Source organism: Rattus norvegicus, chromosome 1 (assembly GCF_021556685.1).
Source record: "Rattus norvegicus strain SHRSP/BbbUtx chromosome 1, alternate assembly SHRSP_T2T, whole genome shotgun sequence".
NCBI classification, from domain to species: Eukaryota; Metazoa; Chordata; class Mammalia; order Rodentia; family Muridae; genus Rattus; species Rattus norvegicus.
The window spans coordinates 265025689-265097777 of record NC_141534.1 but is presented as its reverse complement, the minus strand read 5'-3'; the positions used below and the strand labels follow the sequence as shown (position 1 = coordinate 265097777).

Sequence of the window (72089 nt, the reverse complement as noted above, 5' to 3'; positions counted from 1 at the left end):
AAAGAATGAAATGAGGTGGGCCATCAATTGGAATCCCTTGTTTTAGGAAGCAAATCGATTATTTCAACCATCTCCATTACCCCTGTAAGGTCTCTAGGGCACCTTTAGAACCCCCTTTTCTATACCCCTCTAGGTGAATGCTAATTTCTTTTTTTAATACTGTAGCCTTTGAATTTCTAGATGTCTCATAAACAGAACCTTGTGGTATGGTTTATGATATGTCTGGCATTTGCACTGAGCATGGTGTTTGGGGTTCATTCATGTCAGAACACACATTTGTCATCCATTCTTCCTACTGCTGAATAGTACTCCCTTGTGTAAGTACAATATTCTGTGACCGTGAGATGTCTCTGTGGGAAAGGTACTTGCTGCCTATGCCTGGAAACCTGAGCTCATACATAAGCAAAACCAGATAGACCTGTAAGAAAAATTGCACAAACATATAGTGATATTTAGAGATTTAGATGCTTTCCTCTTAACCACTCTTAAATTAATAGAAGGACATTAGGAAGGTATGGAGACTCAAATGCTATCGATCTACTCCATGAAATAGATAATTGGAGGATAATTCATTCATTAATATAGGATTGTGAAGATAGCTTGGTCAGTGAAATGCTTTTCGCAGAATCATGAGTTCAATCCCAGAGCCAATGTAAAGAAACTGAATGTGGTCGCATGTGCTTCAAATCCCAGTGTGGAAGAGACAGAGATAGGCAGGGTCCCATGGCTAACCGTTCAGCCAGTATAAGATGCTCTGTATCAAGAATAAAACAAAATGGATAATTCCTCCTGAGCTCAAGATCGACTTCTGGTTTCCACAAGGATGCTCAGACGTGCGAACCCTTCTACCCAGGAGCATACACACACATACATTCACATCCCCCGTACTAATAGCTCTAATATTTAGCAGAATGCACATTCTCCTCAGTTTTATGTAGAACACTTGCCAAGATGGATTTTACTCTATAAAAGCATTATCAATAAATTTCAATGTACTGGAGTTATGCACAGAATGTTTTTCCTTACACTTCAGCACTGTGCCCTGCTTGCCTCAAAGTTGTCTTCTGAACATGTGATATGTACATGTGATACGTTGCTCAAAGGAAAGTTACAGGCATGTAGCCATTCTCAGGGCATCCAGATCACAGCCAGCCTAAGGCAATCTTAGCAGCGCATCACACTCAGAAAACTAGGGTAGCCCTGAGAAAAGAGAGCCAGGGCCTCTGTTGATACAACCAGGACTTTCAGAAATATAGAAAAACCTGGCATTTCTTCTCTTCCTCTCTCTCTCTCTCTCTCTCTCTCTCTCTCTCTCTCTCTCTCTCTCTCTCTCTCTCTCTCTCTCCCCAAATCCAATATGTCAAAAGAAAGTACAGAGTGGAGTTATAAAGTCATTACATCTTTTAGATATTTATATTTTGAATGGCAGTGCATTTAACATATATGACTAATGAAAGTAATATTTAAAAGTGTGGTTCACAAGTGTACAAGTTACTTACTAAACATTTTCATCCATTTCAAGACATCTGAAAGACCAAATGTCTTTCTCTCATGCCTTTGCATCAGAAATTAATGTAAGCCCTTGAGAAGTATTTTCTCTTTCAGGATTGGTCTTAGATCGTGCTTTCTGATTTCTTAAAGACATATCTGCTGTTACGAGGAGTAGCTACTGTCTTAACTTAATTTCTGAGCCCCCTCTAATTTTGTCTTAAATCTTGATTTATCTCAATATATGAGTGACAACTTCTCTTGTCTTAGTACTGAGCTGATATGCTCATGACAAATCATCAAAATTGCTTTTAAGACATTAGAAGAATAGTGGGGCTGGAGAGATGGCTCAGCGGTTAAGAGCACTGACTGCTCTTCCAGAGGACCTGGGTTCCCAGCAACCACATGGTGGCTCACAACCATCTGTAATGGAATCCCATGCCCTCCTCTGGTGTGTCTGAAGACAGCGACGGTGTACTCACATATATTAATAAATAAATAAATAAATAAATAAATAGATAAACAAATAAATCTTAAAAAAAGAATAATGTGAAAAATCATAGTATGAACTTTACATGAAACATTATATTACTTTACCATTCTCAAAGTGAAATGGAGGTTCATGGGTTAAGAACATGGTCAACAGAATAACCCACAGTGAGCAATGCCTGGGGAACTGTGAGGGAGGCTCCAGGAAGAAGGCAGAGGGCCTTACGCCTCAGGTGCACTTTGTTCCCTGGATCGTTCTTGGACATAATTTCATGCCTTCTGTGACAAACTTAATTTATAAGACGTGTTCATTCTTGTTGGATGTCAGAGCGAAGTTATAGAAACCACTCTGTCCAGCGTACACGGAATCTGGACATGGCTTCGGTTTTGCCTTTGTGCTTTCCCAGATATAATCTATAAAATGTGTCAGACATTGTGTTTAAATTTGTGTATTAATATTTAGTACGTGTTTACTAATGTTTATTTACATGTTTTTCTGATCACTCTTTTCGGAACTCAGACAACACTGCCTTCTTTGTTACATTTGTGTATAAGAGCGCACTGACACTGAGTAGAATCATTCATAGGGTTACACTGTAGTCGGCCCCATTGTTTGAGGTCCTTAGATCTCCAGTCCAGCAGACAGGTTACGAGTGGGTGGGGTCAAAACAGCTCATTTCCATTTTGACCATGCAGGGTCATGGAGTGTGATCTTCTGGGGGGGAGGGGCTGATCATAAGCTATAAATGGAGGAAGCATGATGTGGGTAAAGATCGTGAGCCTTAAAGTTCTGTCAACCTGAATTAAGTAAACCTCTCTGTAGCTTCGCATCTCATTGTTAAGCAGAAATTAACACCCTCTGCATAATGTTTTATATGTAAATAAAGCACCACCACCAGCCAAAACCATAGCTGAATTATTGCCATATAATTATTGCCATTGAGTCCGACTCCTTACGTTTTGGAGTTTATTTCAGCAGGTGGCCTGCACCTGCTCCCATAGCCCCTCGGTCTGCCTAATACATTATGGAAAAAAAAAGATAAGTGGTGAGCTCTAACCACTGAGCCCTTCTGCAAGGCCCAGTGCAGAGGATAAGGAGAAAGGTGGTGTGCACAGGGCTCAGCGTGATAAACTGTGGATCCCATTGAGTAGATGGAGTTACAGGGACCCGAGGAGAGTCAGCTGAGAATGGCAGGGCCCTCAAGGTGGAAGAAGAGGTTGGAGGCACTGTTAAAGGTCTTGGTCTCACTGTCAGGCCTAGGATTTAAACTCTGAGGCAGTAAGGGACATTGCAATAGTCCACCAAGGTATCGTGTTTGTAGTGTGTAAATATTCTTGTTGTTTGCCCTGTGCTGGAGACCCTGCCCCCTTTTATGATATAGGAAATGTCTCTGTTTGGTAGATTTCTGGAATGTAAGAATAAAATCATGGTCATATTTAGGATGCTAATTTGTAGTAGGATAAAAAACAACGAGGGGCTGAAGGATGATCCTGGGGATGATAGAAGATGGCTCTCAAGGATAGGCGTGGATTGCCAAATGGCTGTGTCCATCTGTCTGGTACAAAACAATAACTGACCATGTGGCTTCCACCTCTGTCCCACTGAGACTGCTCTCTCTCTCAATCTCTCTCTCTCTCTCTCTCTCTCTCTCTCTCTCTCTCCCTCTCTCTCTCTGTCACTGTCTCTCTGTCGTCTGTCTCTGTCTCTGTCTGTGTCTCTCTGTCACTGTCTCTCTCTGTCACTGTCTCTCTGTTTCTGTCTGTCTGTCTCTGTCTCTGTCTCCCTCTCTCTCCCTCTCTCTCTCTCTCTTTCTCTCTCTCCCTCCCTCCCTCCTTCCTTCCCTCTCATTGCTTTGAGGAGCAGAGCTGACAAAATGGGACACTTAGACATGGCTCTAAACATGGCTTGTAGCTCAAGTAAATAGAATGTATTCCCCCTTCCCTGAACAGATCTCAGAACCTCTATCTTCTTAACAACAGTCCTGGTAATGTGTTATAGAGATGTGTATGCTCTTCTCTGTCGTCATTCTCGAGAGAAAATGCCTGGCCTTTCTTCAGGCCTCAGTGGAAAATGACTCCTTACTTTGGACAATTTTCTGGTCGTCTGTAGTGAGTTTCAATTACTGTTTCGTGCCTCTGAACACCAGAGCCTGGCCTTGGGATGCCTCAGCCATCTGGAGAGGCCTCTTGTACCACACAGCTGCACAGGCATGACTTTACGTGCGGTTAAATTCTAACTGTAATACAACTTTACCTATATTCTCAATAGAATGCATAAATACCAATTTGCAGGGTGCCAGGGAGCCGTCTTTGGCATCTAAGCCTGGTGTAGTCGAAAGCTGCATTCGTGATTCAGTCGCCAATTTAGCCTTTTCCCTCTCTGCTGATTTGAGATAACTAAGCCTCGTGCGCTTCTCAGCACATTTCTCTACAGCAGCTCTGCGTCTAGTGCCGCCCACTCTACGCAAGGCTGCTTTCCTGGAGGTTTTTACAGAGACCAGGAGGGATGGCTTTCTATGACGAACACCTCAGGATATTTTCAGCAGTGACCAATGCCAGGAAAAAGGCAGTATCTGGGAAGCAATGGATGCAAAGTGTATGTCAGGGCTTATGCCTCGGACTCAACATTCCTGCAAATGAGCACACATTTCTGTGAAGGGCTCTTAACATGGGGGTGACATTCAGCCCTGTTCCTAAGCTTCAGGTCTAGTCCTCAAAACTACGGTGAGACCATGTTAGGCCCAAACAAAAGTCTTATTGTGCAAACAGGCAGTACCTACGTCTGTGCCTGGTAGGTATGTGACTCCACTTCTCAGTTCAGCTGTGAATTTGTTAAAATTCAATGATGGCATCTTTGATGACAAATTGATTAAATATATTTAAAAAAATGGAATGGAAATAAAGTTGTAGGCATCTTGACAGGGCCTGAGTTACATAGATTTATGCATTTGTCAAGCTCATTGAATCTGAGGCCCACTCCAGAAGAGGAACTACATGCTTAGTCCTGGAAATCTTCTGCAAAATTTAGGACTGGAGAGGTCTTAGGGCATAGGGGGACTTAAAACTGCTGCTTAGCCAAACTGATAGAGCGTCAAACTGCGCCCTAAATATCTGTGTTTATACTCTCAGAAAAAAAGTTTCTCACAGCCTCCAAAGGAGAAAGCTCTCCTTTGAGTTAGCAGAAGTGAACGCTGGCTCATATTTGCACAAAATGACGAGAATAACAGAAAATTGAGGGCTTGGCCCTAAACGAGGTGTTTGAGTCACTCTCCCTTAGGGATCGGAGAGCATCACAGGAGAGGAAGATCGGGCAAAAGGACTGTACGAGCGAGAAGATTGACAGTGGCTGTGACGTGACACGATAGTCATGGAGACTAGGATTCTCAGTGGCTCTGCCCACAGCCCTGGGCTCACAGAGTCCACCCCTCCTGACAGATAGCTGTGGATTGGGGAAGAGGCTCAGGGAGCCCTTCCATTTGCTGCTGAACTATGAGAGCAATGCATCATGGGAAATGGGAAGAAGGCACAGTACCTGGTTGTGTACTGCGGGTGAGGCTCTAATGGATAGCGCTAAACCCATGGTCACACAGACGGCTTTGGTAAAACTCTGTAGGACAGAGGACAAAATTAAAAGTGAATATACGGAAAAGAGACTTCTACTGAAGAAATGGTGGCGGTAGGGGTGGGAGAGAAAGAAGGACTTGGTGAGAATGCATTATATACATGAATGAAATGGTCAAAGGACAGTTTATTTAAAAAACTATATAGGTTGGAAAATTTAAAAAAGCGGACAAAACTTATTGAGAATCCCTTGCAAAGTTTGTGTAAACTTTGTCTGCTTAGGGTAAACTGCAGTTAAAATCTATTTCAGGCTATGTGTGCCGATCTGGGTTGGGAGACCCCATGTCAATTTATGCAAATTAAGTCAAAATGCATAAAAAAGGATGATGAAGTAAAACAGGATGATGAGGTATTGGGAATCGACGGACAAACTGGTGTGAGATATACCAGACACAGCCAAATGTTAACTGTAGGTCCTACATTGTACAGTTGTTTCACTATTTGACATATTTGAGTATTTTCATAAGAAAAAGTTGGACCAAGAGCTCGAGGACAAGGCAATACATGGATTTTCATAACGGGAGCAGCGAGAGGTCAGCAGGATGTCCCTCCTTCTCGTTTATTTCTGTGTCTCGCCAGCAGTATTTCTTCTACTCATTCATCCCTATGGCCCAAAGCTTGCCTGCCAAGATCATAACTGGCTTATATTTTATGGCTTTGGATCAAGAGACTGACATAACATTCTTCCTGTTTCCTATTTCAAAGATTCAAAGTTGACCAGTGAACAATGTCCAGCTTGGGTCTGGCACCCATCTCTGGGCCAATGGAATGTGGCTCTGAGAACACTGCACCCCAGGCAGATGGTATCTGTAAGAAAACATAAGTAACCAAATGGAGAAGGGTGGAGAGTCAAAGGTTCACAAAGATTAGGAATATTTTTCCTGGGTAAAATGATGGGCTGGAATCAAATGGAATGATAAATACCGATTATATGAAGAATATAAGGTCCTATATCTTTCATATAATCTAGTGGCGGCATCTAAGATAATACAGAAGGCAATCCTTTGGTTAAGTCTTTGGTTAAGAGATTTTTCTAGGTTTGGTTCATTAAGGTAGGAAGATGCACCCTTAAGGTGAGGGACATCTTTCCAGGGGCTGAATTCCACAGAATTCGTGAAATTCTGTGGGCTGCATCAGAAAGGGGAAGGCAAGCTGATGCTGGCACTGACCACTGAGCTTCCTGACCGCAGATGTGGCACAACCAGTTTCTCATTCCTGCTGCCATGGCTTCCCTGCTGTGACAGACTGTCCCACAAGCTGTGAGCCAAGGTGAACCCTCTGTCCCTGAAGCTGCATTCTCCAGGTGTTTTGTCATAGCAACGAGTCAATCATACAACCAGTAAACAGAAAAATGATAAAGGGGACCGATATTCAAGATCATTCACAAAACCTGCCCGGACAGTTACTCCTCTGCCCCCAGACTAACAGCATCCCATTTTATTTAAATCTTCCTTATTTTGTTCACGCAGTAACTTAAAATGCCTCGCTCTCTGCCAACACATTTCATTGTTTCATTGTATCTGTGATCATAGGTTGACTTTCATTCATTTATAGTTTTATGTGTGGTGCTCATCTCCCATGGCAGACTGTGAGCTCTCCAAATGTCTAGTAATCAGTATTTCTAGCATTAACAATTGCCATCTCCCGTTCTTTGAGTCCTTGCCGTGTTCTAGTCCGGTCCTCTCACTCCGAATAGTTACGCGCGTTTGGAACTCTTGAGAGATGATGCTTGATGCTGGGTAAGCCACGCGCTTCGGTCACTATGCAAGAAACAAAGCAAGTGACTAATGGCGTGGCTGATACTGCTCTGATGCGGAAATGGAGTTTTAGGCTTCCGGTGATGGAAGCTCAAACGTAAAATGTTGGCAAAATGCGTGACGATGCTATTTTGCTGCACAAAACACTGGGGTGGGAACGGGCATAATTATCCTGTTTTGGAAAGTCTCGAAGGAGAAAGGAAGAGAGCATTTCCCGAGGGTGATGGAGGTCTCTGCTTAACAGATTTCCAAGTCTGAAGCTGCTAAGCAAGGCTCATTAATTTACACTCACCAAAAGACGATCAGTTAAAATTTGTGAAAAAATAAGACAGCCCGGGTGTGAATGAAGTGACTCATGTGTTATAATTAGAGGGTGAGATGCTGGTGAACAAGGTGTTATCACCAAGAGAACCTCTTAAAAGTGACTAGAGCATGTGTAGTTTTAAAATTCACTTTACATCCAGCTCACTGCCCCGTTCCTGGTCACCTCCTCCCACAATCCCCCTTCCCTGCTGCTCTGAGTGGGTGGGGAACCCCTAGTTATTGCCCCTAACTGATACATCAAGTCTCTGTAGGGCTAGGTACACTCTCTTCCACTGAGGCCCGACAACGCCATCCAGCGAGAAGAACATATCCCATGTACAGGCAACAGCTTTCGGGATAGACCCTGCTCCAGTCGTTTGGAACCCACATAGAGACCAAGCTGCACATCTGCTACATATGAGCAGGGAGGCCTAGGTCCAGCTGGAGTATGCTCTTAGGTTGGTGGTTCAGCCTCTGAGGTCTCCAAGGGTCCAGGTTAGTTGAGTCTGTTGGTCTTCCTGTAGAGTTCCTCTCCCCTCTGGGGCCTGCAATCCTTCCTCCTCTTCTTCCACCAAAACCCCCAAACTCCATGCACTGTTTGTGGGTCTGTGCATCTGTCTGAGTGAGCAGCTGGGTGGAACCTCTCAGAGGACAGCCACGCTAGCTAGACTCCTGTCTGCAAGCATAACAGAGCATCATTGATAGTGTCAGGGATTGGGGCCTGCTTGTGGGATGGGTCTCAAGTTGGGCTGGTTATGGGTTGGCCATTCCCTCAGCCTTTGTTGCATTCCCTTCCTTGCATTTCTTGTAGACAGTATAAATTTTGGGTCAAGGGTTTTGTGAATGGGTTGGTGTCCCTACAGGTCCCCTGGGGTTCCAGTCTGGCTACAGGAGGAAGCCTTTCAGGCCCCATATCCTCAGTTCTGTAAGTCCCAGTTAAGGACATCCTCATTGATTCTTGGGCACCTCCTGGAAGCAAAACTTAAACAGTGACTGCACCAGTTCGTTTTCTGACAGGAGAAATGGCCTCCTTTTGTGTGGCTTTTAGCGTTTGTGTTGCTGTGGAATTAAAACACTGCACAAGCTTAGGATGCTGTCAGTCCTTTGTAGGTCGGACTTCCATCCTCACGGAACCTTATGAGAAGGCCAGCTTTCAATTCTGGACTCAACTGGGAGCCTACTTAGGGCTTGGAGGGACCGGAAATCAGTATTGTTGGTTTCATTTGTGCCAAGCAACTCCTTCCCATTGATCTGCGTTGGACAAGTCCTAACTCACTGTTAAGCCTTTTACAAAGGATATACATGTCACCACAGGGCAAAAAGTTCAAGAGAGAACACCCCATTCCCACGGAGTGCTTAGGCTCCTCAGCATAATGTCTAAGAAGGATTGTTGGCAGGGAAACCAGGGCATGTGTGCTGACACGATTGCCTGGCAACACCAAAAACCCGATGACTTCTTTACTTGTTTACTATTTCAAAGGAAAGATGTATGCTCCCAGAGAAATTTAAATCAGTTACTTTGTTTATCTGAAGACAGTGGACAATTTGAAACAAACTAATTGACCCTTCACCTTGGGTCTTCCCTGTTTCTTCTCCTTGTGCACTACTCCATTGAAAAGAAATGTTTGGTGGGGGGGGGGGAGTGGCAAATTAGAGTCACTATGTGATTTGTTTTCTTTCTTATTTTATTATTTTTTAACAAGATAAAATACAATATGATAAAACGGAAACAATCATTTTGAGGTTGGATAAGGCAAGCCAACTGAAGGAATAGAGCCCCTAGAGAAGGCTCAAGAATCAGAGATTTACTGGTTCACACATTCAGGAGTCATAAGGAAGTACTAAGCTAACACCTACACACACAGAGGAGTTCAGTGTGCGTTCAAACCAGTGTGTTCAGTTTGTGACCAGGCAGTGTGTTTAGTCAGTGAACTCTTTTACCAGTGTGACTCAAAAGAGGCTCTTCTTTTCATGTTTCCAGCCTATTAGGATTACTTTTGGTTGAATAATTCCTCTTATAAGCCAAATGAGCAAAATATGACACTAAAATATGTTTCACAGAGGCTGAAGTCTGCAGCGGGTGGGAAGGCAATAAGAAAGGTCAGCATTACAAAGGCTCATCTTGACTGTCAGTTTGATATTCTTCAGAAGAAGGAAACTCCATCGGGGAATCACTGCCATCAGAATGGCGAGTGGGCATGACTGAGGGGCACTTTTTTTGGGTGGATGATTGATGTAGGAGGCCCAGCCTATTACGTATATTAACATCCCCAGGCAGGTGGGCCTGTGCTAAGAAAAATAGCTAAGAAAGTCAGTAAGCAGCATTCCTCCTTGGTCTCAGTCAGGTCCTGCCTCCGGGTTTCTGCTTTGACTTCCCTCAGTGATGGACTTATAACCCAGAAGCTGAAATAAACCATTTCCTCCCCTAGTTGCTTCAGGTCCTGGTATTTATCAAACTAGGAAAGGCACCACATATTTTGAAGGTGCCTTATTAAAAATAAGCCGATGTCATTATTGCTACATATGGGGCAGAGCATCACCAAGGAGTCACAGTAGTATGATGGCAAAAAACAAACAAACAAACAAACAAACAAACAAAAAACAGCATTTAGCAGCCCCATGGTGGGATAACATTCCTACAACAGATCAGTCTCAACTCTTCTAAACTTACATTTCCTAATCTGTAAGGTTGAAATAACCCTGGTGTCCTGAGATCCAATGATACACCAAGCACAATGTGCTCTACAAAGCTTGAATCATTATCAAGAAGCGTAAAATAGACTTAGAGATGGTCCTTATGAAACTGTACACAGGCAGATGAGGCAACTCATTCTTTCTTTTTAGGATTTGTTTACAAGATACTGTTTTATTTAATTTTTTCCTTTTTTTAATTGGATTTTTTAAATTTACATTTCAGATGTTATCCTCTTTCCTGGTTCCCCATCCATAATCCCCCTATCCCATTCTTCCTCCCCATTCTTCTATGAAGGTGTTCCCCTACCCACCCACCCACCCCTTCCCGCCTCCCCACCCTGACATTCCCCTACACTGGAGGGTCCAGCCTTGGCAGGACCAAGGGCTTCTCCTCCCATTGGTGCCCAACAATGCCATCCTCTGCTACATATGCAGCTAGAGCCATGGGTCTGTCCATGTGTACTCTTTGGATGGTGGTTTAGTCCCTGGGAGCTCTGGTTGGTTGGCATTGTTGTTCTTATGGGGTTGCAAACCCCTTCAGCTCCTTTAGTCCTTTCTCTAACCCCTCCAATGGGGATCCTATTCTCAGTTCAATGGTTGGCTGCGAGCATCCACCTCTGTATTTGTCAGGCTCTGGCAGAGCCTTTCAGAAGATAGCTATATCAGGATTCTGTCAGCATGCACTTCTTGGCATCAGTAATATTGTCTGGGTTTGGTGACTGTTTATGGGCTGGATCCCCAGGTTGGGGAGTCTCTGGATGGCCTTTCCTTCAGTCTCTGCTCCACACCACTTTGTCTCCATGTTTCTTCCTCTGAATATTTTTGTTCCCCCTTCTAAGAAGGACTGAAGTATCCACACTTTGGTTGTCCCTTTTCTTGAGTTTCATGTAGTCTGTGGATTGTATCTTGGGTACTCTGATGTTTTGGGCTAAAATCCACTTATGAGTGAGTGCATACCTTGTGTGTGTGTGTGTGTGTGTGTGTGTGTGTGTGTGTGTGTGTGTATGTGTGTGTGTGTGAGATTGGGTTACCTCACTCAGGATGATATTCTCTAGTTCCATCCATTTGCCTATGAATTTCATGAAGTAATTGTTTTAATAGCTGAGTAGTACTCCATTGTGTACACGTACCACATTTTCTGTATTCATTCCTCTGTTGAGGGACATCTGGGTTCTTTCCAGCTTCTGGCTATTATAAATAAGGCTGCTATGAACATAGTGGAGCATGTGCCCTTGTTATATGTTGGAGCATCTTTTGGGTATATGTCCAGGAGTGGTATATCTGGGTCCTCAGGTAGTACTATGTCCAATTTTCTCAGGAACCTCCAGGCTGATTTGCAGAAAGGCTGTACCAGCTTGCAATCCCACCAACAATGGAGGAGTGTTTCTCTTTCTACACATCCTCACCAGCATCTGTTGTCACCTGAGTTTTCGATCTTAGCCATTCTGACTGGTGTGAGGTGGAATCTCAGGGTTGTTTTGATTTGCATTTCCTTGATGACTAAAGATGTTGAAAATTTCTTTAGGTGCTTCTCAGCCATTCGATATTCCTCGGTTAAGAATTCTTTGCTTAGCTCAGTATCCCATTTTTAATAGGGTTATTTGTTTCTCTGGAGTCTAACTTCTTGAATTCTTTGTATATATTGACTATTAGCCCTCTATTGTATGTAGGATTGGTAAAGATCTTTTCCCAATCTGTTGGTTAGAGGCAAATCATTCTTAATAGAAATGTTAGCATGGTAATATTTCTAAGCAGAAAATTTGTAAGCAAAAGTTGTACTTTAATTGAGCTAGATATGCAATATTTTACAAAATCTGTAGTTTTGCTGTCTATGCTCAATTCATTTCCAGAAATATTAAATGAGAAATGTCAGAAATCAATAACCCACATTTTAAATAACTTTAAAAACAATAATTTATTGTTATAATAGTTCTGCTTCATTATTCTTGTTAAAGTTTGACTGTGTCTAATTTGTAAATTAAATTTTATCATGGATGTATATGTATAGAACAAAAGGAGCTTAAATATAGAGCTCAGGAATCCTTCAGTTTCAACATCTGTGGAATATTTTATAACAGTCTGATGAATACCAGCCACTATGTGACCAGTTTTCTTCCTCATGTGGACTAATTAATATAAGTAAAATAAGTAATGTAAATAATATAAAAAAGTCTATGCATGAAATGAAATAAATTGTTTCTGAAAAAACAAATTGATTCTCATGGTGGTTGGGGCTGGATCAACAGAGCAAGGAGAATTTTTTAAAAACCACAGCCTTGCGAATCCATGGGTATAAAGATTTGCTCATAAAAGTGTTTAGAAGGCAATCTGATACTCTGTCCGAGGTGCCCATAGGAGCAGCTCTCACCTCTCATTTGAGATATTTTCCTCCAGTAGATGGGAGTTAATACAGAAACTTACTGTTGGTCAAAGTACAGAGAGTAATAACTTCGCAGTAATCCGCACTCAGTAAGACTTGCACATCACATGCAGTCTCATTAAACCCCGGGGAGTATCACAGAGAGGGCAGAGAGATAGAAGAGCCGGAAGGTTGGGAAGAAAACAGTGTCCTTTGCATTCACGCTCTCTTAGCAGTGGTGTTTGCCTGCAAATCAAGCCATCCCAATTCCTTCATGGATTGGGGAGGGAGGATCAGCCAGATCCACGAAGCTGTGGTTGCGCTTGGCAGGACCCTACACCTACACACATGGGCTGTGCTAACTGGACTCAGCGGGCTTTGAAAAAGGGGGCATGAAGTTGAGAGAGGGAAGTGGTGGTGGGGTTCTGGGAGGATTTGGAGGGGGAGGATGGGGTGTGGATATGATCAAAATCATGGTGCACACATATGAAATTCCCAAAGAACTGTTGGTCGCCAAATGAGAAGATTTGCTTTGAGTTTAAAAACGTCCAGATAAACTAATAATTCAGATGACCCAGGGTCAGGCAAAAAGTCTCAGATAATAATGGTCACAATGGGTTAGACAATCCTTGATGTAAAAGTTCAAAGAATATTCTATGTCTATAAATCATAGATAAGGTAGTGGAGGCCCAAGGAGACATTGATGTACTCTAAAAGGACACACTGCTGACTGCTGAGGGATTGGAGTTTGAGCTAAGTTCTATTTGAGGCAGCTTATCTTCTGTTGGTCCTTTGGCCTCTCTCCAAATTTCCCTAGGGAACAGTTAGAACAGTTAGCTGCACTTGAATCTCACTTCTTCTTCTCCTGCCCTTGTGCTTAACCCAAGGTCTCCTTCTCGTTTGCCTTCCTGTCTTTGAAAAGCATCCACACATTTTAATCACATGCCACGTGGAAGCCTTAAAAGGACCTAATAAAAATGGAAGCCACTATGTAAAACATATAACTATTATTTGACAAATGATAATTTCATTTCCCAAAGTAAGTACATGTTTATGAAAAATTCTCATGACATAATTTGATTCATATTTGTCTTACTTTTATTAAGCACTCTAACAGGTGCTGCATGAGTCCTCAAACACTATAAAGAATTTTACTTCTTGCAATCATCTTTCAGGTTACAGTTTTCAAGACAGTGTGCAAGACCCACACCCACCACGTTCTCTTCCCTTAGCGTTAAGGCCATACAACTCTCATGGGCTTGTAAGACCTCAGGCTTTTTAAAATTAGCTATCCTGCAACAGAAGGAATATGGTTTCCTTTCCAAACTTAGTTATTCTTAGTCATACTCAGTCTGGAGGAGGATGTGGGTCTTCATCAAAGAATCACAAAGAGATGATTATTCTTTACTTTGTAGAAAATTTCTCTGAAAACTTTTCTTTTCCTCTGTGGACTTATGATGTCATTCTGCAGTGGCCTCTTGCTTTGACTGAACCAGGTACGAGAGAAATTTGACATATTTATGCCAGTGTATTCCCCACCAAACAGATTAAATCAGACCCCCCACAATGAAAGGCTTTCAAAAATTCTTTGACATGTTTCTTAAAGTTCAAGCAGTGCATGATAGAGGCACTATTCGCGATTATAATATAAATGAAATATTTCTTTCTTGGCTAAGCCTAGCCAGGCAGTGTCTTTGCAGGGACAGGTTTTCTAAGCTATTCTGTGATTAGGTTTAATCTTTTTCATTCAGACCTCAAGCTCTATGGAAGTAGGCTTTCTGAGTTATTCCATGCTCAGTCCTGCTAATTAAAGAGGACAGCTCTCTACAGGCACAACTGGACCCCGTGAAGGCCCTGGAGATATCTTGGCTGGATTTTGGTAGCTCTAATTAAATTAAATTCCGTATCCTGGGAGAGAATAAGAAGATCAAGTATCGGCTTAAAGATCAGGTCTATTCAGGTGGCCCAGACAAAGATTTTTAACCACCGTAGGTCAATATGTAATGGCAATGTTCTATTGGCTGTAGTTTGGGCAAGGCTGTGATGAATGTGCTGTGTCTCAGTTGAGCTTCACAACAGCCTTTCGATGTAGATGCCATTAGCACTCCCACTTTCTCTTTCCTCCACTTACCCCCACCCCTCCTACTCCTCTGTTTGTCTAGGATGACGAAACGGAGGATCAAAATTGCTAATAGATAATCTGACTAAAGTAATGTAGACATAGCGATAACTTGAGTCCAAGTTTGTCTTATTACAAGCACACCCCCATATGCACACATGCAAGCATCCTCTATACATTTATTTATCTCTGTATTTGTCTCATATATAAAGTTTATCCCAATACAATCGATTCTAGTGCCACAATAAAGGGAGAATCCTTGTTCTATTTCCTTTTACATTCAAAACTCTGACTTGAAAACTATGAAAACAGAATGGTATGTATTACCCTCCTGGCCCACATGTTGACCATAGTAGCAGACCTACCACATGGGGCCTCATGTATATGAGAAAACTGTGCCCCACCTTCCAGGTAGATAGGGGACTGTGGCTGTGCTCCAGCTCTACTCACCCACTGGCTGGGCTGCCTTGTTGCACTGCCAGAATAGAGCATGTCGAGGCACACAAGACTCAGTACTCAATAAGTGGGAAATTGTTAATGCCCAAGGTTAGGTATTGCAGGAAAATGACTAAAAAATGTACAAAAAATACCAACCAAACAACCAACCAACCAAACAAACAAATTATACCCGTGACTGGTATAATTTTTCTTGAGAGACCGTTTCATAGCTAATAGGGCAGTTTAATAAAAAGTGTCACCAAGGTTTTCAGCTTGGATGGGAAAATCAATGCAATCCAAAGAGTTTCCACTAACAACAATTATTTCTCATTGGACATAATTGAAAGTGGTTTGAGTGGCCTATTATGATTATTTCTTTTAACCCAATGCCTGACTATGTTATCCTAAGCTCTGAGTTAGAAGCAGGATGAAATACAAGTACAAACCCTTGTTACTTTTACAGAAGCTTGGCTGCCAACCAGGGAGAAATGGATCTATTTATCACACAGAGAACACAATTCAAGAGGACATTGGAGATAAGGTGGGTTTGCCCACTTTCATGTTCTTGGACAGTAAAGGATGTTGACAGGTTTAGGAGAATTATCTTGCTAAACACCACTCTGCTGAATTTCTTCACACTTTTTTTCTTTTGGACAAAGGTAGATGAGTTCATTTCCAGGCCTGGCAGATGATCTTTTGCCAGTATTTGATGGACTTCAAATCTGTCAGAGAGCTACTACCTGGGTTTTACTTGATACTATAAATGGTAGCAGTGTAAATAAAGCTCTGGAAAACACCGTTGGCCTTCCCGACTAGTGTTTGCATGGGGCACAGCAAGGTAATGCTGAGGAGAACATATTCTGTAGAGTTGGGTGCAAATCTTGTAGACAGTCATTTTGCAGAGGGGCATGCCAGCACTCTGGTGGTATGATGCAGGCCGCTGTGACAACTGCTTACACACACAGTGCTCTTTCTTTAAATCTTTCAATGGGGATAGACATCCAAGAACCCAGATCTATTGATGCAGGTTATGACAGTAACATCTAAAGGGTGCCTCAGGGAGACATTGGGAATTGGATTCTTAGCTAGAGCAAGGTAGAAGCAACGTGTTTTACCCTAAGCTGTGCTTCCAAGATTATAAAAATGTTAACATTAAACACATGAAATATCACAGATTTAGTGGCAGATGCAGATATAGTAAAATTATGTAAGTAAATATCTCTGCCATGTGGCCTGGTAGGTCTGAAACTTACAAGTCAATAGCTTAGTCCTGAGTCGATATTACAACCATGGGAAACCTCGGTGATTTAAGGTCTACTGTAGATTTGACAAGGTACATTTTATTGAGAAAATACTCTCAGAGCAGTGTCTACTAGTGTTTGGTTTCATAGCTGGGCACTTAGAATAGCCAAAATGCTGACCCCCACATGTGCTTTGTTCTCATCCTCTATCGGGGCCAAAGCCAAGACGAATGTTTATCTGTGACTTATTTTCCAGTCATTGAGGGGTGTTTATGCCTCAGATTCCCTGTCAAGGAAATGAACTCTCTGGGAGAGAAGCATAAAAGCCCCTAGCACTGAGTGTGCATCAGGTAGGTGGCCAGGACGTGGGTCTCCCTGCTTCATTATGTAAGATAGCTGTTCATTTCCAACATGGAGAAAAAAGGAGGTTACTTCTGTCTAAAGAGGAGCTGGGTCTCAAGTTTATGTGGGTCAATTCCACAGCCATAGCCGGGCTCAGCAATTACCAGTACCATTACTCTTGCCCACAAGGGAAATTTCCACTATAGGAATTCATTCTGGCACTGAGGGGTGGTTCCTGGCAGGCCTTCGCTGGAATCCATCTGTGTAGGCACAGCGAGTGGTCCTCTGGGAAGGCATTCCCACCTCAGAGAATTTCAGAACGAAATGGAGCAGATTTGGAACCTACTTCCCTCATTTCCCAACGATGCGTTATGAATAACCCATTTATCACATGTCTGCTGTGAAACCGACCCATGTTCTTGTGTAAGCTCGAGGCGACCTTTCAGTCGGCTAATAAGAGAAGAACTTGGTGTGTGGGCCTGCAGCTTAGAACATGATACCCACAAACCATCATTGCTTATTTAAAATCCTACCGTTTGACAAACAGCCCTCCATTTTGAATCTTTCATTCATAATCATCTACCACAGCCACCTGGCAGAGAGATCACACTACAGTTACCACTCATCCTGAATCGGTGCTCATCCAGGCCATTCCCTGCACATGCAGAGCAAATCTGAGATATGGGGGTGGGGGGGGGCACAGAACAGAGGAAGTGAAAATGGCTTCAGTACACTTTGTAGAACCAGGTTTCAAATGGGTTTGCATTTCTCGAGAATAATTGGGAGTGCCTTGCTAAATGCTGTCTTGTCATCTTTCTGTGGTCTCATATGAATCCCCAAGGCCCACTGCTTTGCTGTTAATATATCCTACAAAAATAACTAGACTATAAAATGAATAAAACTTAAGTTTAATTCTAAAAAAGATAACTGTCTTAGGGTTTTAATGCTGTGAGCAGACACCATGACCAAGGGAAATCTTATAAAACAACATTGAATTGGAGCTGGTTTACAGGTTCAGAGGTTCAGTCCAGGAACATGGCAGCGTCCAGGCAGGCATGGTACAGGAGGAGCTGAGAGTTCTACATCTTCATCTGAAGGCTGCTAGCAGGATACTGGCTTCCAGGCAGCTAGGATGAGGGTCTTAAAGTCCACACCCACAGTGACACACCTACTCCAATAAGGCCACACCTCCTAACAGTGCCACTCCTTGGGCTGAGCATATAAAAACCATCACAATAACTAAAAGAGGAGGTGGTGGTGGGGGGAGAGTGAATAACATAAAGAAGAAGGAAAAGCAGAGAAGCACTCAGGTGATTTATCTGATTTTTTTAAACTTTGTATGAAGGTAATTTGTGGTCCCTACGTTTTTCTAAACTGAGCATTCTATACTCCAAACCAAGCTGCGTGAGGCCATTTTCAAAAGACAATACAAAATTCTCTCAGGCAGCAAGACCCAGGCATCTAAAGAGGATGAAGGATGTACACTGGTCACAAAGAAGTGGCATAACCAGATGGCCTGGATGTGACTATCAGTTGGAAACCTGGATATCTGGGTTAGCAAGACTCTCATAAGAAGAGAATAGTATCTGTCTTATGGGGAATTGTAAGGAATAATGTTACCAATGCAGCTGAAGTACTTAGCTATGTGCTTCACACTTATGGGCTCATTAAATTACTTTTTCATTATCATAATCATTATCATCGTCATCAACACTATCATCATCATCACCACTGCCATCATCATTGTCATCGTCATCACCATAATCATCTCCATCCACATCTAAAACCCAGAAAATAGCAGCGTCCCAAATGGAATTACAGTCAGGGGTGGTGAAAAAGTACAGCAAACTGGAGTTCATGTCGCAGTATTCTAGATAAACCTGCAGCTGGGTTGAGGAACTGAAGACCCATCAGGCACCTGGAGACTAAGCCTCTGTTAAGGTCATGTGACTGATTACAGGAGCAAAAGAAAACAGTCTGCAGATAGAAACCAAGGCACTTCCCCAGAGCAATGTGCTCCAGTCCAGGGTTCTTGGCAGGGGAGGCAAGTGTGCTGTGGATGAATGCAGCAGCAGGCCACACAAGGCGGAAGCTGCAGGCCTTCGGCAGCTCTTATTTTTCCTTAGTATCACAAATGTCTGGACGATGCAAATCCACACAAACATAACAAATGGGAGAGCACAAAATGACCATTAGGATTTTAATATGTGTGTAGGAAAGCCATCAAATACTCCCGGAAAATAAAAGACCATCTGAATACTAAATAATTTCACCCCCTTATTGCTAATAATAATGTGTCATCTGGATGAAACAGTCCCTTAAGTATATTACATTCCATGCTGGAATTAGGCCATTAGTCCCATTGACACAGCTAATGGTGAAGCCCAAATTATGTTCCCCGAGAAGATGTATTAGAATGTGGTTCAGAAGAGATCCGTTATCCCCCTTCTGCCGATTTTCTATCTAACACACTCTGCCCTGATTTCTTCCTTGAATTCTGAGTAACGCTTTGGAAGGAATTGGTCACTATAGGTCATGATGGGTTTGTGTTGGATAACTCACGGCGTTACTGGAACCTCAAATTAACCCCAGTCTTTGCATGGCTAGTCTAGGTGTTCAGATTCCACTGTGCCGATGGACGGGGAAAGAGGTGGGGAATGTCTGACGCGAGTCCCTCTATACTCTGTGAGGCAAGTCCCTCGTGACTACCTTTAAGAATGTGAGGAAATAGAGCAAGGTGGCTTAATGGCTGCAGTGCACATCAGCTTATACCAGGATGGGAACTGTCATCGTTTGAGCTACAGACCAAATTTGCCTTCTCTCTAAAAGAAAAGCAAATGCGTGACAATGGATATGTCAATAGTAACCACGGTGGATGGGTTCTACTAGAAAACTTCTGTGTTGTTCTTAGAAAAGAAAGGACGGTGGGAAGATGAGAAAAGAGAGAGGAAGATGTCCTGAAGAATTGGCTGCCTCATTACCAGAATTTGTCCTTCTCATGAGCCTGATTGGACAGTGCCCTCTTCCTTAGAGTCAGACTCAGTCCCTCTTGAACAGTCATCTGCCCTTCTGTTTTGGTGGGAGTAGAAGGATATTTGCTGTAAGAGTGTTTAAGGCCCTCAAAGAGTGGGAGCTGGGGAGCTTGTTGTGTGGCCATATTCCCAGCTGAAGACAACTTGGCTGAACCAATTTGTCCTCGCTCTGCAATTACAGGCCTAATTAGATGTAGTCTAATTACAGCAGAGGAGTCTAATGGATCTTAAATAACTGGAAGGCGCCCTGGCTACACACATAGTTCAAATAGAGAACGCGTTTCTAAATATGTGGAGGAGCTGAATCACCCCTTTGCTTATTTTAAGGAAATGAAAGAAGTTCCCACAGAACTGAGGGTAAAGATCACACTTGTTATTACGACTGATATAGAGATGCTTATAAAGCCGTCTGATATGCATTCTCTCTGACACAGATCTTTCTATTTAGGGGACTTCACAGATGGGACTGATTGTCAACTGCTACACACTTTATTGAATTCTTCCCACGTCTTAAGTGTAGAGATGATGCCCTAAAATATTTTCTCTTTTATTTTACCAAACAAATTTATTTTAGCGGGGAGATTGATCTAGATGCGTCAACTAAAGCTTTTCAAAGCCACGCTGTGGGTAAGTGCCAAAATAGGATTTCAATTTATATTTATCCCCCGTGGAATCTTACACTCTGATGCCATCATGCTCTATTTCCTTTGGCAAGTAAGTGCGCACGCACTCCCTGTGACAGGGAAGAGGATAGAGGCATGTTCGTCTACAAAGCCAAATAACCCAGCAACCTGTAAACTTAATCATGATGCTAATAATAGTGACCACTACTGTGCTGGCTGGTTTTGGGTGTCAACTGACACAAGCTGGAGTTATCACAGAGAACGGAGCCTCCCTTGAGGAAACCATGAGATCCAGCTGTAAGGCATTTTCTTAACTAGTGATCAAGAGTGGGAGGGCCCAGCCCATTGTGGGTGGTGCTGTCCCTGGGCTGGTAGTCACAGGTACTGTAAGAAAGCAAGCTGAGCAAACCAGGGGAAGCAAGCCAGTGAGTAACATCCCTCCATGGCCTCTGCATCAGCTCCTGCTTCCTGACCTGCTTGAGTTCCAGTCCTGACTTCCTTTGGCGATGAGCAGCAATGTGGAAGTGTAAGTTGAGTAAGTCCAACTTCTTTCTTTGGTTATGTTTATGCAGGAATAGAAACCCTAACTAAGACAGCTACCTAATAGGATAAGATGTGATCTAAGAACAGAGGTAGGATGGAAATAGAAGTCCTCTACTCTGCTGGAAGGGTTTCAGGGATCCTGGGGACTGGCCAATACTCAGCTGTCTGCACTCTTTCCCTAGAGATACTTGGCACAGGGAACAGACAGACAGACCACCATGGTGATGATTGTGTGGGATAGCTGTTGAGAGTTTTCTCACCAGTAAAACATCCCCTAGAGACGAAGCTCACACGAAATCTACAAACTCATGCTGCTTGCCTCTGGGGTTAAGTAAACAGTGCAATGCTGGAGGAGAGGAGACTGGAGGAGGAGAAGCCTGTGTGGTATATAGGGAGAGCCAATGATGGCACTTCCAACTGCTGGAGTGGGACTTGCAGTGTCGCAGCTCCTGCTCGGCTAACCATGAGTAACCTGGTTTTAAGAGACTGGCCAATTAGTTTGGGTTGACTCATTTTTTTAGAATGTCATTGACCTCTCTGTCTGGGACAAGGGTGGGTAATAAAAATAGTCTTCCCAGGTCAAGGCATGCAATGTGGTGCTCTGTTACTAAGTACCTCCCAGAGTGTCCTCCCGAAACTTCCTTTGAGCATGAGTACTATGAGTTCTGCTTCAGCAGAGCCACGGCTTTACCTGTTGGCAAAGAGGAGGGATTACTGTCTCCCACAGGGACTCAAGTGCACAGGTGCCCTTAAGCTACATGGGCTGTGCAGAACTCATCCTTTGCTTCTTTCCTCAAGTCTTTGTTGTTGTTCTCAGAATCAGAGTTCACCCTTGTGAACAACAGAAGACCCTGCTTAATATGCATTCTACAAAATACTGGATATATTTTTGATACTTACAAGTTTAAAATATGATTAATGATTAAAATGGATGTTCATGCTCACATTCACCTCTTTTCTCTCATGTTTACTTTCTTCTTTAGATAACTGTGTGTGTGTGTGTGTGTGTGTGTGTGTGTGTGTGTGTAGGGACATGTACAGAGTCCAGAGTAGGACATCACTGTCCTGTTGTATCAGTCTCCCTGTTATTTCTTTGGCATAGGATATCTCACCAAGCTTGGAGCTAGCCTAGCACTCAGTAAGACCCACTGAGCCTTCTATCTCTAATCTCAATGGCATTGGAGTTATTCGTGCACAGGTCAACAGTCAGCTCTTTACATGGATGCTGAGGATTTATTAAGGCTCTTTTGCTTATGCAGAAAGCATTCCCACTCACTGAACCATCTCCCCTAGGTAGTTAGTGATTGGTATTTTCATGCTTCTCCCATGCTTTAAACATCGAAGATAAGCATGCACATATAACACAACACATTGACTCCATTTTTCTTTCCAGTTAGAACCAAGTATTTTTTAAAGCACACAGAAAGACTTTATAAGTGCGTAATATTTGAATTCATGGACACACAACAGTAGATTTCATTAATATCATACCAAAACTGTTTTATTTTCATCCTTTTATGTCAAAGGATTTAGATATAAAGCCACTGAGGATAACTGAAGTTGTATCTCAGTAGCCGTGCCTTCTGATAGTCAGGATGCCTCTTGGTGGATAAACATACTCAAGCTGATGTTTTAAGTTCTTCCTATTATAATAGAAATCAAGGCACCATGGAATTTCCCCAAACACACACACTAATAAGGGGCATGCACTATAAGAAGCCTGATCTTATTACAATAATTAAAATACCACTTATATTATGGCAGAGGCAACCACTCTTCCTGTGGACTTTTCATGGGAAGAAGTACCCTAACGGGGAGGTCATCATGATTTGAGAGGTGCATTCATGAATATATCTTCTACCTCATAAATACTCATAAACATTCCTTTAAAATCCACAATTCAGAAGCCACTTTGGGACAGCTTACGCTAATTTATCTTTTGAAATTCTTGTTTTTCTTAGTTTTGATGAACACATTTCTATTTAAATGATATGCATCATTTTGTCTGATTTCTTTCCCCCTAGAACACGACAACTGAGAGACCACCCTTAACACCTGCTTGTGCACATTTTAGAAGGAACTTCCATAGGTAAAATATTTGAAGACTTGTTTTGAGTCTAGCATGTGAATTTTTTATTTAGAAAAGTATTAGCACTGAAAAATCAAACTTAGACATCTCCTTGAGAGGTGGTCTGGAGTAATCTTAACCTTTAGGGGAGGGTTAACTATCTCATGATCCTTTCCAAGCCTTCTGTATAAAGTCATGAGATTTCTTAATAAACCTTATGAGAAAGATTAACCCTACTAGAACTTGGCTCTACCTATCACAACGCTCCCCCTCCCCAGAGTTCCCCAAGAGTTCCAAGGTGCCATGGTGTAAAAAATCAAAGACATTCAAGATCAGATTCCTGTGGATTTTTTGGTTTTCTCTGTATGGCCTACCTGCCATAGAGAGGCCCAGGCTCTTCAAGCTAGAAGATTCTCATTCTCAGTCTTCATTCCAGTTTATCTATTCTCCCATTCTGGTGCCCACTCTTTGTTGCTTAGGCTTTGGGTAAGCATATGAAATGGGTTTCATTATGCTGCTTTGCTACATGAGGATGCCTGCACTTTGCTCTGTCTCATCTCCCTGTGCTTTTGCAACATTCTAACACGGGCATCCACTTTCTCAGTAACTAGACCACAAGATATTCTTGTATAGAAGTTTGTCTTTTTCAGGAAACTACGACCACTCTTAACAACTAGTGCCAAAAGTCAATGCTCAAAGGATGTAGTAGTATTCATCAGAATGCCAACTTCTGACTACTCGGAAGGCTTGAGTCAAGATGGTCTCATGTCCAAATTCAACTCAACATGGCTACATGATAAGATCTTATCTGAAAAAATTAGAAAGAGAGTAAAGAAAATGAAAACTATATGGTGGACCTCAGCCTCTAGCTGTGTATTCCCTTAACTCCCCTTTCTTTAGACTCACAGAGAACAGAAGACCTCTGTACAGTGTGAGACCATGCCAACCTCAAGGCAGTATAGAACTCCTTAGATGTTTCCAGTTTCCAAACCCACACTGAGAGATTTAACAACAGCTTTAACTTCCTAAGTCTTTATCTGCACAGAGAAACCTAGAGATCAAGTATTACAACCTAGACTTTTGAGCCTGAAGCTTACTTTGTATGGTGTACACTGAACTCTACTAGTGGATCCTTAGTCATGCAGGGAAGAGGCCAACAAATATCTTTGTTACCACATCAGTATTCTCAGAGTGTGATCTGATAATTAGGGTCACTTCAGAGGTTTTGATGCGGATCAAATCTGTCAAATCTTCATCAGATTATTACAGGTGATTGATGGGAACACCAGTAAAAGATTAAAGACAGCATTTGTGCCCAAATTCCTAGGTAGTTATATTGGATTTTTCTTATAGGAGTGATATTAGTTATTTGTGCTTATAAAACCAAGTCCTGCAGATCTTCACATGTTTACTCTTGAGATTGCAGGCTTTCTGTATTCCAGTTGAACTCTAGGCTATTTTGCATAGTTGGGATATCAGTCAAACTTCTTTTTGTTGAAAGTGTCAGAAAATGTAATTCCATATGAATGAAAAATTTTTAAAAATATATTTACTTCCATGAAGGGACATTTTAAGATGTAGGCACCACTAAAACTAGAGGCTCCACTGGATTCATTTTCTTGAATGCTGGTTCAGGCTCAGACAGATTCCCTCCACCATCAGTCCCATTGCAACAGTGTTTGAGCCTCTATACTTCAAACCCAGCAGATGAGAGATTTGGCTTCCTCTTGTGTAGCAGCCGTAACTGAGTTAACTGGGGTTAGATGCTCAGTGTTGACAAATGGAGTGCATACTCTCACCGAACACATACAAACACATGCATTGACACATACCTGTGAGGCCACAGGCACACATGAGTACACATATTCATACACATGCATCTGTATACTCTCATACTTACCCAGATACATGTGTATGTGAATAACTAACATACTTATTTTCAGAGAAGAAATTTATTGGAAAATGAAGTACTTATGAATATTGCCAGAAAAAAAGTTATTATACAGGCAGAACAACATATTATACCATGATGTGTACATTACAAAAAACACAACAGTCCATCAATGTAAGGCTGTGGGTAGAGGCAATTGTGTATGACATGAGTTGTGAATTTGGACTCAAGTTCAGATTTTTGCTTTTCATATCTATATAAAGATTTTGAGGGTTCGGAGCTGTGCACTACTATGCGTTTGCCATTTCCAAGGTTTCCCGCTTAAAGGGCTTTCCTGATGGGTTGAGGGTACAAGGAAACGGGGAAGGTAAAAGATTCCCTTGGTTGGGGGATCCAGGAGCTGTGGTCTCAGGTCTGACTTAAGAGGCTTTAGAGTGTCTGTAAAATTCTGATCCAGTCCAATGAAATGGCGTTGCATTTGGAACAGTGCGACTGTCTCCCTGGGGCCCATAGTCACTGAATTAAGCCAAAGGAAAGGCGCAACAGATTTCTTGAAAGAATAAACTATCAAGTAAGGTCCAGTGGAAAATTTCCAAATGCCTCTGAAACCCGATAACGCAGTTGCAGCCCCTTGAAGGCGAGATTCGCCAGTGTTCCTGAGGTGTCCTGTTCGTGAGACTCTCCTTGAGTTGTAGCCTTAATCTTGCACCCCAGCCAAGTGGCCGCCACCCACAGAGGCCTCAACCTGAACATGGCCGAGAAACGGCAAGGAGCCTGGTTCGGCTTTGGTTTCTGTGGCTTTGGGCAAGCGCTGGGCTCTGGGAACGGCCAACATGCAGTGCACAGTCCTGAACCACTGCATGCTGCTGACGATGTTTGCCAAGTGAGCGCAAGCTGGAGCTACACTGCCCTGGTGACTCACATGGACAGCTGGGTCCCTGGAGGCAGAACTAGAGCCAAGGCTGTTGGAGGCACTGTGAGGCCTACGGATGGCTGAGGTGGCCGCAGGTGGCTGGCACTCTGTGTGTGTGAGTGAAACTGGGGATATTTATATCTGGGGTTGGAATGAGTCAGGGCAGCTGGCCTTGCCCACAAGGAGCGGGACATAGAAGAAAACAGTGAGAGAGGAAGGTGAGGTCACCCTCCAGGATGTCCTTCCTGGCTTGTTACTGTGTGCTGGACACTGAGAATCATCCTCACTAACCATTGGACACTCTTTGCTGTGGGGAGGCTGATGTCCAACCTCTAGGACTGAGTAAGGGTTGGGCACCAGCTCTGGAGCTAGCTCTAAAACAGTCTTTTATAGAGCCACTGCCGGAAGAGTGTGTGGACATTCCCAGGCTCCTGAATGTTAAACACACCATAGCCTTCTGAAGCCACAGAATTGAATGACGATGGTCTCAGAGGAGAGGAAGCAGCTCTGGCTGATGTTGGAGCTCCTGCCCACTTCATAGCCATCCAGCCCTTCCCAGCTCTTCTGGATCTTCCCCTGGGCTCAGATGCAGTCAAGGCCAGCTGTGGATCCCGACACACAGCTGTGGTGACACGAACAGGAGAACTCTATACCTGGGGCTGGGGTAAATATGGACAGCTTGGCCACAGGGACAGCACCAGCTCGGACCAGCCCTGCCGTGTGGAATACTTTGTAGAAAGACTACTTGAAGTAAGGGCTGTTACATGTGGACCCTGGAATACCTATGTCTATGCAGTGGAGAGAGAGAACATCTGAACTATATCTCAGGTGGATCCCCAGGCTGCTTATGTACCTGGGTGAGAATGAACTCTTGCTTCAACATGCTGTCCTGGGTGCATGGAAACAAGGCCACAGCGATCTCCCCGCCTCCTCAGTGCTGGGATTAAAGGTACATGCAGACTTAAGAATGTGTGTCTAGGGGTTGGGGATTTAGCTCAGTGGTAGAGCGCTTGCCTAGCAAGAGCAAGGCCCTGGGTTCGGTCCCCAGCTTCGAAAAAAAGAATAGAAAAAAAAAAGAAAAAAAAGATTTTGAGGCATTTATTGTTTGTTTTTTAAACTAGAAAGCAGTAATGAACTTCTCTTCAAGAAGTTCCCTTTAAAGGGGAAGCCCTTGGTCCTGCCAAGACTGAACCCCCAGTGAATGTGATTGTTGGGGGGAGGGCGGTAATGGAGGGAGGATGGGGAGGGGAACACCCATAGAAAAGGGGAGGGGGAGGGGTTGGGGGATGTTGGCCTGGAAACCGGGAAAGGGAATAACAATGAAATGTAAATAAGAAATACCCAAGTTAATAAAGACAAAAAACAAACAAACAGAGAACAACAACAACAACAACAAAAACAGAAAACTGACCTTGCCAGTAAGTTTGGCCTTTTACATATCTCAAAAAAAAAAAAAAAGAAGTTCCCTTTAGAGCAAATGTTTCACTTGTAATTACCTTTCGTAGATTATAAGACATATGAAGAGAGGGCCAATGGTTGTCTTTTTCAGTGCCAAACATTCAATAATTTACACAGAACCTGCTATATCTATATCTATTTATCTGTGTCTACATCTTTATCTGTCTTTCATCCATCTAATTTGAATAACAAATGAGAGACTTGTTTAATATTCAGTGTTGAAATCTCTTACAATGCCATCTCGAGCATTTTTCCTTTTTTTTTTTTTTTCATAATTTCTTTCTCCGGGACAGTTTTAAACAAGGAACTACTTGGATAGTAAAACTTATTATGCTCTATATTTAAACTTTGCTTTTATATACTGTGTGCCTGGGTACTGCCCGAGTTAGGGTTTCTATTGCTGTGAAAAGACACCATGACCGCAGCAACTCTTACAAGGAAAATATTTCGTTGGGGGTAGCTGGCTTACAGTTTTGGAGGTTTAGTCCATTGCTATTATGGTAGGAAATTATGGTGTACAAGAAGACATGGTGCAATTGAAGGTTCTAGATTTTGACCCACAGATGGCAGAAGGAGACTGTGCTACACTGGGAGTGGCTTGAGCATATGAGACTTCAAAGCCCATCCCTGCACTGACAATACCTTCTCCAACAAGGCTATACCGATTCTTTTTCCCCTCTCCAACACCTATTCTAAAAAGGACACATCTCGGGGTTGGGGATTTAGCTCAGTGGTAGAGCACTTGCCTAGGAAGTGCAAGGCCCTGGGTTCGGTCCCCAGCTCCGAAAAAAAGGAACCAAAAAAAAAAAAGGACACATCTCTTGATAGTGGCAATCCCTGTGGGCCATGCACTTAAAGACATGAGTCTATGGGGGCGATGCCTAATTAAACCATCCCAGATACAAATATCATTTCCCATAAATGTATATATTTAATTGTCAATTAAATACTTTTAAGCAGTTGAAAGATACCACAATCAACTAGAATGCTGTTTGCTGAGCCTTATCAATGGTTTTGTAGTAACAGAAAATCAGATTGTGCATTGAAAATGGTATTAGGAAGCCGGGATTCTTGCCCCAGATCTGTTGTTGATTGGTATTTTGACATTAGATAATCATCCAAGTCCCTGAGCTTCTATCTTTTTCCTATTGTGAAATATGGACGCTAAAGTAAATGATCCCTTAAATTCCCTGAGAATAATTACATTCATCAGTTCACATGTGATAAAGAGGTTGGATTTCTAGCATAAAATTAGTTCATTTGAAGTATAAATTTTATTGCAGATGGAATAATTAACTGTAGATCAGAACACTAGGCCACAAGCATAGACTTTGACAATAGAGAAATACAAATTTCACACCATTTTTACATTTTAAAAATGATTATTAAAAACTTGCTCAGTGTGTTCTGACTTCCTGATGACTGAAAATCAGTCTTACTAATCTGCATCCCTCTCTTGATTAGGGACCCCCCACTTAAGCCCTGTAGGTTCTACCTTTGATCATAATCAAAGTCCAGCCTTCAAAGATTTGCCATATGCATTCTGTAAAAGACTAACAGACGTTCATTTCTGACTTTAATGTATTATGAAAATGACAGTAGCTATGCTTCTCTGAAGTGTAATCTCCTGAGAATAGAACGTTGTTATGAAAAAGATAAGCGGGTGCCTTCTGGAGAAAGACTTCTCCATGCTACTCTTCCCTCCTCCGTGACTTACTTTCTCTAAAGTAGATTGACTGGGTTGCATTTAGGTTTTCAACAGATTTCCTTGTGTTTAACGGTAAAGATGTGTTAACCTTGCTGAATACGTTTCCTTATGATGTTTGTTTCTTTCGTCTTTCAACCTATTAAGAGAACAATGACAAATTCTAATTACCCCATGCAGAAAAGATAAATAAAACCTGACTTTTGTCTTCACCACTTGCATTTATTAAATAAGAAATAGTATCCAGGATTGTGGGAGTTTAAATGAGGACTGTGCCCTTGTGTTTGAACCTTGGTCCCAAGTTGGTGTGACGGTTTGGGTAAGGGTAGGAGCTGTGTCATTGTTGGAGGAGGTGTATGACTGGGAACAAGTTTTGAAATTTTAAAAGATTTGCACTATTCTCAGTTGCCCTCTCTCTGCCTCCTACTTTCAGGTCAAGATTTGAATCATCAAATGTCCCTACAGCCATGCCTTTGTGCCTCCATGATGGACTCTAATCATCTGAAGTTGTAAGCTCAATTAATTAAATGCCTTCTTTTATAAGTTTCCTTGGTCATGGTATTCTGTCACAGCAGTAGAAAGAAAACTAAGACTAGGATACTAAGGTTTTTTGTTTGTTTTGTTTTGTGGGTGTTTTTTTTTCTTTTTCTATCTGAAGCAAGGAAAAGTTGATTTTGAGTTCTAGACTTGCCTTTTCCTTGCTGCTTCAAAACTCTTGGATTTTTAAAGATCATTTCTTACTTCGCCAAAATTCATTTACAACATATATCCTTTCATTTCAAGGCCTGGGTCCCCACGGACGATACTTTCATGGTATAAATACACACAACTGGCAGCAAGCAGTTTTATTTTTAAGAAATGGACAAAGAATAGCATTGGAATTCCTTTCCTGTTCTCTATAAAAAGCCTCCACTCCAGATATGCAAAGGATATTTCCTTTGCTTTAACTCTATCAACTGAGTAATCAACCTCATACACAAACATGAAGAAATTTCTAACTCCAGTACAAACATTCCATAGACATGAAATTTAAGGCACTTCAAGTTTTAGTTTCAACATCTGAAATGTACCATGTACCAGTACCCATATAATAGAGAAGTATCAAGGATAAAATAACATAAGGGTTACATGGTGGTCCTGGCACACAATACATGCTCTGTAAATGGTGGACTCCATTGTGTGGATTCCATGTTTCTGTTATACTTGTTTCCACCTCCGGCCATTGTGCAAGCAAAGCAAGAGCTTCCGGTTCTGCAGATACACCAGACTGAAGGTGGGGGAAGGACCCTTCTTGCTTAATAAATGTTAGCATCAGAATACGTAGAATATATAGACCGAGAAGTCAGAAAGATAGGCACAGACCTCTCCAGGCCTCTCTCTTACATCTATTGAGTACTGCCCCACGCACAGAGTCAAAGCCAGCCGTTTAGTCACCTACGTTACCCTCAGGAGCTTCTCTTTCTCTCAGTCACAGGCTTCACTTCTTTTTTCCATGCCTTCATTTGTGTACCATCATTTGCCTACTATCTCTAGGCTTATGGGCTGTAGGCCACATGACAAAAAGCACGCGGTTTTCCTCTGTACTGCTTAGGTCACGTGTTGCGGATCTTGCTGTAAGAGCATCTTGGACGCACTTTGTATTGAGAAAGATCCACGTCGTGACCCTGTGTGATAAAGGAAGGCCATTTCAGCTACAGTGGAAAACAAACGGTTGCGAGAATGTCTGTGGCCAAGTCAAATGCTGTATTTGGTCTTTGAAAGTCAGAGCACCTGAAGCACTATGCATCTCTGTTCTCAGCAGCTATAGCTGTGTACAGAGTCACCTTCATACATCAGAGTTTGCAGGAGGCAGGGACAGAAGACTTGCGGGCACCGAGTAGTGTGCTAATGTCTTATAGCTCAGCCTTCCACTCTAAAATACAGAAAGTGATCTTTAAGACGCATCAGTAACCAAATAAAGCAGGAATAAGGCAGTCTTACGTGTCTGAAGTAGGCTCAGGAAAATATGAATATTCAATTTTGCCTGATTTACATAAAGTATTTTTGTTAAAAAAAAAGAGAAAATGTCAGAACTGTTTGTCTTTGAGAAAAGAGCAGGTGACTCGGGTTCTGAGATTAACTATATCAGGCTTTATGTATGCAGTACCTTTAAAATCTTTGAATATAAAATTAAAATATCTTTTTAAGGGTTATCCTTATGACTAAAAAATTACTGTCTCTACTGTTTTGAAACAATGCTCCTTGAAGTGTCCTTGAACAAGCATACTTTGGATGTCAGAGTAAAAGGATGCCACTGATATTCCCAGCCAGTTGAGGAGGGAAAAAGTAGGGCTTTCTTTGAGGAATCTGTAGCATTCATTTCAAGAGAAGTTTGAGCTGTAGTTTGAATTTTGGAAGTCATCAGGAGGAGGAGCCTTAGGGAACCTTACATTAAATTGCTGTCCTGGAGTCTCTACACTCTTGAAATGGTGCTTTTGCTTGACTAGACGTAGTTGGCATTTGACATACTTCTCAGGGGAGGTGTTTGCTGTTGGATCATGAGTCAAGAAAGAAATTCCTAAGACTGAGGCTTTAGTGGTTTGAATTAGACACATGCCCACGGGCTCACGTCTTGGAACGCTCATTCTCTAGTTGGTTGCGTTACTTTTGGAAGCCGTGGAACCTTTAGGAGAAGCGGTGTAGTTGGAGGAAAGAAATCATTACAGCTCAGCCTTTGAGAACCACACCCAGTTCCCTGGTTCCTGTTCTCTGGTTTCTGATGCACTTTGGTATGGACAACCACATGTTCCCACCACCATGACCCAAGCTACTCTGCTATGCCTTCCTTGCTGTGATGGATTAGAGTCTTGTGAAACCCTGAGCCAAATGAACCTTCCTGCCCTCACATTGTTCCTATTGGGTATTTTGTTACAGAGACACAAAAAATAACCAGCACAGTGGAGTTATGGAGCCTTACATGAACATACATGTACACGTTATCAGGTCTCAGAAGATTTGTAGAAGTTTGATAAAAAAATAGGAAAAAAACTGTTGCATCAGCCTCCTGACCTTCCATTTTGAAAACCCTCAAACACCTTTCTAAGAAGGATATCTACATTGAAGACATTTACCATGCACTTTTAAAGATGTCCTTTAAAAAAGAAAGAAAATCCTTCCTTGGGATTTTCCTGAATCAGTTTAATTACACATTGGAAGCCGTAGAGGCTTCTAATCAGGAAGTGTCTCAGTGTTTGCCAGGTCCCCATGGACAAGTTGTCACGAGTTGTTTTGATTTTAAAAGGAGATTGCTTTTTTTAGTAGAATTAGAGCCTTGACCTTTGTTAATATCAAGTAAACAGAAACAGAGAACTGTGGAAACAAAACCGATGAACATCTCATAGCAAGGTCTGAAAACTATGAAAAAAAAGTGTCGTCAGTCTTAATTGTGTTAGCAAATTAACAGTCTGCAGAGCTACCTAAAAGGTGTCAGGGAATCGTCCCTGTATGCTCTCTTCGAGGGATATGTGTTCACACTCATTAACTACTATTTACCGAGAGGACACAATATCTCACTAAATCGAAGCCTTGAGTTATGAAGCAATTAGTATGGAGATGACATCATGTGAATGGGCGATGAAGTATGGCTTCAGAATCTCCCTCTTCTTCCTCTTCCTCTTCCTCTTCCTCTTCCTCTTCCTCCTCCTCCTCCTCCTCTTCCTCCTCCTCCTCCTCCTCCTCCTCCTCCTCCTCCTCCTCCTCCTCCTCCTCCTCCTCCTCTTCTTCTTCTTCTTCTTCTTCTTCTTCTTCTTCTTCTTCTTCTTCTTCTTCTTCTTCTTCTTCTCCCCTCCTCCTCCTCCTCCTCCTCTTCCTATTTGCCCTCCTTCTTCTTGGTGTCTGTGTGGAGTGTGCACAGTGTACATGGCTGTGTGTGTACACTTTAAGCATGTAGGGTTGTGTGCACATGTGTGAAGTGCATGTGCAGCCTGAGTTCAAAGTTTCCTAAGTTCTATCATTCTCTGCTTAAATAGAATAGAACGCCTTTATCTGATTATTTATTTATTTAGTGTGTGCATGAATATGTGTGTGCATACATGTGTGCATTTACATGGAAGCTACAGCTTCTTTATGGAGGTCAAGGAACAATTTTGGGGAGCTAGTTCCCTCTTTGCACTATGTAGGTTCCTGGGATCAACTTAGTTCATCACACGTGATGACAAATGCCCTATTTGCTGTGCCATTTAACCAACTCTCTACCTCATATTTGAGACCAGGCCCTTTACTAGAGGTCACTGATTAGCTAGGGTAGGTGGCCAGGGGGCCTTGGACCTGCCTCTTTCTTCCTGGAATCCAGTGCTAAGTTTCAGACATTTGAGAGGTGAAATTTTATTAGCATAAATATTTTAGAGTAGATGTAGCCATTTTGTCCCACATCGTCATTGTCATTGCACAGAAAACTCCTGAGAGACTACAGTGTAGTAACAGTGTGTGTTTCTACATACAATTCCATGTACAGGTACGATAGGGATATATCAAAGTTCAAAAAAAATAGCAAAGTACATAAAACAGAAATAATTACAGCTAACATTTATTAAACAGTCAGTCAATATATTCCAAGCATTGGACTCTGGGACAGACTTTAGAATATTTTGTTAAATTATTGCTAGTGCACTTAAGCAATAAATTCATCACTTAATAAATAGTCTTTATGTTCAGTGCAACTGAAACTCTCAAATCTCCAGTCCTTCTCCTCAAAAACATCTTCATCAAGAAACACAGGCAAATCCTTCCATGAGGCTACCCTGAGGCAGTTACCAGAAATAACTGATCTAAAGCTTTCATCTTAAGCTTGAAAAAAAAACTAAAAAAAGGACCAGTTTGCCCCAGAGGGCCCCAGTCTCCATATGGCTGCCTGCCTACCCTCTAGGGGGGATTCTGCCTGACATAGTAATAGGAAGAAGACCTGATTAGAAAGTTTCCAGGAGGTGGGAGGGCAGCGGTGGGAAACAGGAATGGTTTCCTGACATCTTAAAGGACTGATAGTAAGGCCCGGTGGCTATTGTTTGTATATTCTCAGACCTTTGCCAATGGTGGACCTTCCTATAATCCACATTATGGTGACAAAAAGGGACAGAGTCTCTGTAGGATAGCTAGCATCAAGAAGACAGGTAATAATAAGAATTAGTAAGTTTATAGAGAACTTAGAACCTTCACCCATTAATGGAAGGTGGGTGATAAAATGAAATTCAACCACCATAAAAAATGACCAAACATTGAGGTGCCATGGTGTGGATTGGGTGTTCCATTTTGTGTATTTTTCTGATTATCAGTTATGTTACACATCTTTTCTTGTTCTTATTGGCCAGTGTAAAAATGGTTATTTTTGCCCAATTATTGAGTTTCTATCTTTTATGTGGAGTTATTTATTTTGTCAGATACAGACCCCGCCACATGTGCTGTTTGCAAATGTTTTTTCTACCCTTTTGTGGGTTGCTTTTGGTTAACTTGCCGTTTTCTTTTGTAACACAAAGCTTTGATCATGTCTCATTTGTCTATTTTGCTTTTATTGCTTAATATTTTTTAGTCATACTTAAGATTTTTTTCCTTACCAAGTCCAAGATCATGAAGATTTAGCCATGTCTGTTCTTTCCAGGTTTTATACTGTAAGCTCCTACATGTGGCTAACTGATTCACTCGGAAAACTTCTCAGTAACGAGGCATGGTGCTGTTCTTGAGTTCTCCAGATCGTCCTGGAGCAGTGGGCCAGATGGTGATCCCGTAGGTATTAGAGCTCTGTTAGGACCGTAAGAGAATTAAATCGCATTACACGGGAGTATTCCATCCCACTGTTTGATTTTCATCCAATAGCGGCATTAGGGTGGCAGGGGAGAGGATACCAACGAGGCTGAAATCAGGACACGTGGTCCTAGGGATCCACCACACTATTATTTGCATTTACTTTAAAATATGCTTACAACAACTTGACTTTCAAATTTAGCCTAATAATAGTAGGTAATAGAATGGAGGTCTTAATTCTCCAGTGAAAAAACTAATACTTAATAAATTATTTAGTAAGAACCGGTTAGCTAACCCAGCACATGTATGGCTAATTCGAATCTATTTCGAGCAAACACATTTGATTGGCAGATGACTTCTGCCCACAAGACCTACCATTTCAGTATAGAATGTCTCCTCAGCAGTGTGGTTCTAATGCTGGCTCACTGTTTTTAAACTTCCACTGTGGCTGAAGGATCACGGAAAAAAAGTGTATTTTACTTTCAAGAAGGTTAACAAAAGGGGAGCGGCTTTGACAGTGTAAGGTTTAAAAAAAAACTGTGTTAGGAAACACAACAGTTTATACTTGAACCTACAATTGAGGAAATCATCTCTGGTCAGTGAAAACCTAAAAAGAATTAGAACTGACTGGATGTATTAAGCTACAAATAACAAAATGACTTATTATACCATAGTCCCATTCCTAAGGGATGAGGAAGCTAAGAGTTTAAGATCATTTCTGCGCCTGTCTAATTTAGACGGGGCTTGCAAAGTAGGAAATGTTATGTGGGAGAACCACATTTTGTATGGTTATGTTTAGGTAGTCAGGGTAAGCCCAGTGGACTAGATACATGCAATAACGGTGGTATAGGAGTCAGCGGCGACCACTGTGTTTCCAAATTCTGGCACAACTCAAGACGTGGAAGAGGTCTGCCCTGTCCCCTCTGTACTTCAATCCCTGGGCCACAGCTGTGCTTGCATTCCTGGAAGACCACTGCTACCCAGGACAACCAGGTGAGATCCCCATGTCCAGGTATCTTGCATGCGGGTTCACCCACAAGCCTGACAGCCATGAGGGCTGCCCTATCCCCTCTTCCCTCCGCCTCTGAGTTCACACCTCTACCTGAAATCCTGGAGGCCAGCAGCCACCAGGCACCCACCAACTCTGTCTGCATCCCTGCTGCCATTAGGGACCACCAGGCCTTCCAACACCAGGGATGAACAGATGACCAAAGGCTGGTGTATGAACACCATCAGCAAAAGCCAGTGCATTGTGGCACTGCCAGAACTCAGCTGTCCTGCTACAGCAGGCCCTGGATACCCTAACCCACCTGAAGAGTAAGGAGATAACTGCAAATCTAATCTTATGAAGATGGTAGATGCCTTTAAAGAGAAAATGAAGACATACAAAGAAATACAGGAAAATACAATCAAACAGGTGAAGGAAATGAATAAAACTCCCCGAGACCTGAAAATAGAAAGAGAAGGAATAAAAAAAAAAAAACACCACAAACTGAGGGAAACCTAGAGACAGAAAACCAGGAGCCACAGATACAAATCACCAGCAGAATACAAAAGACAGAAGGAAAAATCTTAGGCATAGAAGATATGCTAGAAGAAATTGATGCATTAGTCAAAAACCGCTAAATCTAAAATGTTTCTAATCCAAGATGTAGAGGAGAGCCTGCACTATGGACTGAATATCCGCATACACAAATCACAATGGTGATATATGTAGGAGATGTCACAGGTGAGGCAGGTACAGGATAGAAGGAGGCCTGTCATTGGAAGAGAAGGAAGGATGGGCGGGAGAGAAGTTTGAAGGAAGAGGAGGAGACTAGGAGAGAGAAGAGACAGACGGAGAGAGGGGAGAAGCCGTGGCAGAACAAGATGGCAGGTGATGTTAATATTCTGCTCTGTGTATTTACAGGTTGTTATTAATGTTCTCAAGGGATGGATGGTACCGGGCTTTGTATGTTTAAGTGGGCAATTATATCTTACCAATTGGGTCAAAGATTATTGTGTTGTGTGTTCTTTTATATGAGGGTTTGAGTGCAGGAAAGTGTGCGGCTGGGATGTGTTTCCGCCAAGATATCTAGCAGGTATCTTGGGGCACCGTGGTGCAGACCTAGCGGGGTAAAAGACAATGATACTTCTTTTATTTTTATATTTTTAAAACAACAGATGGTGAGCCAATGTGATGGGCAAGAATCCACTAGTAATCCCGAGAGTTGAGAGAAAGTTTTTATTTTCTAAGTAAGAGGAGGCCAGCGCCATGTTAGGTCATGTGATATCTTAAGCACGGGAATTCAAACAAAGAAATGGGGAAGCCACCTGGGCTGGCAGGCTGTAGGTCCCCTGCTGTGTGATAAGTAATGGCAGATCAGAGAGTCAGAGATTAAAAGCTGCTTTTTAAAGAAAGTTGTTTAGAAAGTCTTTCAGGATACTCATATTCTTTTTAACGTGGGCTCCACGGGAATTTTGGGTTGAAATCCTAGTTAGACAAGCTACTTCTTAATTACAGGTATTATTAAAAGGTGATTGAGTTTGTTTGATACTTTTTTTATTTTTATATTTTTACAACAACAACAGATATAAGTAAGAGGTGGGCCTTTGAGGGCAGAGATATCAGGATTAGGATTAGAGCCTTATGAAAGGGGCCAGGAAGAGTAATGCACCACTTAATGGGGACACAGCAAGAAGACATTTATTGTGAGCCTGGACGAGGGCACACTACACGTAGCCCGTGGAATCGTGCATTTCCTAGCAGCCAGAATTGTGAGAAGTACATTTATTTCTGTTGTTTCTAAACCACTCAGTTCGTGGTATTTGTTACAATAACTTAATCAGAAAGAACTCATTTCTTATTTATTGAATTTCAAATTTGTTTGAAATGTGTGCAAAGAAACAGTTGAAGATATGACAATCTGACTCTGAAACCGATTTCTGGTTGGGAGTATAAAATTAGGAGTTCTACCCTGAAGATAAAAATACTGTTGGGAATTATAGACCAAATAGGGAACTTAGGCTTGACCCTGAAATCTTGAAAATCTTTGAATCTCACTATCTAGTGAGATTTCCCCCTCCCCAAGGCTACATACTCTGGCCCACAACTCCTGCAGAAGGTCTCTGCTTTATCAGAGACCACAGCAGTATTAGGAAGACCAGGAAACTCCTGCTCTTCCATAGGTCAAGACCCTGAACCCCCTGCCAAGACACTGCATACCATTTGCTAACACTCCCTAGAGTCCCTCCTCCCCCAGCTGTCCCTAATAGCATCTCGACTCCTCGACTCCATATCCCTGCTCACAACTACTGCAAGACCCCTGCTCTACACAAGGTCAAACCAGTACCTAAAACCACAGCAGCCGTGCCAGTGTCCAGAATCTCAGAGATGCCATTGTCACCCAAAGCTCTAGAAGTCACACAGGCCACAAAACCCAAGGGGAGATATGCTACTGGACCTGAGGACTCACTGATCACCATCACTGAACCACACCCTAAGCCTCTGGCTAATTCTTTTGAGTGCTGTATACCTCAGGAAATGAGCAATGCTTCAATGGCTGCCTCTGATCCTCCTATCACACTCCGAAAACTACACAAAAGAAAAAAGGACATTGCTACCCACCAGGTTCTAAAATTTATATTTAATCTCCCAGTAATGGCTGATTTTAATTTTACACCCACTGAGTGACCAAGGCGGAGTTGTATCAGTCTTCTGGAGGTGATAGATAATGGATGGATTCATTTATTATCACACCATTATTAAGTCAGTGAGCTGTAAAGCTGGGTGAACTGAGTTGCTGTCTCATTTTTGTCACTCACAAGCTGGGTGACTCAGGAAAACATACACTCTAGTCTCAGGTTCCGTGAAAAAGATTCACGGGAGTTATTGCTGAGTTGCGTGAGAGGGAAATAGCATCTGGCCTGGTACAGGGTTGGCGCCTGGAGATTATCCAGATAAAGCTGTTTTAAAGTAATTGATGAAGGTGACCACAGAGCTCTCTGGGATGAGGACATGATGCTCACAAACCATCTACTCCATAATCTGACTTCTTTGAATTCAGAAGAGGGAGGATTTCCTTCTTTTCCGTCTCATGGAAAGTCTCAAGGAGGCACAGAAGAAGCCTGGGTAGGTGGTGACAAATGGGGAGACCGGATACACATGGTGGCCCTCTGGCTTTGATGGCGATGTGTTAGTCTATCAGTAATATGTTTGGCATTGATTATCCATACGATTATTCTTTTCTGTTCCCTAAACTCACAAAGCCCTCCATACTCTGTACATATACCACAATCTGGTCTTTAGGAAAACACACAGTTCCAATGGAAAAATAACATTTCCCACCTGCATGCTATCTGATTATACCTTTGTTGAGTAGCCTCTCTTCTTCTGAAGACTAACCTATTCTCCAGGCGGTTTTCTAATTCTCCCAGGAAGAGTAGACGTTTCCTCTCTCTGTGTGGTTCGTCCACTGTGGGCAGGTTTTCGTTATTACACTAAGCACATTACACTATAATTATTTGTGATTTCCCACAAGAAGCGCTGCACTGTTCCTGAGGATTCCATTTCTTTACCCAAAGCATCTCTTCATGCGCTCGTTAAGTCCCATAATGCAAATGTGTTGTCTGGAGGGAAACGCACTAAAAGTAATATATGAATTTTTATGCTTAGAAGCTGGTATACTCTTAAAAATACAAAGCAAGAATGAGAATGTGCCCAACTTTAATCTCTGGTCTGTAACTGTAGAACTATGTTAAGAGTAGTAAGTTTTTTGACATTTCCTGGTGGCCCTGGGGGAAGCTAGACAGGCTTCAAGCATTGACCTGCTACTCTGGGAGTGCTGCCCTGAGGCCTGTTTGGTGGAAGAAGTTACATCCAGCCTGTGATTTTAAGATGCTCTGCTAAGGTTATCATGTCTACCCGGAAGTCAAACATAGTAACCAACAGGATTCGTTATTTCCACTTATGGCATAATTCACTGAATGTCACGCACAGTCCTAAGTATTTTAGCTGCATTAAACAAGTCTGAGTGGTGGCTAGTTTCTGCACTGTATGAGTCAGAAAGATGAGGTGATTTTTCTCAAGGTGTTGTGAGTCCTGCAGGCTTGACTGTAGACAAATCTGTACTCAAACATCGTGATATAGTTTGATATAGAATGCATAATTCAGGCACCTCATTAGATAGGGGCTTGCTGAGGGATATTCTAAATGAATGCCAATGAACACTCCAGATGACAGTATTTACGGCAGACAAGAAACGGTCATAAGGAAGTTTGGGGGCTACCAAGTTTCTTAGCCTTTACCTAACTTTGTAAACTTCCAATCTTAGATGATTTAGTGGCACATGGAGTTGATTCCAGTCAACAAACCTTATGACGAGGCAGTCTTAGCCAGGGTTACTTTTGCTGTGATGAAACACCATGGCCAAAGCCAGTTTGTGGAGGAAAGGATTCCCTTTTGAGTTACATGTCCGTATCATTATTCACTTTAGAGCTGGGACAGGAATTCAAATAAGGGAGGAACCTGAAGGTAGGAACTGATGCAGAAGCCACGGAGGGATGCTGCTTCCTGTCTTGCTACCCATGGCTTGCTCAGTCTGTTTTATTATAGAACCCAGAACCATCAGGGCTGGACACTCCCCCCATCAATAGCTAATTAAGACAATGCCTTACAGCTCGATCTTCCAGAGGCATTTTCTTTTTCACTTGAGGTTCCCTCATCTCCGATAATTCTAGTTTATGTCAGGTGTCATACAACTAGCCAGCCCAATGCTTCTCAGGATATCTTGGTAAGACCTATAGATTTTGCCAAAGATGGTCCGCGTGAAGACAGATTTATCTTCCAGTGAGGGCATCAGGAGAGGTACTCCAGTGATTTGCTCTACAGTCCACTATTTTCAACTGAGAAGTCTGTTCTCTTTATTACAATAGTTAAAAAACCATTCCCTCTAATTAACAAAGGACTAGTGTTGGGGATTGGTTCTAATCCTTTGTCTTAATTTGGTTCCCAGAATTATATGGGATCTAGGTGTGTCCAGACACTGAGAGTTTCTGTCCCCGGTTGGTTTTTGATTGGTCAATGAAGGGCCAGCAGCCAATGGCTTGGCAGAGGGACAGAGGTGGGACTTTTAGAACTCCAAGGCAAGAAACACAGGGGAGAAGAAGGGAATTTGGTCTTGAGAAGGCATAGGGTGGACCACGCCATGATGGGGAAACGGTAAGATCATAAACAAAAGTCTACCAACATGTGAGTCAGGGAAGTGGCCCTAGGGGCTACACTCTCATTGGGTTTGGGGTAGCAGAGATAAAATAGAGATTTAGAAAGTGTTAACTCAGGAATACTGGAGGGGAGTGTGTGCTAGCCATGGGAAGGTTTGGAATTGTTCACCCATTACCTCTGTGGTGTGTGTGTGTGTGTGTGTGTGTGTGTGTGTGTGTGTGTGTGTGTGTGTGTGTGTCTTTCATTTGGGAATCCAAAGAATTCTGGCAGGTGGCAAGTGTGAGAGAATTAACAATTCACCGCTACGAAGGAGGATATTTTTGTTCATTATTTTATGCCTGACACCAAACATAGTACCTAGAACATATATGGTCATTGTTTGGTATTTATAGAATGAATGTTGACAGATAATTTTATTGATACTGAGGAAAACCGTACTTGGGACATTTCAGACTTCTAGGAAAAGAATATGAAAGGAGACCCTTCTCCTCCTCTATTTTCCTGAAGCACTGTATATGTTCTCCTCAGATATTGGTTAAAATGTTTTAGAGTTTACTTCATTTATAAAATAATTTGAAATTGTTTTTGCAAGAATAATGAAGAATAGAAGGAAAAGGGCTGAACCTTAGTCCTTCTGTATGCTATAATTACTCTAACTAAAAAGATGCTTGAAAACATAGCACCAGAATCCTAAAGTATTATTGGACTAAGAAAACACCTCGAAGAAGAAATTCTCCATAAGTGGAAAACCTCCAATTTTCTACCTGTAAGCCAAAAAATAGGTAATGTGCTCAAAGAGCCTCTGATATTAAATTATGGCATTGGGATATTTCACCTAAAGCTGTGCACCAGGCAAGAAAGCCTTTGTGTTTTAGTTCACTAAGGCATTGAAGGGTCTAATGCTCTTGACATGAGATCAGGACAGAATAAAATAGAGGTTTAGGGGTTGCCTGAACTTCAGAATGTAAACCTAAATGCTGAGTCTGAGCATTAGAATTGTGGTTCATCTAACGAAAGATCTTAATTTCATTTTAAAGGTGAATCACACGACTTAAAACATGCTTGTGGGGAAAAAACACGGCAGGTCAATGTCTTTGATTTTAGAAAATTATTTTTATAGAATAAATTTTTTACTTCTTTTATATTATTTTTGGCCATTGATAATATATCCAGTTTTGCTTCTGTCCATCTTTGTTTAAAGAAGAAAAAAATTAGAATTACTTTAATTTCACTGCTTGATCCCAAACATATTTTCACAGGCAATGGGAAATTAGCTCTCAAAGATTTAAGAGAAATGGTGGAATCTTCTAGAAGGTAACAGATATCAAAGACAGTTCTACACTCCAAAGTTTGCAAGTGGTGAGGGTCAATGCTCAGGGGTGCATGCTATTATTATTTATTATAAGGAGATACTGAGAGCAACGTCAAGTACTGTCTTACTCTCACTTTGTTCTAATTATGGGCATAACTTATGGCTACATCTAAGTGATGGAGTCCTGTCGTTTTTGATGCTCACATTCAAGCACCTATAGTCAAAGGGGAGGAATGATATAATAATAATATATAATATAGTGATATAATAATATAGTTATACTACTATACTATTGTTTAGTCTCTTGGTCTCTGTCTCTTCTCGCTCCTTTTCTGTTACATCTCTGTTTCTAGCTTTGAAGAAGCAAGCTCTCATGGATTCCCGAATTCCAGAGTAATTAACTTTAGCAACACACTGAGTGCTTCTGAAAGCAGACTTTTCTGAAGACAAGACTCTGATGGAAGCCAGCCATGTTGAGCCCTTTGACTGCAGCTCTAAGTCGAGGACCTAACTCAGTCTGCTCAGTGCGTGCATGCATACACCTGGAAAATGAGTGGTAACATCAGTTACTTGGTTTGCTGTGTTAATTAGAAGAGAGTACTATCTCACACTGATATTCTCTTAAGACTATATCATTCTTAAGAATATACAATTTTGGAAACCAACATAGAAAAGTACGATAAAAGATATCACAGTTTATGAATCTCAAAATCATAATACCTGACGCCTTCTGGAAGTGTCTACTGTGGTCCATTCCTCCTGACTATTATTCAGTCTCATTTTCCCCCTATTAGTTATGCTGACCCCACTAAAGACAAGGAACATTGTACTGCTTAGGACAGAATTCTTAAAGCAGAATACAGGCAAAGTGGATGAGACTCAGGCTATAGAGATCTTAAGCTCACCTGAAAAAAAAATCCCACAATAGGAGGGAAATTGAATTAACAAAGGCCAGGTGGATATTACTTATTAGCCCAGTCAAGATGAGATTTATAACAGGAAACTGAGCTCTCTGCCTTGGATTTGTTTTCTTTTGTCATGGCCTCATTCCAAGTCATATTCTTTCCTCATTAAGATAAGACATGAACCCCATCTGACATCAGATGTTCACAAGGCTCGACCTGTCCTCCTTCACTGAGGAGGACCATGGTAGAGATGTTAATTCTATACCCATATCAAGTTTTCTTTCTGGATGCCCGGGAGGGCTGTATTTCCAGGGTTTCCTTATAGCTGGGCTGAGGCCAAGGGGATGGATGAATAGGAGGGATGAGAGAACGGCATCACTACCTGGCTGTGTTAAAGACAATGCTTCATTCCTTATACCCAAATCTCTCTTTCCTTTGCCGTTATGTCTTACCGGCCCCATGGTTCAGATGGAGAAAGGACAACACAGTAAAGGTTTGAGCAAACTGAGGTGGGTGTGTCGTGGGCAAGAAATAAAGCTGGATTATATTAAAGTGCTGAAGTATGAACTTAATTATTTGTACCTTCCATCTGGTCTAGCCTACACAACTTGATATGCAAATCACTTTCCCGGTTTCCCAACAGCTAACTTAGCACATTAGGGTTGTTCTTATACCCAGCAGCTGTAGGATACTTCTAGCAATGGCAGTTGCTCGTAAGGAAAGCCATCCCCAGGTGATTGGAAATGTGAAAAAACACACCCTAAGGACATTACTTGTCTTTTGAGAGATTCATTATGATACATCATGGTCAATATCCCCAGTCATGAGTTCAACTCTTGCCCAAAAGTCAACCAAGAAGTTCAGAGATAACTGATCCAAAAACAGAATTTTGGTGTGCATTTGCCAGCACAGATTCTCTGGACATTTTTAGTCCACTAAACAAATACTTCGTTAACCTGAAAATTTTTATATTACTTACACTGGTTTCATGTCTGTGAATTTATATGACTCAGTTTTGTGTGTCTGTTTAAAAATATGAGGGCTCAATGTAAATTCCTTATTTTTCTGCTAATAACATGCTTTGTTTCTGCTTTGCTTTTTATTAAACGTTAATACATTTATATTGGAGAAGAAGTCAATCCTTTCCTTTGCAAATCCCACGGAAGTAGAGAGTTAGACTCCAGAGATCATGATTAGCATCATAGTGTGTAAGCTTTTCTACATTAGTATTATCCCGGGGACAATTTTCATTATAGAAAATCTTCTTGTTCTGAGGAAATGGGATGAGGAATGTTAGCACGAGACTGTGAGAAAATTCCGTTCTCTGTACTAGCCTTTTAATGATACGAGGGGAGACATCTTTCGTGGTGTACTTTTCGTTGTTTATGAATTTTAAACCACCGGGGAGCATTCTGCTTCCTCAATTAGACAACAGCTAGGAATATAACTAATATTTCTCTTAAGGTTATTTTTCTCATTGGCAGTTACATTTTTATACTTTAAGTTGAAGAGACCAAAAAAGAGCTTTTTTTTTTTTTCTTTTGGTGTGTGTAGAATTGAGCTAAATTAGTAAATTGTCTAAATTAGTAGCAGCAACAAAGCAGTGCTGACAATTCCGCACCCACAGGAGTCCTGCAGGAGCCAGCAGGTGCCAGAGCTCACCTCACAGACTCCAGCACTTACTTTGCCACAGTAGTATCTGTCACTTTCTCTCCCTTGAAGACTTGTTCTGACATTGGCATTTTAACTGTCCTATTATGGTGAACACACTTGTCATTGCTGTCCTTACAGCTTCTTTATTAAGGGTGGAACTCGAAGACTTTACATAATCTGATTTTTTCAAAATACAGCTGTAATTCTCTGATTTTTAACTGGGCTGCCTCACCCTTCCACAGTCAATGCTCTCATATGGTTAGGCCTATCCCTACCATTTTTGCCTTTTGTTTTCTATATAACTCAGATTTAGTTTTTTGTTAGATTTTTTTTTAAAAAAATAGCTTACTTCTCTCCTTTATTATATTCTGCCTATGTGAAATTTCAAGTGGAATCTTTTTCTTAAATTTGTTGCATTATTTTTAAGTTAAAATTTAAAATTTAAGGATTAAATAAACATACTTTTATTTTAATTAGAAGCTAGTTTAGGCTTCGAAGTCCCTCAACACCGTCAACCTCTGCAATGGATGTACATGGCTCTGTACATCTTATACCAGAGCATTAGTCTTCTCGCCAAGCCTCCTCCTTCCCCAAGGGTCACTAAAGTCCTTGGCTAGTGCCGACGGAATCCTGTTTGACTCTGTGATCACCATTTATTGAGCAATTTTTAAACCAAATCTTCACAGTTACACTGCCTAGAATCTATCCCAACAAGCATGTCCCCTTTCTCCTGCCTACTTCCTACCCCTCTTACTGTCACTTAAGCATTCCAGCAAATGTCCCCATTCGTAATTATTTCCATTATTGTCGTGTCTGAAATTATACTGTTTTTCTTGATGACCGAAGAGAAAAATACCATCTGCTGAGAGAGCCCAGGCTCCTTTGGTCTTTAATTAACATGCAAAGTCTTTTATCATTGCATTCTTTTCCTGTTTGACATGAAAATGTCTTGGGCTTCTTATGTTGAAATATATACTCAGGAATAATATTTAGCCTCCATTAAAGCCTTTAAATCACCAGCTCCATCTTTTTATTCTTGTTTCTAGTGCTGCCTACAATATGATCCCATTTCCCACCTTCTGTCGGGGATAACTCTCTCTAAAGGAACACCACCTGTGGCCTCTTGAGAGCCGAACTCCACAGATGGCACATTTATGTAGCATGGTCCCTACAAATGTACCAGCTCGTGGTATTTTAAGGTTCCCACTTCTTCTTTTAGAGCTGGACAAGTCCCTCTAGACTGAGTGAGGATGGCCCTGGAAAATGACATCTTGTTTTGACAGCATGATATGAATTTCTCTGGGAAGGCACAGGATTGGTTTATATATTTGTAAATTAGAAGTTAGGGCAAAACTTTATAAATTAGGAACTTTATAGATTAGGGCAAAAATGTATAAATTCGACGTTTGGAAGTGAGGAAAGAGTAAGCTTCTCTGTATTTTTATGGCTGATTCTCATTAGTTGTCGAAATGGGAATACTTGCTTCTTTGTGATAATGTGAGAGAACGGTGAGTGCTAATAGGTTTGGATTGCCCTGTTGTCTGACACAGGGCCCCAGAAGACTGGTCTCCTCTAGTAGTAACAGTAACATTTCTGAGAATAATTGCCAAGGCTACTCTGACCCATGGTGTTCCAGTAGTACACAGGCGTGACCAGAGATAGTAGCCTCTGACAATTGCCTTGAAATACAATAAAGGTCTTCACTATGGTCACTGTCATTGGGACTTCCGGTAAGATTTCCGCCTCAGACTATGGTGTGCTCACCTGTAAAATAGGAAAATAGCACAATTCAGTTGCCACAGGGCTCAGTTAAATCCAACATACGCAGTGCTTAATAAATGGTAACAGTTTTTCCAGTAAACATATGACTGGTTTTTGGTCATCTACGTGTCAGACACCAAGCTACACTGATTGGCAGCTGTCAAAGTGCAAAGCACAGTTCCAACATCCAAGGAGCTTACCACTCTGTAAAAGGAACAAAAGAAATCACTCCCCAAAGACTCCACATGGACAGACCCAGGGCTCCAGCTGCATATGGAGCACAGGATGGCCTTGTTGGGCACCAGTGGAAGGAGAAGCCCTTGGTCCTGCCAAGGTTGGACCCCCAGTGCAGGGGAATGTTGCAGGGTGGTGGTAAGGGGGTGTGGATGGGGGAGAACCTTTATGGGGGAGGGGGAGGAGATAGGGGGCTTATGGACAGGAAACTGGGAAAGACAGTAACATTTGAAATGTAAATAAAGAAATATATCCAATTTAGAAACAAAGCCTTTTATACTGACGTCTGTGTCTCTGCAGGTGCTCTGATGGTAGAGAGAGGGAACAGAAGACAGTGAGTTGAAGATGGGGTGGACAGTGGAGACCTCCGTGTCCCTCATGGAATGCAAGCATCTGAAATTCTTTATCTCCAGCACGAGTTTATAGGAACAGGTCATATTTTGTTGTTTTAGAGATGATGAAGTCTGTGCTGTTATCAAGTCATAAGATGTAATTGAGGCAGTTTCTGGGATTCTTCTCTTGCTCTGGTGCCCAAGGTCTTTGCTACAGAAGCTTGATTCCTTTCAAAGTTGCAAGGAGGCTAAAATTTACAGACTGGATTTTAGCATAAATTTAGAATGGAACCGACTTTATGGTAAGAGCATGAAAGGAAGCAGTTACTGCCCTTTCTTATCTCAGGTACTGAAAGGAGAACTCATCTTCGCTCCACCAGAACTATTTAAATGTGTTAAGAATGCTGTTTGCACATTTGATTGTATTAGAAGGCATCAATAAAAGCTTTCCAGAAAGAGTTTTCTCATCAGAAACAAAAGAGACAGGAATACATTTGTAACTATGGAGACATTCTCTCCATGTTTTTTCACACTTAGAAGGTACAAGCTTTCATATCAGGTGATAAGGAAAATGTGGACACAATCACCTATTTCTTATTAATAACCAGTTTTTAATAAGAAAGAGAAACTTATCTGGAGACTATCCCTTTAAGTAACTACATTAAAAGCAGCTATGTAATTATTACTCAAGTCCTAGTGTAATTGAACCTGATTTGAACAAAGTTTTCCTATCATAATAAGATCTGAGAAGCAAATGGAGACGGGTAATAGGCTTTTCAGACTGGTCATCTGGTGTCACTCTGGAAACAATGGAGAGCTATTCCTTAGAATACTGTCTGAGGGACATTGTGCAGACCAGTCTGAAATGGCCTCATTGGAAAATCACATGCCCATTTTAATTTTCACCTCACGGTCTCAACAGTGACTGGTCGTCTACTGAACCATTTGCTGTACATCAAGATGGCAAGTAAAAGATTGCCATGCTCGAAGGAGAGCTGGTTCTGAATTATCTCTGTATCTGTACAGAAAAAGGAAAAAAAGGCTCTTAATTTTCCAATACACATAGTTTAATTAGCAATGCATTATTTATTTAAACGTTGATGCTAGGATCTGAAGATTTTCAGGAAACAAGTAGATTTTTTTCTTTTTCTTTTCTTTTTTATTATGTATTTTTATTTTGTATTTGTATTTTTTATTATGTATTTCTTTACTTATATTTCAAAGGTTATTCCCCTTCCTGGTTTCCTGTCCATAAGCCCCCATTCCCTTCCCTCCCCCTCCCCCATATGGGTATTCTCCCTATACATCCCCCTAATTGCCCTCCCCCATATTTTCCTGCACTGGGGGGTCCAACCTTGGCAAGACCAAGGGCTTTCCTTTCCACTGGTGCCCCAACAAGGCTACATATCCAGTTGGAGCCCTGGGTCAGTCCATGTATAGTCTTTTGGTAGTGGCTTAGTCCCTGGAAGCTCTGGTTGGTTGGCATTGTTGTTTTTATGGGGTTGCAAGCTCCTTCAACTCTTTCAATCCTTCCTCTATTTCCCCCCAAGGGGGTCCTATTCTCAGGTCAGTGGTTTGCTGCTAGTATTGACCTCTGTATTGGACATGCTCTGGATGTGTCTCTCAGGAGAGATCTATATCCAGTCCCTTTCCGCATGCATTTTTTAGCTTCATCAATCTTATCTAGTTTTGGTAGCTGTATATATATATATATATATATATATATATATATATATATATGGACCACATGTATGTCAGGCTCTGAATGGCCATTCCTTGAGTCGCTGCTCTAAACTTTGCTTCCATATCCCCTCCTATGAATATTTTTCCCCTTTTAAGAAAGAGTGGGAACATCTGCATTTTGGTCATCCTTCTTCTTGAGCTTCCTGTGGTCTGTAGATTGCATCTTGGGTAATTTGAACTTTTTGGCTAATATCCACTTATCAGTGAGTGCATGCCAAGTGTGTTTTTCTGTGATTGAGTATTTTTTCTAATGTTATAGAGCACATAATTATACAAAGTGTTGAGCATCGTCATGATACTTCTGTACATGCATACAAAATAGTTTGATGATATTCTGCTCTACTAGTGTGCCTTGCTTGCTTTCTCTTTTCTTCGTCCTTTTGTACTACCACACTTTCTCATGCTAATGAGAGAAAATATGCAATATTTATCTTTGTGAGTCTGACTTGTTTCCTTCAGCATAATGATACCCAGTGCCATGCTCTTTGCCCGGAGTGCACGGTTTAATTCTTCCGAATAAAATGGAATAGAAGTCTCATGTGTATATACCACATTTTATCAACGTATCTGTTATCTAAGTTGATTCCATAGGTGAATTCTGAAACATTGCCACTATAGAATGGCTCTGTGAGAATTACTATTTTAAGCTAGATTTTATTCTTTTGGGTATATCCCTGGGAAGTTTCTCACTACATCCTTTGGCAGTTCTAACTTGAATTTTTTTAAGGAGCATCCACACTGAGTTCCTCAGTCTCTAGATTAATTTACATTCTTAACAACAGCGTATAAAGGTTCAATTCTATTGGCAATTGACAGCTGCCGGGAGAGGTAGAGCCAGTTTTCTCTAAGGGCTTAGGCCCTCGTCGGTTGCCCATGCCCCAGTGGAAGGTCACAGTCTGGGTACAGGAACAGCACAGATTAGACTTGGGGAGTTAAAATTAAAAGGATATAAAGTTGGTTGGGTAGTGAAGGGGTATAAAAGTGGGAGGAATCAGGGAGAGGGGCAAATATAACCAAAACACATTGCAAGTAATTCTCAAGGAACAAATTGAAAAACCAGGGGATAAAAAAGATCCAGTTTCACTCATTTTCTCATATCTTCATGAATATAAAACCATTGAACTAAGGTAAGATAGAATCTTACTGTGCTTCTGATTGGCTACAGACATTAAATTTTAATGCACTTATTATTTGTATCTATTAGACATCTTCAAACTTCAGAATGGGAAATGATTTTATTTTAGAGCAACACCACCACCACTAACAACAAACAAATAGTGGAAGAAAACATAATAAATTAGATTTACAAAATAAAACTTTTATGCCATCAAGAGAGCAAGTTCTGTTTGGGGGGAAATAATATAACTTCTCACATGAAACTTAAATCTAATGAAGAATTTGTATCAAACAAATACACAGAAATATTTTCAACAGTGAAGTAACGCCATCATGTTGTAAATGTCTATCACTCTAGAAGCTGTGTTACCCAGACTTTTAAAAAAATAGATTGATTGCAGGAAAAGTAATACACAACAGTGACCACCCACATAGATGTGATAACTGTGGTTTCATTGGGAGAATTCTTGTCATTTATGTGTAGTGAGGATCAGGACAAAATCTGATAGATGCTTCAGTTACCTCTTGTATTCAGAGTGATACATGCTGGTATTTGGGAAGCAAGTATGACCTCTGCAAATAGGTAAGAGAACACTTTATTCATTTTACTATAAAGGAGACCATCTACGATTCTGTCCACCCTAGATCTGGTGACTGATTGGCAAACAGATTTAGTCATTAAACACAGTAGAAAGGGAAACCATGAAGGTGGGAACAATATGACGGAAATGTGTTGTGAGGATAAGGAAGATATTCCACTCAGCAATGTTCAGTTCTTTTTGTTTTTTCCTCCATCTTTATTAAATTGGGTATTTCTTATTTATATTACAATTGTTATTCCCTTTCCCGGTTTCCAGGCCAACATCCCCCTAACCCCTCCCCCTCCCCTCCTACCTGGGTGTTCCTCTCCCCATCCTCCCCAACGTTCAGTTCTTGAAAAGGTCTAAAGTCTGGGAAGAAATCAAAAAATGTTCTAAGGTTAAGTAAATCTAGAAAAAAAATGGCATACCATTTGTGAGCTAAGTACAAAAACTATTAGTTTAGGTTGTTCAATAAAAAAATAATTCTCTTTCTGTTTTTTATATTTTACAGACATGATCTCATTTTAATCTTCAAAGTAACTGTACAAAAAGATCCCCATTTTACAGTCCAGAGAGCTCTAGCAGCACGGCACTGGGAGATACTGTCTTTGATTTCAAATACACATATGCACACACTCTCAAAAGACTTTTAGGCATAAATCACTATTACATTATAAGGCATACAAGCCAAAACTACTAAAATGAAGAAATATGTAAGTCTGGGCTTGGAAAAGTCCTACGTGTGGAGCTTCTTGTCCTTTCTCGGTGGGATCCCAGCCCCTTATCCTCACTCAAACAAGACACTTACCTTGTTAAGACTCACTCTCTCAGTTTTACTAGAGTTGTATTGTCTGCACACTGTAGACTCAGCTTGGGCTGTGGTTGAACTCCATCTCCATCTGCCTTGGATCCCCTGGACGTTGTAGTGACCAAAAACTCTGAAGCTTACTCAAATGGTTGTTCTTTCCATTAGTTATACGGTTAAGACAGAGGGAGATTAATCAGAAACAATGACAGTGAGGACAAAATTAGAGTCTACTCGATACTGCTAAACTCTTTCCCTGTTTGGATAGGAAAATAATTTAAAAGTAGGTAGCATGTTTTGTTCTTTTATATTAATGGGGGGGGGAGCAGGAAACACTGTTTGGGTTTTGGCTGTTGTAAAATTTCAGAGTCAGACAAGATTTCATAAACCAAAAGCAGTGAGTGGGGCACCCTCTTACTCAGTGGCTCACCTATGGAGCTAATCATCATGACCTCTCAAGACAAAGCTAGCCACTTACATGTTTTAAAGTTTCAAATGAAACACGCATACTTCACAACTGCATGCCCAGTCCTCCCTACAGACCAACACCAGAAACATCCAGTTCCCTTGGTATTGCTTTCTTATATCAAAGTTTATTGAAACTGTTCAACTAAGTTAGTCATCCAAGGCTCACAGCACAGCCTGGGTGTTAAATAATTGTGTTTTCTAATGTTTGAGGCTGGAAATCCAATACCATAGCCCCACAATGCTCCCAGATCTGTCCCCCAATGCATCATCCTACAGAGAGAGAAAGAGAGAGAGAGAGAGAGAGAGAGAGAGAGAGAGAGAGAGAGAGAGAGAGAGAGATCACAATCCTTTCTTGATAGGGCACAAATCTCAAGAGACTAGCATCCTCATTTAATCGTAATTATCACTTAACTTCAAATGAAGATTAAGATTGTACTGTGTCGGCTTTGGAGAGTAGTCAAGAACAGCCACTAACGTTCTGTAATTCTGTCTACAAAGTTCTGCTTCTTAAGGGAAAATCCCCCATTTAACAGGGTTCAGTGTCAGTCCTGACACATTGGGCAATCAAATGCATTATTATGATGAAGAAATTTATGACTGAAAAGAACCCTGGCAAGTCTGCCTCAATTTCCTACTGACACCCATTTTCTACAGAAGTATTGTAGACAGTCCATCCCCAGGTTCATTCCGAAGCCAGCGGTAGTGCTGTCCATTTTGTTTACAAAGGACTAGATAAAATTTAGATGCGAAACTCCTAAAAGAGAACCCGCTGAATAGGGAACGAAACAATGTCTTCTGGGAACCAGGGGGTAAAATACTTTTAGAGCATGGAAACTTGTTGAAGTGCTCTCAAAATTAATTTATACCAATTGCAGTGATTCTTATATATGAAGTCCCAACTCCATTGAATTGGTTTCATCTGTGACAATGTCACACAGCCTGCAAAGAAGATAGAAGGCCATTAGTAGACTGAATCAAAAAGAAAAGAGTCTTGGAGAGGCTCACAGTCACATAAACACTTAGCCAGGAGTCATCAACTCCTCCCACAGCACCCTCATTTTTAGTATTTTGTCATTGGCTACAGCAATAGTAGTAGTAGCAGGAGGAGGAGGAGGAAGAGGAGGAGGATGAGGAGGAGGACAAAGAGGAGTAATATCTATAGTAATAATTATTGGAATAAGAATCCCAGCTGATGGCATCAAATCAGGAGGCCTGAGTGAACTACATATTCTGTTCATCTTTGAACCAATATAAGAAACCTCAAAGGTCAATGAAAAGGTTTGAACTTTGGTTGACATAGAACTTTCTAAACTTAAAAACCTGATGTGAAATCCTTATTCTATAATAGGAGAAACTGAAGTCCAAACAAGGAGGTTACCATTCCCTTTCTCAGTCAGTACTACAGAACTAAGAGATCAAGTTCTAATATAAATATAGTATCTTCTTATCTCCATTGTGAGGTAGATTCCACAAAGACAGAGTTTATGTCTTCTTGTATTTGTATGCAGTAGTTTCCCCAATTACCCGGGAAAGGCCTGGCACATATTAGCAAAGCCTTCAGTTGAATGAGTGTCCAAATATAGTGCTTAAAACTTGATATAATTGAAGTACTCACCACCATATACCAAATATTTTACTTTGCATGTATTATTAAGCTTCTGTACCATTTAAAGAAGGCATTTGTTGAAATAGTGCACATATCAAGTTGAGCATCCTGGTACATACTATAAAACACTCAGTAACTGTGGGCATTATCATAGAATTAGTCAGTTTTTACTTTATGGTCACTGATTACATATTAATTTTGAAGGCATCTTATTTCACCCAACTTTCTTCCTAAGTTTAAGTTTTTGACCTTTTTGCTTTCACAAATGTTAGGCCAATGTCACATCTAGTCATTCTTTAAATGGCTTATTTAATTTTCCTCGGGAAAATACATGAAAGTGTATGAAAATGTGTTGAAAATTAGCATTCATATTACAGCCTCATTTTGCTTGCTGAACAGTCTGTCATTGCTGTTTTTCTCTAATTCATAATTACCCTCCAATTGCTCATACATTTAAACAATCAATGCCATCATTACAGCCTCCATCACAAATATCAAGATAAAAAAATTACCTGATGGGAAAAACAACTATTGAAGAATATTTCCAGTTACATGATGTGTGTTCAACAGTTTAAAATAGTGTTCCCTCGTGTTTCTGTTTATTAACCACAAGAAAACTAAGAACACCCCAGGGTTCCATTTACTTAGAAATCACCACAGCACTTACAACCAGGGGGAAACCATTCCAGACCAGGATTGCCAGAAACTACATATGGTTGAGTGATGAAAAGACCGGCTATTATAATTAGCAGCAGCAGTTAGACCCCTGCAACACTAAGTGCTCCCGCTTGCTCAGCGGCGCGGACATCCTCTGGAGTGTGTTGAAAATGCAAATTCGCGGCTCCACCTACTGGATCAAAATTTGCATTTTAAGAAGAGCGTTCGTCCAGGTGGTTGAAGCTCACAAAGCAGCACTGATGTTATTTAGTTTAAAAAGGCATCGGAATCCTTCGGAACTGCTTTCTTTAAAACATATTGTTTCTTCACAAGGCATTGTACACCAGACAGTTTAAATATATGAAATCAAGGTTATAGAAAAGGGGGAAAGTAAATCATGCCATCTGTCAACATCTCAGATTACCTATAGATGTATGTGTGCAAATTCATATGTAACAGGACACGTTGTCCTTGGTGCTTGTCACATACTTTGTCCTAAACATCAGCATATCACACTCATCTATCGGGGAAGATAAACCAAACTGCAAGGCAGCATTTTAAATACGTCCAGCTGGGATTCAGGCTTTTATATACCACTCTGGCTTATCAAGTGTCTTATTGATTGAAAGTTGGTTCTTTTTTCCTCTCCAATTTTATTCTTCAGATAGAAGTCTCTTTTCGTTCTATATTTACCTCTTAATTCCAAAGATATTCATCATCTGTCACAAGCTGGTTCTAAAATGTTTTCGTAGAAATACCAGACAAGGGATCAAAAGACTCAGATTCTCATCCAGATTTGGTTTGTAGCACCTTTTTGGCTGTCCTCTCCAGTGGCTGAAAATCGCTCTTAGGCACCCATAATGCTCAGTAGTCATTGAGCGTCAAGTATGTCACATGCTGTTAGAATTTGTGTTTCAGGGGATTTCTGTTTGAGTCTAATATTTCAATTTAATTGTATGCTTTAAGTTTTGATAGCAGAAACAGATGGCTCAAGTATATCCTGGGTTCCAGAGAGACCTTGTCTTAGCATTACATACTTCTTGAGAAGTCATTAAGCACCGATTTAAATGAAGCATTGATCCTTCAGAGTAAGCCAGCATTAAGTAACCAAAAACTGCAGCCGGACTCCATTAAATTGACATATGAAAGGAATCATGATTCAGACCATGAATTTTAAGTCATTATAACTAGTTTCAAATATATGTTTATTAATCAAGATAGGAGCCATTCCAATCATTATATTTTATTTTTGGCAATAAAAATAAATGTGTGTCTTCTTGCAAACATGCATGCTTTTTGATTGGACACTCTTGGAAAAGATTTTCTTCATCTAGTGGGTTGGGGAAGTGTTTTCTATGGAAAAACCTGACACGCTTAAAGAAATGGTATTTGGTTGATGAGAGGCTAGGTGGATATGGTAGACACGGCAAAACTCCATAACTCTGTTTGTTCAACTATTGAAAACTGCGGCAGGTGCTAAGTTCTTATCTATCAAACTGTTGGCTTAGCACACACTGCAGCACTATTGGAAGAGACAGAACTATTGGAAGAGACTTGAGGATCAGGGAGTTTGCTGTGAGAGTTTGTCTCCTTAGTAATGTCAGAAGCTACACCCTGAAAGTCTCATGAACATGACTGCTCAAGCATGAATGAACAAGAATGATGCTGAACAAGAATGATACCAATGGATGGACTAAAGAAGATAGGAAAGAGGCCAGGAGGCCTCAAAATCACACTCTAGGCAACTGAGGAAAGCTGAAATGGGAGAGGGTTCCTCCCCAGGAAAGTGAACACCAACTGGTTGTCAAACACTGACTGACCCTAAAAATGTATATACAAGTAACGTTATGTGGACTGAATGCTCTCAGAATGTTTATTCAAAAGGCCTAACTTTTCATTCTTTCCCCATTCAAAACTTCTCCATGGACACTAAACAAGGTAGAACACATTCCTTTCATGAATTATCTTACAAAAGAATATATTAAGCAAGTCTAAAGTAACTTTCCCCAACCAAGAACAGATATGTTAAACTGGCTGTTTTGTACACATCTGTAATCTCAGCTACATAAAAAGCTGAGGTAGGAGGAAAATTAAGTCTGAGGCCAGCCTGGGCTACACAGTAAGACCTCCTGTAATATGTAAACACTGAATAAGGAAGCAGACACATTGGATGGAGCTGCGATATGTTGGAAGATAGTTTAGGTTTTTCATGTTATTGGCTAAGTGACTGAAAGTATCCATCTTAGAGAAACTTGGACCTCACATCAGATAACAGTTTTGGGGGAACTTAGGGAATAGCATTTAGGTCATTCAAGAAAAACTTCAGCTAGGCACAGATGAAGGAATCTCAGATTCAGTTCCAGAACCTGGGATTTTTCAGATGTGCTTGAGTGAATGTTCGAATCACCTCAGTCACAGTTCTTCTGCTGTCATGCAAGCAACCTTTTTGTGTAACTGAAAACTTCAGTCTCAAGTCAGAGTAGAAGGTAACAAGATTTTAACTCACATTTAGAAAATTTTCTTAGACTCAAATTTTACAAATCATTTTTAGAAATATTTCTTTTTTTTACATTTTATTATTTTTTTTATTAACTTGAGTATTTCTTATATACATTTCAAGTGTTATTCCCTTTCCCGGTATCCGGACAAACATCCCCCTCCCCCCTCCTCTTCCTTATGGGTGTTCCCCTCCCAACCCTCCCCCCATTGCCGCCCTCCCCCCACCAGTCTAGTTCACTGGGGGTTCAGTCTTAGCAGGACCCAGGGCTTCCCCTTCCACTGGTGCTCTTACTAGGATATTCATTGCTACCTATGAGGTCAGAGTCCAGGGTCAGTCCATGTATAGTCTTTGGATAGTGGCTTAGTCCCTGGAAGCTCTGGTTCCTTGGCATTGTTGTACATATGGGGTCTCGAGCCCCTTCAAGCTCTTCCAGTTCTTTCTCTGATTCCTTCAACGGGGGTCCTATTCTCAGTTCAGTGGTTTGCTGCTGGCATTCACCTCTGTATTTGCTGTATTCTGGCTGTGTCTCTCAGGAGCGATCTACATCCGGCTCCTGTCGGTCTGCACTTCTTTGCTTCATCCATCTTGTCTAATTGGGTGGCTGTATATGTATGGGCCACATGTGGGGCAGGCTCTGAATGGGTGTTCCTTCAGTCTCTGTTTTAATCTTTGCCTCTCTCTTCCCTGCCAAGGGTATTCTTGTTCCCCTTTTAAAGAAGGAGTGAAGCATTCACATTTTGATCATCCGTCTTGAGTTTCATTTCTTCTAGGCATCTAGGGTAATTCAAACATTTGGGCTAATAGCCACTTATCAATGAGTGCATACCATGTATGTCTTTCTGTGATTGGGTTAGCTCACTCAGGATGATGTTTTCCAGTTCCAACCATTTGCCTATGAATTTCATAAAGTCGTTGTTTTTGATAGCTGAGTAATATTCCATTGTGTAGATGTACCACATTTTCTGTATCCATTCCTCTGTTGAAGGGCATCTGGGTTCTTTCCAGCTTCTGGCTATTATAAATAAGGCTGCGATGAACATAGTGGAGCACGTGTCTTTTTTATATGTTGGGGCATTTTTGGGTATATGCCCAAGAGAGGTATAGCTGGATCCTCAGGCAGTTCAATGTCCAATTTTCTGAGGATCCTCCAGACTGATTTCCAGAATGGTTGTACCAGTTTGCAATCCCACCAACAATGGAGGAGTGTTCCTCTTTCTCCACATCCTCGCCAGCATCTGTTGTCCCCTGAGTTTTTGATCTTAGCCATTCTCACTGGTGTGAGGTGAAATCTCAGGGTTGTTTTGATTTGCATTTCCCTTATGACTAAAGATGTTGAACATTTCTTTAGGTGTTTCTCAGCCATTCGGCATTCCTCAGCTGTGAATTCTTTGTTTAGCTCTGAACCCCATTTTTTAATAGGGTTATTTGTTTCCCTGTGGTCTAACTTCTTGAGTTCTTTGTATATTTTGGATATAAGGCCTCTATCTGTTGTAGGATTGGTAAAGATCTTTTCCCAATCTGTTGGTTGCCGTTTTGTCCTAACCACAGTGTCCTTTGCCTTACAGAAGCTTTGCAGTTTTATGAGATCCCATTTGTCGATTCTTGATCTTAGAGCGTAAGCCATTGGTGTTTTGTTTAGGAAATTTTTTCCAGTGCCCATGTGTTCCAGATGCTTCCCTAGTTTTTCTTCTATTAGTTTGAGTGTGTCTGTTTTGATGTGGAGGTCCTTGATCCACTTGGACTTAAGCTTTGTACAGGGTGATAAGCATGGATCGATCTGCATTCTTCTACATGTTGCCCTCCAGTTGAACCAGCACCATTTGCTGAAAATGCTATCTTTTTTCCATTGGATGGTTTTGGCTCCTTTGTCAAAAATCAAGTGACCATAGGTGTGTGGGTTCATTTCTGGGTCTTCAATTCTATTCCGTTGGTCTATCTGTCTGTCTCTGTACCAATACCATGCAGTTTTTATCACTATTGCTCTGTAATACTGCTTGAGTTCAGGGATAGTGATTCTCCCTGAAGTCCTTTTATTGTTGAGGATAGCTTTAGCTATCCTGGGTTTTTTGTTATTCCAGATGAATTTGCAAATTGTTCTGTCTAACTCTTTGAAGAATTGGATTGGTATTTTGATGGGGATTGCATTGAATCTGTAGATTGCTTTTGGTAAAATGGCCATTTTTACTATATTAATCCTGCCAATCCATGAGCATGGGAGATCTTTCCATCTTCTGAGGTCTTCTTCAATTTCCTTCTTCATTGTCTTGAAGTTCTTATTGTACAGATTTTTTACTTGCTTTGTTAAAGTCACACCGAGGTACTTTATATTATTTGGGTCTATTATGAAGGGTGTCGTTTCCCTTATTTCTTTCTCTGCTTGTTTCTCTTTTGTATAGAGGAAGGCAACTGATTTATTTGAGTTAATTTTATACCCAGCCACTTTGCTGAAGTTGTTTATCAGCTTTAGTAGTTCTCTGGTGGAACTTTTGGGATCATTTAAATATACTATCATATCATCTGCAAATAGTGATATTTTGACTTCTTCTTTTCCGATCTGTATCCCCTTGACCTCCTTTTGTTGTCTGATTGCTCTGGCTAGAACTTCAAGAACTATATTGAATAAGTAGGGAGAGAGTGGGCAGCCTTGTCTAGTCCCTGATTTTAGTGGGACTGCTTCAAGTTTCTCTCCATTTAGTTTAATGTTAGCAACTGGTTTGCTGTATATGGCTTTTACTATGTTTAGGTATGGGCCTTGAATTCCTATTCTTTCCAGGACTTTTATCATGAAGGGGTGTTGAATTTTGTCAAATGCTTTCTCAGCGTCTAATGAAATGATCATGTGGTTTTGTTCTTTCAGTTTGTTTATATAATGGATCACGTTGATGGTTTTCCGTATATTAAACCATCCCTGCATGCCTGGGATGAAGCCTACTTGGTCATGGTGGATGATTGTTTTGATGTGCTCTTGGATTCGGTTTGCCAGAATTTTGTTGAGTATTTTTGCGTCGATATTCATAAGGGAAATTGGTCTGAAGTTCTCTTTCTTTGTTGTGTCTTTGTGTGATTTAGGTATAAGAGTAATTGTGGCTTCGTAGAAGGTATTCGGTAGTGATCCATCTGTTTCAATTTTGTGGAATAGTTTGGATAATATTGGTATGAGGTCTTCTATGAAGGTTTGATAGAATTCTGCACTAAACCCGTCTGGACCTGGGCTCTTTTTGGTTGGGAGACCTTTAATGACTGCTTCTATTTCCTTAGGAGTTATGGGGTTGTTTAACTGGTTTATCTGTTCCTGATTTAACTTCGGTACCTGGTATCTGTCTAGGAAATTGTCCATTTCCTGAAGATTTTCAAGTTTTGTTGAATATAGGTTTTTATAGTAAGATCTGATGATTTTTTGAATTTCCTCTGAATCTGTTGTTATGTCTCCCTTTTCATTTCTGATTTTGTTAATTTGGACGCACTCTCTGTGTCCTCTCGTTAGTCTGGCTAAGGGTTTATCTATCTTGTTGATTTTCTCAAAGAACCAACTTTTGGTTCTGTTGATTCTTTCTATGGTCCTTTTTGTTTCGGTTGATTTCTGCTCTGAGTTTGATTATTTTCTGCCTTCTACTCCTCCTGGGTGTGTTTGCTTCTTTTTGTTCTAGAGCTTTTAGGTGTGCTGTCAAGCTGCTGACATATGCTCTTTCCTGTTTCTTTCTGCAGGCACTCAGAGCTATGAGTTTTCCTCTTAGCACAGCTTTCATTGTGTCCCATAAGTTTGGGTATGTTGTACCTTCATTTTCATTAAATTCTAAAAAGTTTTTAATTTCTTTCTTTATTTCTTCCTTGACCAGGTTATCATTGAGTAGAGCATTGTTCAATTTCCAAGTATATGTGGGCATTCTTCCTTGATTGTTATTGAAGACCAATTTTAGGCCATGGTGGTCCGATAGCACGCATGGGATTATATCTATCTTTCTGTACCTGTTGAGGCCCGTTTTTTGACCAATTATATGGTCAATTTTGGAGAAAGTACCATGAGGAGCTGAGAAGAAGGTATATCCTTTTGCTTTAGGATAGAATGTTCTATAAATATCCGTTAAGTCCATTTGGCTCATGACTTCTCTTAGTCTGTCTACATCTCTGTTTAATTTCTGTTTCCATGATCTGTCCATTGATGAGAATGGGGTGTTGAAATCTCCCACTATTATTGTGTGAGGTGCAATGTGTGTTTTGAGCTTTAGTAAGGTTTCTTTTACATATGTAAGTGCCCTTGTATTTGGGGCATAGATATTTAGGATTGAGAGTTCATCTTGGTGGATTTTTCCTTTGATGAATATGCAGTGTCCTTCCTTATCTTTTTTGATGCTTTTAATTGAAAATTGATTTTATTTGATATTAGAATGGCTACTCCAGCTTGCTTCTTCTGACCATTTGCTTGGAAAATTGTTTTCCAGCCTTTCACTCTGAGGTAATGTCTGTCTTTGTCTCTGAGGTGTGTTTCCTGTAGGCAGCAGAATGCAGGGTCCTCGTTGCGTATCCAGTTTGTTAATCTATGTCTTTTAATTGGGGAGTTGAGGCCATTGATGTTGAGAGATATTAAGGCATAGTGATTATTGCTTCCTGTTATATTCATATTTGGATGTGAGGTTATGTTTGTGTGCTTTCATTCTCTTTGTTTTGTTGCCAAGACGATTAGTTTCTTGCTTCTTCTAGGGTATAGCTTGCCTCCTTATGTTAGGCTTTACCATTTATTATCCTTTGTAGTGCTGGATTTGTAGAAAGATATTGTGTAAATTTGGTTTTGTCATGGAATATCTTGGTTTCTCCATCTATGTTAATTGAGAGTTTTGCAGGATACAGTAACCTGGGCTGGCATTTGTGTTCTCTTAGGGTCTGTATGACATCAGTCCAGGATCTTCTGGCCTTCATAGTTTCTGGCGAGAAGTCTGGTGTGATTCTGATAAGTCTGCCTTTATATGTTACTTGACCTTTTTCCCTTACTGCTTTTAATATTCTTTCTTTATTTTGTGCGTTTGGTGTTTTGACTATTATGTGACAGGAGGTGTTCCTTTTCTGGTCCAATAGCTTCTTGTATGCCTATGGGTATCTCTTTTTTTAGGTTAGGGAAGTTTTCTTCTATGATTTTGTTGAAGATATTTACTGGTCCTTTGAGCTGGGAGTCTTTACTCTCTTCTATACCTATTATCCTTAGGTTTGATCTTCTCATTTAGTCCTGGATTTCCTGTATGTTTTGGACCAGTAGCTTTTTCCACTTTACCTTATCTTTGACAGTTGAGTCATTGATTTCTATGGAATCTTCTGCTCCTGAGATTCTCTCTTCCATCTCTTGTATTCTGTTGGTGAAGCTTGTATCTACAGCTTCTTGTCTCTTCTTTTGGTTTTCTATATCCTGGGTTGTTTCCATGTGTTCTTTCTTGATTGCTTCTATTTCCATTTTTAATTCCTTCAACTGTTTGATTGTGTTTTCCTGGAATTCTTTCAGGGATTTTTGCGATTCTTTCAGGGATTTTTGCGATTCCTCTCTGTAGGCTTCTACTTGTTTATTAATGTTTGCCTGTGTTTCCCTAAGGGAGTTCTTCACGTCTTTCTTGAAGTCCTCCAGCATCATGATCAAATATGATTTTGAAACTAGATCTTGCTTTTCTGGTGTGTTTGGACATTCCATGATTGTTTTGGTGGGAGAATTGGGCTCCGATGATGCCAAGTAGTCTTGGTTTCTGTTGCTTGGGTTCCTGCGCTTGCCTCTCGCCATCAGATTATCTCTAGTGTTACTTTGTTCTGCTATTTCTGACAGTGGCTAGACTGTCCTATAAGCCTGTGTGTCAGGAGTGCTGTAGACCTGTTTTCCTCTCTTTCAGTCAGTTATGGGGACAGAGTGTTCTGCTTTCGGGCGTGTAGTTTTTCCTCTCTACAGGTCTTCAGCTGTTCCTGTGGGCCTGTGTCTTGAGTTCACCAGGCAGCTTTCTTGCAGCAGAAAAGTTGGTCTTACCTGTGGTCCCGAGGCTCAAGTTCGCTTGTGGGGTGCTGCCCATGGGCTCTCTGCAGCGGCAGCAACCAGGAAGACCTGTGCCGCCCCTTCCGGGAACTTCAGTGCACCAGGGTTCCAGATGGTCTTTGGCTTTTTCCTCTGGCGTCCGAGATGTGTGTGCAGAGAGCAGTCTCTTCTGGTTTCCCAGGCTTGTCTGCCTCTCTGAAGGTTTAGCTCTCCCTCCCACGGGATTTGGGTGCAGAGAACTGTTTATCCGGTCTGTTTCCTTCAGGTTCTGGGGGTGTCTCAGGCAGGGGTCCTGCCGCTCCTGGGCCCTCCCTCACGGGAGCCCAGAGGCCTTATACAGTTTCCTCTTGGGCCAGGGATGTGGGCAGGGGTGGGCAGTGTTGGTGGTCTCTTCCGCTCTGCAGCCTCAGGAGTGCCCACCTGACCAGGCAGTGAGGTTTCTCTTTAGAAATATTTCTTAAGGAACTATTGCAAACATGTCAAAGCTAATTAATTGAAGAGGTAATAAGTGAGAATCGCACTGATGATCTCCAACTCTCCTCGCTAACTGCAAATTTAAAATATTTCAAAAAATGCCTACTTGTCTTTCCTTCCCTTTAGAAAAAGACCCTTTGATTCCTGCCCATGCCTAGAGCTGGAAGACAGTCTCCAGGAGTGCATATACACCTGAAATCAGAGCACCTGTTCTCAGAAAAAGCTGAAAGAAAACAGGAAAACTGTTCTACAGGAAGGGAAACAGACACAGAGGCCTACAGCAGGGTCAAGTCACTCTCAGACACAGCAAGACAAGCAAACACCAGAGACAACCCAATGGCTAGTGGCAAGCACAGGAACCTAAGAAACAGAAACCAAGACTACTTGTCATCATCAGAGCCCAGTTCTCCCACCAAAGAAAATACTGGATATCCAAACACACCAAAAAAGCAAGATTTAGATTTAAAATCACATTTTTTGATAATGATGGAGGACTTCAAGAAAGACATAGAGAACTCACTTAAAGAAATGCAGGAAAACAGAAATAAACAAGTAGAGGCCCTTAGAGAGGAAGCAGAAAAATCCCTGAAAGAATTGCAGAACACATTGCAAACAGGTGAAAGAATTGAACAAAACCGTTCAGAATTTAAAAATGGAAATAGAAACAATAAAGAAAGCACAAAGGGAGACAACCCTGGATATAGGAAACCTAAGGAAGAGACAAGGAGTTGTAGATACAAGCATCACCAACAGAATAAAAGAGATAGAAGAGAGAATCTCAGGGGCTCAAGATACCATAGAAAACGTTGACACAACTGTCAAAGATAATGTAAAACACAAAAAGCTCCTAGCCTAAAACATTCAGGAAATCCAGGACACAACGAGAAAATCAAACCTAAGGATAATAGGTATAGAAGAAAGTGAAGACGCCCAACTTAAAGGGCCAGTAAATATATTCAACAAAATTATAGAAGAAAACTTTCCTACCTTAAAGAAAGAGATGCCCATAAACACAAAAGCCTACAGAACTCCAAATAGATTGAACCAGAAGAGAAATTCTTCCCGTCACATAATAGTTAAAACACCAAATGCACAAAACAAAGAAAGAATATTAAAAGCAGTAAGGGGAAAATGTCAAGTATCATACAAAGGCAGACCTATAAGAATTACACCAGACTTCTCACCAGAGACTACGAAAGCCAGAAGATCCTGGACAGATACCATACAGACCCTAAGAGAACACAAATGCCAGCCCAGGTTACTGTATCCAGCAAAACTCTCAATTAACATAGATGGAGAAAGCAAGATATTGCTTGACAAAACCAAATTTACACAATATCTTTCTATTAATCCAGCCCTACAGAGGATAATAGATGGAAAACTCCAACACAAGGAGAGAAACTACACCCTAGAAAAAGCAAGAAAGTAATCTCCTTGCAACAAAACTAAAAGAAGAGAAGCATATAAACATAATCCCACCTCTAAATACGAAAATAATAGGAAGCAAAATCACTATTCCTTAATATCTCATCAGCAATGGACTCAATTCCCCAATAAAAAGACATAGACTAACAGACTGGATATGTACAGAGAACCTAGCATTTTGCTGCATGCTGGAAACACAGCTCAGAGACAAAGACAGACACTACCTCAGAGTAAATAGCTAGGAAAAAAACTTTGCAAGCAAATGGCCCAAAACCAAGCTGGAGTTGCCATTCTAATGTCAAATAAAATTGACTTTCAACCAAAAGTCAATAAAAAAAGATAAGGAAGGGCACTTCATATTCATCAAAGGAAAAATCCACCAAGATGAACTCTCAATCCTAAATATCTATGCTCCAAATGCAAGGGCACTTACATTCATAAAAGAACCTTTATAAAGCTCAAAGCACACATTGCACCTCACACATTAATAGTAGGAGATTTCAACACCCCACTCTCATCAATGGACAGATCACGAAAACAGAAATTAAACAGAGATATCGAGAAACTAACAGAAGTTATGAACCAAATGGATTTAACAGATATTTATAGAACATTCCATCCTAAAACAAAAGGATATACCTTCTTCTCAGTATCTCATGGTACCTTCTACAAAACTGACTATATAGTCAGTCATATATATATATATATATATATATATATATATGAAGATAGAAATAATCCATGCATCCTATCAGATCACCATGCACTAAGACTGGAATAACAACATGCAATAACAACAATAATGACAGAAAGTCCACATAGAAATGGAAATTGAACAATGCTCTACTCAATGACAACTTGGTCAAGGAAGAAATAAAGAAAGAAATTAAAGACTTCTTAGAATTTAATGAAAATGAAGTCATCTCTCCAGCCCCCTCGCTTTCTTGAACTCAGTGAATGGATGGGTACAAGTAAGGCAGTATTATTTACTATTATTGATATGGAGTTTGCATGAATATTTTCTGTATCTCAAGGAGTTTATGTGTATTCTGGACATGGCATAGTACTGGAAGCACAGAAAATTCTAAACTTCAAATAAAAGTTTGATTCTTCTTCCATTGAAGAGCTGGAACTTTCATGAATCACTTTATCAACTCTCAGAGAATTGACATTCTCCAGGATTTTAGATAACCATGTCATTACAAGATGTAATATTTAATCACATAAATGATTTTTACACGTAAATTTTCTACAAATTATTCCAAAGGTAACATTCATATGTAATTATTAGGGTCACTTTTTGAATGTAAGTCTTTTAAGTAGGAGTAACACCACCTCCCCCATCACATGTGACTGACTGGTAGTTTCTGACCTCTTAGAAATGCTGTGTCCAGACCGGCAGTGGTGGTGCACACCTTTAATCACAGCACATGGGAAGCAGAGGCAAGTGGATCTCTGACTTCAAGGCCAGTCTGGTCTACAGAGTGAGTTCCAGAACAGTCAGAGCTACACAGAGAAACTCTGTCTTGACAAGCCATAAAAAAATGTCGTATTCTTTCTTCGTGATGTCTGTAGCTGAAAACCAAACAGTGATGATCTTGCGGTTTGATTATTTTCGTGGTCACCTATGTTAGCTGCTACTACCCATTGCTGGCTTACAACTTAGTATTTCTCTTCTTCTACAAAACTAACAAACCATTAATCTAGAATAATAGTAGAATATTTATGGACAGAAAATTTCTTGAATGACAGACATGTAACTCATGGTGTATATGAAGAACATTAACATATCTATGCATTTTAAGGGTGAGGAAAATTGATTTATATACTGAAAATACCATGGTTGTTCAGTATCCGACACATTTCACTGCTGACACTGAATACACCTCTACTGCTGCCTATTCTCTGAAGAAGAAGAAGCCACACAGCATCTCATATAGCATAGGACTAATACAGTTAGGGCTAATGGGATGAGTGGGCTGTATGAACTGTTAACTCTCCTAATCACCTAAGACAAGAAGCTTGTACCCTTGAATACAAGACTATTTCTTTGTAAAACCAGAGGCCTCCCTGCACTTAAACCACCTCTAAATACCCATAGAGAACCATAACGGCACTGATAAAGAACAACAAGATTCATTCCAAATTCTGCCTTATCCATTTGTGGGGGTTGAGAGAGAAATCAAAATCTACAGCCCAGCACCTCCTGTAAGAATCTCTGATCAAAATCCCCTTAAAAGACAACCAACACCTGGGAACTACACTCAGTACCCTGCACTCAATTTCTCAGCTTACAACTCCACTGGCTTTCCTGAAGGCATGCTGGCACCAGCACAAACAGGTAAGATACCACTCCAAGGCCTTGCCTGAAAGGTTACCTTAAAACACTTTCAACAGCCTTAATGTGCATTCCACACTCTGGACTCTATTTTCTGACTCACAACTCTGCTTTCTTTCCCAGAGGCTACTCTGGCACCGGGCAATGCTCATATTAGTGATGTGAGAGACAAAGTTAGCATCCAGAACCCCAGAGGACACAAAACCCAAGGGAGACACTCAACTGGACCTGAAGACTTTGTAGGCACCAGATACTGTGATACACTGGTTAGAGATAGAGAGGAAACAGAAAGCTGGGGGAGGGGAGTGACAGCAAAAACCACCCACCCAATAAAGATAAACTCAGAAATAAGTATGTAATCCTATAGTAACCTCAAAGTACAGATGGCTATAGGCCAGCATAAGAACACGATTGACAACAGCCAAGGTAACATGTCACCACAAGTGCCCAGCTATTCCTACTACAGCAAGCCCTGGATATCCAAACACAGCTGAAGCACAAGAAAATGACAATAAACCCAATCCTATGAAGACAATAGACACTTTTAAAAAGGAAATGAATAAATTCTATAAAGAATTAGAGGAAAATAAAATCAAACAGAAAAAGGAAATGAATAAAACTGTTCAAGACTTGAAAATGGAATAGAAGCAATAAAGAAAACAGGGAATCCTGGAGATAGAAAACCTAGGCAAAGGAACAGGAACTACAGACACAAACATCACCAACAAAATACAAGAAATGGCAGAGGAAATCTCAGGCATAGAAGATATGATAGAAGAAATTAATACATCAGTCAAAGAAAATGTTAAATCTAAAAAAATTTCTGTCACAAAGCATCCAGGGAATTTGGGATATTATAAAAAGACCTAACCTAAGAATGATAGGAATAGGAGAAGGAGGAGAAGAGAAGAAGGAGGAGGAGGAGGAGGAAGAGGAGGAGGAGGAGGAGGAGGAGGAAGAGGAAGAGGAAGAGGAAGAGGAAAAAGAGGATAGGAAAAGGGATGAGGAAGAGGAAGAGGAGGAAGAGGAAGAAGATTACCACCTCTAAATCTCAGAAAATATTTTCAATGAAATCATAGAAGAAAATTTCCCTAACTTAAAGAAAGAGATACTTATAAACAAAAAAGAGCTTATAGAAGAACAATAAATAGATTTGACTATAAAAGAATATCCTTGCACCACATAATAATCAAAGCACTAAATGTACAGAACAAAGAAAGAAGATTAAAATCTGTAAGGGAAAAAGGCCAAGTAACATATAAAGATGAACCTATTAGAATTACACCTGACTTCTCAACAGAGATACTAAAAATCAGAAGAGTATGGACAGATGTCTTGAAGTCCTGAAGAGACTACACACGCCAGCACAGATTCCTATATGTAGCAAAGCTTTCTATCACTATAGATGGAGAAAACAAGATATTCAATACAAAACCAAATTTAAACAATATCTTTTCACAGATCCATCCTTACAAAGATACTAGAAGGAAAACACAAACCTATGGAAGTTAACTACATCCAAGAAAACAGAAACATAAAAAAAAATAATTTCACACCAGTAAAACCAAAGGAAGGAAAACAAATACACACACACACACACACACACACACACACACACACACACACACACACACCACCACCACCACCACCACCACCATTACCACCACCACCAATATCAAAATAGCAGGAATTAACAATCATTGGTCTTTAAACTCTCTCAGCATCAATGGACTCAACTAATAAAAGAATACAGACTATCAGATGGATGAGAAAACGGATCCACTGTTCTGCTTCATATAAGAAATATATCTCAATATCAAATATAGATGTTACCTCAGATTAAAGGATTGGAAAAAAATTACCAAGCAAATATCCAAGAAGTAAGTTCGAGTAGCCATTTAAATATATAATAAAATAGACTCTCAACTAAATTTAATCGAAAGAGATGGAAAAGGACACTTTACATTCATTAAAGGAAAATCCACCATGCTGTCATCTCAATTCTGAGTATCTATGCCCCAAATGCAAAGGGCCTCCACATTTGTAACAAATATTATACACTTAAATTACACATTGAACAGCACAACATGAATAGTGGGAGAATTCAACGGCTCACTCTCACCAATGGACAAGACCTGCAGACAGCAACCAAATAGAGAAATAATGAAACTGATGGTTGTTATGACTCAAATGGACCTAACTGATTTCTACAAAACATTTCACCCAAACACACACACACACACACACACACACACACACACAAATACATTCGTCTCAGCATATCACTCAATCTTCTCCAATATTGAACATATACTTGGTCACAAAGCAAGTCTCAACAGATACAAGAAAATTGAAATAATGCCCTGCATCTAATCCAATAAACACGGAATAAATCTGAACTTGAACAACAACAGAAATAGCAGAAAGACTACAGACTCATGGAGACTGAGCAACTCTCTACTCACTGACCACTCGATCAGGAAGAAGAAATCAAGAAATTAAAGACTCTCTAGTATTCAAAGAAAACAGATGTACAACATGCTTAAACATGTGGGACAAAATGAAAGCAGTGCTAAGAGGAAAGTTCACAGCACTATGTATCTTCATTAAAGAAATTGGAGAAACTTAACAGCACACCTGAAAACTCTAGAACAAAAATGAAGCAAGCAGACCCAAGAGGAGTAGACTGTGAGAAATAATCAAACCCAGGGATAAAATCAGTAAAATAGAAACAAAGAGGACAACCCAAAGAATCAATGAAACAAAGAGTTGGTTCTTTGAGAAAAAAACAACAAAATAGAAAAACCCTTAGCCAAACTAACTTAAAGGCAAAGAGACAATATCCCAATCAACAAAATCAGAAGTGAAAAGGGGGACATAGAAACAGACACTGAGGAAACTAAAAGAATGATTAGGTCTTACTTCAAAAGCCTGTATTCCACAAAATTTGAAAATCTAAATGAAATGGACAATTTTTCTGGATAGGGTCCACTTACCAAAGTTATCATGATCAGCTAAGCAATGTGAATAGCATTATATCCTGCTGGAAATTGGTTCTAATGCTTTGATTCAGTTGGGAATCTGCATGTCCAAACACTAAAGATCCTTGTTGATTTTTGATCTATCAATAAAGATGCCATCAGCCAATGGCTGGGTACAGGGAGGTGAGACAGGAGACTTAGCATTGTGTACGCTAGGATACGGGGGAGAGGCAATAGAGTTGCCATGACTATGGGGCAGGGGCATGGATGGACATAGGAGATAAACCCAACCAGTCACGTGAGATTTCAGGTAAATGGCTACCGATCACTTCCCGATTGGGTTTAGGATAGGGCAGAAGGTTTTTAATCTTAGACATTGAGTTATTCAAAACATTTAAAAAAAATAAGCTAATTTGTCTGTGTATGTTCCATTCTCACATCCAAAGAGCTTCTGGGTGAGTGACTGGAAGCATGCGGCCCACCAGGAACATAAAGCAGAGGAGCTAAAAACTCACGGCTACATAATCCCAGAGGGAATAGAAGCTGCTGCTAAAAGTCTCAAAAAAAGAAAAAGAAAAAAAGACACAGGGCCAGATGGTTTTAGCACAGAAGTCTACCGGACTTTCAAAGAACAGTTAGTACCAATACTCTTCAAACTATTCCACAAAATAGAAACAGAAGGAAAATTTTATAAGGCCAGAGTCACACTGATACCTAAACCACACAAAGATTCAACCAAGAAAGAGAATTCAGAACAATCTACCTTATGAACATCGATGCAAAAGTATTCAATAAAAGTTGCAAACCAAATCCAAGGACACATCAAGAACATTATTCATGACGATCATGTAGGCTTCATCCCAGAGATGGAGAAATGGTTCAACATATGCAAATCTATCAAAGCAATACAGCATATAAATAAATTGAAAGAAAAAACTCTACATAATCGCCTCATTAAATGCTGAAAAATCCTTTGACAAAATTTCCCACTTTTGACTTTCTGTAAGTCTCTCCATCTGTCTCACATTTTAGGTTTTTTTCCTGTGTTCACTCCCTGTCAACTGCTTGCTTGCTTCTTCTTAACAATAAACAGAAAGATCTCAGATTAAAAGTTTTTCAGAAAGTTAGAAATAGTTCTACCTGAGGATCCAGCTATACCACTCCTGCACACATAACCAAAAGATGCTCTAACATAGGACAAGGACACATGTTCCACTATGTTCATAGAAGCCTTATTTATAATAGCCAGAAGCTGGAAACAACCCAGATGTCTCTCAACAGAGGAATTGATGCAGAAAATGTTGTACATTTACACAATGGAGTACTACTCAGCTATTAAAAACGATGTCTTCATGAAATTCACAGGCAAATGGAATGAACTAGAAAATATCATCCTGAGTGAGATAACTCACAAAATAACCACACAAGGTATGTACTCACTGATAACTGGACATTAGTCCAAAGGAAACTTGGAATACCATTTGTACAACTCATACACCATATAAAACTCAGGAAGAAGATCACACCAAAGTGTGGATTCTACAGTCCTACCCAGAAGGGGGAAGAAAATAATCTCAGCAAGTAGAGGGAGAGGGAGCTGGGAGAGGGAAAGAAAGGGGGGTCAGTTCAGATTCAGGAGGAGATGGTAAGAAGTACAGACAGGACAGGAATTTGAAAGGAGAAGAGTAGCAGTAGGGAGTAGCCACTAGAAAGCCCCAGATGCCAGGGACCCATAAGGTTCCCAGGATTCAACAGGAAGGACACTGGCCAAAATACCCAACAAAGGGGAGAGAGAATCTGTAGAGACCATATCCAGTGGATGGATAGTCATGGACCCAGGTTGAGATTTAGGGCCACCCAACAACCTCAAAAAATAATAATCCAGAATTTCTCCTGTCGAAAGGGTGGTTAGGGACAAAGAGTGGAGCAGAGACAGAAGGAAAGGCCATCCAGAGACTGCCCCTCCTGGGGATCCATCTCATCTGCAGCCACCAAACTGAAACATTATTGCTGATGCCAAGAAGTGCTTGCTGACAGGAGTATGGTATAGCTGTCCCCTGAGAGGCTCTGCCAGAACCTGATCAATACAGATGCAGTTCACACAGCCAAACATCGGACTGAGCGTGGTGACCCCAATGG

At 40.9% G+C, this 72089-nt stretch overlaps 1 pseudogene across 1 annotated transcript; it reads left to right on the top strand.

Moving 5' to 3' along the window:
- Positions 1-25687: 25687 nt before the first annotated feature.
- On the top strand, positions 25688-44402 carry Rccd1-ps1 (RCC1 domain containing 1, pseudogene 1; annotated as a pseudogene). Its single transcript, XR_015648229.1, has 5 exons — positions 25688-26139; positions 26385-26870; positions 29518-29593; positions 34714-35849; positions 42724-44402. The product of XR_015648229.1 is annotated as an RCC1 domain containing 1, pseudogene 1 (transcript).
- The last annotated feature ends 27687 nt before the right edge of the window (positions 44403-72089 follow it).